Below are 72,089 nucleotides of genomic sequence, written 5' to 3'. Positions count from 1 at the left end.
GCATAACTAAGTATACTGGTCGCAGGTCTTGTCTCACTTTGGTGTCTAGCACTCGCTCGTTATGCACGGCGCCATGTTAGCTCCACTTTCCCTCTCTCATTTCCTTGATGGAATAATGAATGCAAGGAGTGCGCAGAGCCCACGTACCGAGGGCATAGTGTGCACTGCTTCGAAGCGTGGAACGTGAACCGTGTACGCTAGGCAGTGCATCCCCTGATGCGCTGCTGTGCTTCTAGCATGCGCCCGTGCTTTGAGCACAAAGGGTTGTTTTAATGAAGACCTCGGGGCACGTCCGGCGCCGAAGGACGCCCTCGAGAGGAAGCGTTCTCTCTTCCTCTAATTTCGGAGTGTGCTCGCACGGGGCACCAGGTGGCATTATGTCCCGTACCTCTTGAAAGATAGGAAAGAGGCGTCGGTTTTATTCCCGCGCAACGCTGGTCATGCTAAGGAAATGGGGAAAGAAAATAGGTTGCACTCACGCGGAAAACAATAGTGTCTAGATAAAGCTCCGTCCCCTTTGTACGAGCCACGCACACTAGGCTTATTGGCAAGCTCCCATTATTTGAGGGTGCTTTCCAACCCGTATCCGCTGTCGTGCTTGTGGCCGAATAATGAGATCTGATGCTTCCGTCTTGCGTTCGCGGCTATTTATTCGATTGGCTGCCACGGGGAAGCTTGGACACACAGTAGAAAAAATAAAATACGCTTCGCCGTGCATGGCCGAGGGCGACCATAGATGTTCTTTCGGCTAAATGGTGACAATGGTGGAAACAACTACATTGTAGACTCTGTCCCTCACTCAAGTGAAATCGCATTTTGAAAGCTGCAGCAACCCGCCGCGGTGGCTCAGTGGTTAGGGCGCTCGGCTACTGATCCGGAGTTCCCGGGTTCGAACCCGACCGTGGCGGCTGCGTTTTTATGGAGGAAAAACGCTAAGGCGCCCGTGTGCTGTGCGATGTCAGTGCACGTTAAAGAACCCCAGGTGGTCGAAATTATTCCGAAGCTCTCCACTACGGCAGCTCTTTCTTCTTTCACTCCCTTCTTTACCCGTTCCCTTACGGCGTGGTTCAGGTGTCCAACGATATACAAGACAGATAGTGCGCCATTTCATTTCCCCCAAAACCAATTATTATTATTATTATTAAAGCTGCAGCAAGCGTCTTCAAATCCCTAATTTCTCAATTATATCGCACGTACCATGCGCAAGCGAGTACTTACTACTTCGACATTCCTGATAGCCCGTCGTGCAATAGCCAAGCATCTAGAAAATAACAGATTCGAAGGTCATTACTATGGAGCAGATAGGGCTTTTGGAACCTGCCTTCCGACTCCGAAACTGGCAGAGCACGTTATTCACTTATTTCTTCGCGTCTTATTGGCCACTGACATTCCTGCTTGAAACCCGTCGCGCACAACTTACGGCGCATACTAATAACCTGCTCACCTCAGATGAGCTAAGGAGTTCAGATGACAAAGGTTAAAACCCACGCAACCATCCTTAACCTGGATGAGGAGGAGATAGGCGGCCTCCGCTCCAAAGCTGTTAAGAGGCTTAGCATCTTGAAAGGATGAGCCCGGCTCCACTATTACGCACACATACCAGTGGCATGCGGGGCCCTTTCCGATCTCCAGGCGCCCACAACCTGTCGCACGCGCGCGTCACCGCTTTTCCTGTTTGGGGAACGCGAGCGTCACGGTCTACGCCCGGCTGTCAGCAGCTCCGTTGTCGTACCCCTCCTTTGGCCTGAGCTCGCCAGACGCTCCCCACGGCCCTTCTAAAAGGCTTCGGCGCGTTCGACTTCACCCCTCCAGTCCTCAGCAAGACTTTTTAGGTGTAGCGGCTGCTCGCTGCCAGCATGTGCTGTCCATACACTTCACAGACATAAATGACAGTCGCTCGGAAGCCTTGCGTGTTTAGCGCCACAAACAATCAGCTGTGACGAGCGCAGGTTTTTAGTATTCGTTTCAGAAAGCCGTGATACTATAACTGACACCATACACCGCGGCTTTGCGTCCGGTTAGTTCATTCGTCCTTTATCCGTGTTCCCGAAACTTTAACAAATGCATTTCTTTGTCAGAACTGCGGCTGTCATGTGGGCACATTTAGCGCAGTGTTCTGAAGTGAGTGTGTCGTCTTTGCTGGCAAAAACAAAGAAGAAATTGCATCACACTCACAGCAGAAAGCCTACTGTAAAACAAACTTGAAAATACTTAAGCACAGCTGGTGGCTACAAGCGTAGATTTAAAAAAGTTTGGCTTTAGTCATTCACATGTCCATATTAGCAGCAGCATGTCCACTCCACATACCAATTTGTTTTTCACACCCAAGGGCCACGGTTGTCTTATAAAACTTTCAATTTTTTTTACCGCGCTGCTGTAGAGTGCCTATTTCTGGCTTTAGCGTCGTCGCATAGTGGTTCAGCAGATCACGTGACCATGTCGTAGTCGCATGACGTTACTTCACCGTCACATAACCTACGTGTCTGCGGTTACGTGAAATCATGTGGTCATGCCTCGCTGCCGCGTCACATCACGGCCGCGTAACGTCACGTGGCTGCGCGTGATCGGCGCCGATCACCTGACCAAGCCTATGACGTCACCGCACGCATGAAGCCTTCCCACCACGTGCAACTCAGCCTTTCACCACGTAACTACTGGACGCTCCTGAGTGGTTGAGCTACGAGCCCCCCCCCCCCCCCCCCCCCCCACCTCCCCCTATCGAAGTGAGCCATCTTTAGGCCGGTCCCATTCGGGCCATCTCGTGAGAAGATAGAAGAAGATAGAAGAAGAGAAGATTGGGAGGCCCATTCATGGTAGTGAAGGTTGAAGAGGCCGCTGTTAGAACCCCGACTATCCCCGGAAAGATGGAGATGCGGGCACGCTGGGTATACCCTCCCCCAGCGTGCAGGATTTTCAACACAATGAGGAGGAGAGACACGATGAGATGAAGATCGATACACGATCTTAGAGCTACATATACGAGGGCAGAATAAATGATTTTCAGAACCAGAGAGCTTCCTAGGTAAAAGAAAATGAGAGTTCAGGTTCTGGGGAAAAAATGAACCGCACTTCCGCTGCTTATAATTATGCCGCTCCATCTTTGCTGAAAGAAAACATACAGAACTGCCAGATTTCGCGCCTTTTCACGTTTAAGAGGGGGCAAAGAAAGCTCATCTCCGCCACATCAGCGCACGTCCCTTCGTGTGTCTCACGATCGCAGCTACCACATTTTTAAAGCGATTCATCAGCGGCCGAAATATCCCTCATGAAACAGGCCTCTCTTCGCATCACTGATTTTTGTCAGAACATGTACGCGACTGTTTTCATTTACGAGCGTCTACACCGACGCAGTTTGTCATGAAAAATCACCCCTTTCCGCGCCTTTTCTCACCCCCCCCCCTTTTTTTTAATACCTAGCGCTATAAAAAAACAAAGGGTGTATAGGTCATTCCATGCGTTGTTCTGTAAAATGTCTTTAAAGAATACTAAAAATAAGAAATAATAGGTTTCTCTGATAAGGTGTCTGATGCCCTGCTCCAGAATTGCGTTATAAAAAGCGGCATTTAAATTATCGAACTCACAAGTCTTTCTTAAGGTTTACGCCGTTATTGAGGATATAGAGACCCTGTACAAAGAAAATATTTTAATTAAAGTATGGCAGTGCATCCTTGGGGGCCTCTGCAGTGAATATTTCGGCCCTGGTTTAACAGTTAGGCATCTATTGCTACACCTCCTTGTAGCCTCGAAGCAGTTGCAGGCTAATCTACGCAAATTTAATCAAGAATTTGTAGCTGAACTCGGTAAACTTGGGGATGAGAGTAGTTTCCTTTCTTGACGCCTTTACATCCGAGCTAACGAAATACAATATGCCGACTACAGACTTAATCTGAAATAGAATACAGAAACGGAAACATGCCTGACAGCGGCATCCAATTAGTAGCGCCAGAGACTTTGCTGCAGACCAGGGTAATTAGTGTAATGAGAATCCTCTCACCTCTTTCAACTCGAAGGGTATCAACGCTTCAGTCATGCACACAGTTTTCCCAGTGTTGCATGGCGCCCGCTAACGACGCACTTAACCGCTGCACTGAATGCGCAGCTGAGTATTATATATCGTGTGAGAGGCTTCCTGCAGAAACTCTCGCGAAAACGCCTTTATTATTCAACCCGCGAAGGTAAGCATGATTTATGGGCATCGCCGTTCGCTTGATCGTCACGCAGCTCCCCTGGTATGGAGCTTCGACTCTTCCGGTACTAATTTCTAGCTTTTTGGAATTGGTGCCAGGATTCTCGCCTTATTGGTTATGTTGCAATACTTTCACTAATACAGTTGGCGTCGCAGATCTTTCCCTTTATTGTCTGTACTATTCGCAAGGTTTTATTAAAATCTGCGGATCTTCTTCTGGCTTTCTAGAATAATCACAACCCTGCGCAGTCATTTTAATTGGTTTTTTTGGGGGGAAAGGAAATGGCGCAGTATCTGTCTCATATATCGTTGGACACCTAAACCGCGCCGTAAGGGAAGAGATAAAGGAGGGAGTGAAAGAAGAAAGGAAGAAGAGGTGCCGTAGTGGAGGGCTCCGGAATAATTTCGACCACCTGGGGATCTTTAACGTGCACTTACATCGCACAGCACACGGGCGCCTTAGCGTTTTTCCTCCATAAAAACGCAGCCGCCGCGCTCGGGTTCGAACCCGGGAGCTCCGGATCAGTAGTCGAGCGCCCTAACCACTGAGCCACCGCGGCGGGGCCAGTCCTTTTGCTAATTCAAGTATTACCTAGTTACCTAGATTTACCTAGGTGTAGTGTTGTGTCCTATAAAAATGGTCTATAGACAGTCTATGAACTTCTTATAGACTCTATTGCCTTCCAATAGATATTTACTTTTTCTACTTATAGTCTACAGACTGTCTGTAGACAAGTCTACTAAAAGGGTATGACCATAAATCTTATAAATTGTCTACAGAGTGTCTATAATATTTGTAATGCCTATAGACTGCTCTCTGGGTTCATCTATAGAGAGTCTATAGACTTTATAGACAGAAGTCTATGGACAGTCCTGTCTAAAGAAGTTTTTGTAAGGGTAATTAATTGCGTTGCAGGCAATGCGTTGTTGAGTAACCAAAACTAAAGCGCTAACAGCACACCCAGTGGAAACAGTAAGTGCAGTTGATAATACCTTGCAATTACGATTACTGGGCGAGAGTTACAGCAAACGACTAAAAATGTTTTTAAGTCAATCAAGTCGCTCAAGCTACTGACCATGGAAGGACTGAATCAGAGCAGATGCACCGTTCATTCCAATGGCGTAGTAGTGGTGATAAAAAAAAATTCGCGCCCAAAAGTGAAAACAAGGTACCAAAAACATCTGCAGGAATGACGACGAACGGAGCAGCTATTCCCGGGGGAAGCATCGCACAGTGCCGCGTCAGATATATATCATGGCTTCGACGACTTCGCAGGCGACCTCGGTATGCGCGCTGAAAACAAGAGCCAGCTGAAACGAGACCCCGTCACTCGAGAGACTCGCCGAACCCTGAATATACAACAAAAAAACAACGTTGCTTCACCGTCGAAAACTCTTCGTCTCTTCTGAGCCTGGGAGCAGGCGCTGAAAAAGGCGAAATCCTCCTCGACAGGGAGATTTCAACGCTCGACTGTACAAAAGCTCCATTCTCATGACCAATACCTTTCTTTCGCAGGAATTTTTTTTTGTTTGCGCCTTTCATTTCAAGACAACGTTGCCAGGCGAGAATTGGCTTCCTTCGCGGCTATCTTTGGCTTGTTTATGCGTTCTTTTTCGTTGTTGATTCGGCTGGCAGTGTAGCTTTTGCGCCTTCTGCTTTCAATGTCTCTGCTGCCATCCGTCTGTCTCGTCTCGCCTCCGCTCTGCCCATTGTCGTGCCACTCGTGTCACTGCGAATACTCCGTAAATGCAGGCTTAGTTCCCTTTCGTTAGCCAGCCTACGTGACTCGATAGGCAATAATACTTCTTTGCTGCCTTCGTACGTCGCAGTGTTCATTCCATGAATTCTGAGCGGGCTCCGAGGCCTAATTCATCACATAAATAGAAACAACAACATTGTATGTCCGAGCCTAACAACTAATTATTGTAAAATTTATACTTAAAAGGAAGTAATAACTCATTGGCATCCACCATGCCAATGAGTAATTACTTCCTTATTACAAATCTACTCCACCTTGGGGGATTCCCCTAAAACGTTTGACCATAACTATACTTACTTTGGCAGTAGTGAAGTCCGCTCGATTTATGTTTCATTTTGCCTCAGCTTCAAACAGACTGCAATAACGAGTAATAGTCGCTTAACTGTGTTGCGATGACGCATTGTTTCGGTTTAGTATTTTAACAGGGTGCGGTTTGAAAGACAACGAAACTATAATATTGCTGGTCCCTGAAGTACTTACCGTAATTGTAGTGGTATCACAAATAAGGAGAAAAAAAAATTAAGAATTGCATAAAATTTTTAGGGAAAGAAGCATGTGTGAAGATATAATATACAGCAGATTCTTAGAATTTCCGTTACTCTTACTTTCAGGGCTATTATGCGAAGAAAAGGTGTGTTCCTTTCCTTTCTTTCTTTCTTTCTTTCTTTCTTCTTTCTTTCTTTCTTTCTTAATTTCGTTCTTTCTTTCTTTCTTTCTTACCTTCCTTTCTTCTTTCTATTCGTTCTTTCTTTGTCTCTTTCTTTCCTTCCTTCCTTTCTTCTTTCTATTCATTCTTTCTTTCTCTCTCTCTCTCTCTCTTTTTCTCCCACCATCAGTTGCATTCTAATCCTAGAATCAAAAAGAATACGCGATTTCGGCTAAAGGTGAACCGTAACATAAGACAGGAAAACATAACGGAACGCCGCATTCTGCTAGACAGATATCCACTCTATTAAGTGTGCCTGATAAACATACGGTTTTTTCCGCATTCAGTGCATTTAAGGCGATTTATTATTAATATCTATCATTTGTTTTCTTTTTACTATTTCGTTCTTAACTCCAAGGCGTTTCTCTAGTTATTTGTCGTAAATGTACTTGAGGCAAGTGAAAAACTCCAACATTTCTAAGTCACTACTTAATGAGCACGTGAAGTTGAACTTGCAAAATAAACAGAATGGGAGCTCTTAGGGTTCCATCATAAAAAAATAGCCCCAATAATCCAAAATATGTGGACAGAATGCGGAGAATACGAATTACGGATTTGTACATTAATAGCTTAGTTTCAAGTGGTAGTTGCAGAAGCGGGCGGTGTGTTTTTCGATATAAGATAAATATCAAGTCTGTGTTGTGCCAGCAACATCCTTCTCATATGCCTGAAAGCAAAGTTCAATGCCGGCGTGAAACTCTGCGGATAGACGCGAGCACTGCGGATATATCTTGATGCAGGCGGTAGCGGCAGGAGGGAGATTCAAACCGGAAGACGGTAGAATATCGGATAAAATAAAATCACTTGCCCTGTGCTACTCGACCTTAAGTCTGCACTTTCTTTTTCAACGCCTACAGCGCCATTTATACACTGGCCTGCATTCAAAACTCTTAGGGAAATAGCAGATGTGGGTCGAAGTACCTGTCCCATTCTCTACACCTAATCTGGAAAGGAGGCTTCAATGCAGGATCCACCAGACGACTATGGCACGGCTTTATGTGAGTTTCTAGAACACTCTTTATTCCGATTTTTTTTTATGCAGCGTGGGCCTCACCGCTGAGTATGGGACATTTGCCTTGGTGTTGTATGAAAGGCCTCAAAGCTGCCGCAAAATCCTCGGTGTAAGATGCGGAAGTAGTGTGAAACAAACTTCAAAATAAAACCTAGTTAATGCGCACTTGTGAAATTGAAAAGGAAGGAGAAATAACGAGACCCCGGTTTTTCTTATTAAGAGATTTGCGCCCCCAAATGTTTGCCGTTTAAGCATGCTAGGTTATTGTGGGTTTTTTGTAGCAAATATAATTTTCTTTTTACCTAAGCTTGCTTGAATAAAGCGTGACAGCTTGAGCAGTACAAAGAAAACAATAACGAAGAGCAAAGAAAAAATTACAACGTTTTTTTGTTGCTGTTTGAGAAGAAAAATAAAGACGAAAATATTTTTGATAACTTGTCATCCCATTTCAAAAGCAGAAAGTGTGCTCCAACTGTACTAAAATAATCGCCGTCATGCAGCTGTGATGTACGACGTCCCCATGATTTATAATTAATCTGTTTCAACTCGGCGTATCTCACGAGCAGCACATATTTCATGAAGATAGAGCAGACAGCCGATTTTCAGTACTATGCATAAAGTAGCATATAAAGAAAATAACGTTTTGTTCTCCTTGAAGCTTTCATTTACTTGTCACCAATCTGCGGCTGTGGTAAGGCTTCCTATTGTGCTAGTTAACGGGGGCGCGTTGTTGGTACTATCGTCCGCTCTCTATAAAATAAATGCAGGCGCATAAAACCTGATATCGGTGTCGGGAAAAGTAGTTCGCGGCAGCATCGAAAGGCGCTGCAAATCGTGCAATTTTTCATACCCTCCTCGAGGTCCTACGAGTGCTCAGTTCTAATTTATGTCGCCAGCCATCACTACGTCACACGCTTCAGTCTTCCTTTCTTCTGCCACGCCGAGACGCATGCAATGTGGGTGGATTGTTTCGAAAATCCTTTTTTTTTTGTGTTAGACGTGTTGAACGCAAACTTAGTCACTGTCAGGGTGACGCTGATATGACGAGGTGAAGACAGCACAATGAGACATATTCGTAGACTAGCAGCGCAACGGCTCTAGGCCAAACAAGACACACAAAAGAAAGAGCGGAGACAACGAACACAGCGCTGGGCATCTGTGTATCTTCTTTCGCCTAGAGCCATTGTGTTGTTGTCTACGAGTATGTCCCAACTACAGTCGCAACTAGACCAACATTTAACACTCCCACAGCACAAAGAAAACAAAATTTTTACTTAATGCCTGCGTTTTTACTTGCGCTACCAATAAAGCTGTTCCAGATAGCTTTGTGTATTATGTCAAAGCAAAATTATGTTAACCATATTCGTTGTCATTTTGGTACTCGGCTGCGATCACGTCTTGTTCATTTTACACATCGTGAATAGGCTCTACCTCCTATTACATTCTTGTAAGCCGCCGCGGTGTCTCAGTGGTTATGGCGCTCGGCTGCTGACCCGAAAGACGCGGGTTCTATCCCCGCCGCGGCGGTCGAATTTCGATCGAGGCGAAATTCTAGAAACGCAAAGGCGCCCGTGTGCTGTGCGATGTCAGAGCACGTTAAAGATCCCCAGGTGGTCGAAATTATTCCGTAGCTCTCCACTACGGGACCTCTTTCCTCCTTTCTTCTCTTAGTCCCTCCTTTAATTACCTCTTCCCTTGCGGCGCGGTTCAGGTGCCCGGCGACATGTGGGACAGATACTGCGCCATTTCCTTTCCCCAAAAAACAATCTTCAAATTCTGAATTCTAGAGGCCCGTGTACTGTGCGATATTAATGCACGTTAAAGAATCCCAGGTGGTCAAAAGTTCCAGAGCCCTTTACTACAGCGTCCCTCACAGCCTCAGTCGCTTTGGGACGTTAAACCCCTATAAACCCAAACCCAAACATTCTTGTCTTTAAACCCATTATTGAAGTCTTTTCCTCCCTCCCAAGTGCTCGCTGCGGTATTGATCCCGAAATGCTTGAAAAAAAAACTGATGAAATAGGTTTGCCACAGTGATATCATCTGCAAAAAAATACAATGAAAGGCTTTGTTTAGGAGCAGAAACATTGCCCCCTTTAAGACTGTTGATGAGAGACCAAGTTTTCGTAATGTCATGCTGTGCTTCTTGAAATTTTTTTTCTAACATGAATGCGTTTAGCCAGTCTAATCATTGCATTTACCTTGTTTCTAGCGTATTTATATTACAGGCGCAAGTCACTGCTATTTGGCGAGCATTTGGCCTTAGTCCACAGCAAATCTTTTTCCTTTATAGATGCTAAGATTTTGCTGGTCATCCACTTCTGGCTCAGATTACTTTGCCTGATTTTGACAACACGTGTTGCCGCGTACCTAAAAAGCAAGGAGAGCTACGAATTCGAGGTACACATTTTCCGGTGACGCCGTGATTAGACAACTATTCCAATTGGTTTCTTTGACTAGTTTGTCAAAAAGCCTTGGATCAGTTATACTAACTTGTGTAATAGGGTTAAGAGGTTTTGGCAAAAGGACATGCGTAGTCTGTTCCTGTGAACAGCAGACGACGTAATGGTCAGATGCCTTGACCTGTGCAATGGCGGATTTGACTTTCAGGTTATACGCACGAACATTTACATGATCAATGCAGGATGCAACAAGGCGATAAGACAAGAATTCTTCACGAGTTGCCGCATGAATAGTAGTTTCGATTCCTGTTTTGGTAGCGTATCTAGATAATCAGCAACTATTTCTACTGTCGGGCATAGCTTATTTATGTTGACGTCACCTGTGACGCAAACACATTCATCCGTTCCTAGAGATGAGATAACGCAGAGTCGAGCTCGTCCAGAAAAAGACGCCTGTTGCCACTAGGTGGGCGATATGCCGAGAGCACGATAAGCTAAAATTGGGGATTATATAGGCGGAGTGTGATAGTTTCAGCATGGTCGAAAGGTAAAGTTACTTCAAAGACTGACCAAGAGTTTTTTATGAAAGCAGCTACGCCCCCACCTTTGCCGACAGGGCGAAAAAGTGAGAATGCCTGTAAATAGTTTGTACATATTACTTCTCCCCCTATCCTCTCTTCCTGTCCCCTCACCTCTTTCATTTCATTTCTCCATTCTGCCTGCTGTCCTTTATTTCCGCTGCCCCAGCTCAGGTGCTTCAGTATCGATGGCAGATGGCGGGGCTAGCAAAAATCTTTTCCTTCATTTTTATTATTATTTTAATAAAAAACCACTTACTACTACTCTTTTCCTAAGATTAAGTTCTGCAGGTGGATGGCTTATATCGCTCTTATAGTAGCAGCTACGAAATGAAAAGGTGGCCTGCGTATCCTCAACACGTCCTGTTAAACTGCAGCTCGTAGCAAGGAAAGAAATCGTTAAAGTACGAAATGAGTTATAAAGAAAATTTTAGGCCCTCATACAAAACAACGCCAAAAGCTGACAGCGATTTAAGCAAAGAGGTACCCCTTGGCTCTCGTCTTCCTGTGATTTATCACTAAAAGACTGTGTTATTATTTTGCTCATAACTGTGATCGAAGAAGACTAGGTGACACTGATCTAGACATGAAAAAAGATGGAAAAGTTTTATTTTTTTTAGAACAAATTTATGAAATTGACATCTTACTGAAAGAAGCGGCTATTGAACTAAACCTACGGTAGCTGGGTAAAAGGACAGCGAATAAATGCATGTGTTTTAGTGCAGACAAGAACATCTAGCGCCCGTGGAAACAGTATACCTCATAAAGTGAATTGTGGACACAGTGCGCGGAAGCTCAACTGAGCCACTGCTGCCTAACCCACTGCTCAGGATGAATAAATAAAGAAAGGATATCGTTCTTCCTGGCTGCTCGTCTTCGCGCTTCTTGCGTCAGCATCAATCTTGGCAGCCTCGTAACAGAAATAGAGCGTTCTGGACGCTGGTCATCCATCTGGATAAGCGGGAGGCTGAAGCCGTCGAACGCTCAGATTTATGCCACTCTTATCGCTTACAGGAAGCACTGTGAACAGGAAGAGGTGCCTTCGCGCAGGGATTCTGCAGTTCACTGAGGCCCTGGATCTCGTACTCAACGAGTTTTGTACTAGTAGCTAACGAACACCATCGTTCCCGCGTGCGCTCAGTAGGTGATATCGCGGGCTGCCTTATGCGTTAAATATTGTAATAAAAAAAAGCAACGCCTCTTCCTGAAGTATTTAGGAACCTAACTGGAGGGCAAAATTTTTTGCATCAGATAAAGAGCGCACCAATTCCGGTAGAAAGAGAGAAACTTTCTCAATGCTTACTTTAATGCATCTAAATGCAAGCACAGTCGTGCCTCGTTTATATGAAGATCTTGGTTCCCGGACAATACCGTTCATAAAGCAGATAATCTGTAATACCGATTCGTAACAAAAAAAAAATGATTGAGGTCTTCTGTAGAGGGTGGTGTACCTACGGTGACGTGGAAGTTACTAGACCAAATCTGAGGAGCTCGGAATGCATTCTCCTGTTCGCTATTACCCTTACAGTAATGAGGTTGAATTTTAAATGCGTAGTGGTATTTAAATGCCCAGTGGCCTAAGGGAACCTTTCTTGTGCGTCGTGACGACTGTGAAATAAAGAATGAAAAGGCTTGTAATCTCATGCTCGAAGCGCGGAGGATACTAGCAATGCATAGGAGCCAGGATGTAAGGGTAGATAACTGAAGCAGACTTCACAAGAAAAGCGGGGCATCATGAGTCCACGCACCATACATTTCAATGTATTTCTAATAATCATTGTTCCTAAGTCCGGCCACCTGATGTCGGCTCTTCCAGTTGGATGACGTCATGATGAAAGGCGTTTATATAATTTATTTTGTGTCAATAAAAGTTTAGTTCGAAGTGAGCACTTGTGTTGCCCACGTATTCCTCTGTCTTCGTTCGTGTGCGTTAGTACATGGTCTGTAATAATAATAATAATAATAATAATAATAATAATAATAATAATAATAATAATAATAATAATAATAATAATAATAATAATAATAATAATAATAATAATAATAATAATAATAATAATAATAATTTGTTTTGGGGAAAGGAAATGGCGCATATCTGTCTCATATATCGTTGGACACCTGAACTGCGCCGTAAGGGAAGGGATAAAGGAGGGAGTGAAAGAAGAAAGGAATAAAGAGGTGTCGTAGCGGAGGGCTCCGGAATAATTTCAACCACCTGGGGATCTTTAACTTGCGCTGACATCGCACAGCACACGGCGCCTTAGCGTTTTTCCTCCATAAAAACGCAGCCGGCGCGGTCGTGTTCGAACCCGGGAACTCCGGATCAGTAGTCGAGCGCCCTAACCATTGAGCCACAGCGGCGGGTGGTCTGTAATGTTGAATGCTGTTTTCAACGTAGCACCAGCTGTGGAGACAGCTCTGTTCACAACCATTCCTGTAATACGGCAAAAAGTAAAGAGACACGTCAACTGTGCACCTTAGCAATGTAAAGTAGGAAGTCACAAGAAAAAAGGCCGCCACTGAGACATCTTAACTTCCGGGTAGCTACGCAGGATTCCCCTGTTCTGCGCTCACCCGAGTCGTCCGCGAGTTTGCGGGACGGCAGTTAGTTAACAAAGGTAGCGCGAAACGCGTAAACTCAGCAGGCAATCAAATGTCCATGTAAAGCCACTAATGTCAACGCGCGCCGTCTCCACATGTCAAACACACCAGACTGCGCAATGCAAAACGTCAGTGCCGCTTAGTGTTATGAACGAAATAGTGAAAGTCGTTATATTGTGCCTTTCCCGTTTTCTATTTACAAACTCGTCGGAAGCCGTTTTCCACGCCTTTTTCGGGCGCGTCAGAGGCCGTGTCTAGTCTTCCGAGCATTATCTTTCTATTCACAATGTAACGCGAACAGTGTGCACGCGGTGAATTTTGTCGCCAACCCTTCCGCTTCTTTCGATCACAGCAAAGCTATACCAAAAGACAAAGCTCTGTGATACGTTGCTGTTAGTTTCTGTTGCATTTATCTTCGAGGAGTATGTTGCTTTTAGGTAATGGCGCATGCTCCATAACGCCGCTTCGTCATCGGGCTCATCCATCTCTAATACCTTGCAAGCAGCTGCAGCGATGGGCCGACAGTTTTTTTTTTTTTTTGCCCTACGGGGTTTCAATGCAGATTATAGTGTTTTTATGCCATCGCAGTCAGAGATAAGAAACTAAGGACCGTGGACGCGTTGTGTGTTTTCGACACTGATGCCTATATTGATCAAAGACAACGTCCGTTGTATGTACAGGATCGTCCACTCCTAAGTTGAACACGCGAGAGGTGTGGCTGCGCTCTTCGGATGGCCAGTGCATCCGACTTGTCCACAGATCGAAGCTAAGTCCAGCAGGCGTATAGGGACCTAGAACTGATGCTTCTCGTTGCCTGCCACTTGGCTTTGTTGCACATATGAAGCGGAGACACTGGCACGCAGATCAGCGTAGCCCTGCCGCTAGAGTGTTCAAGCTAGACGTGGACGACCCTGAAACTGTTATATTTAGACGGTCAAGATGGTTGGAATTTGTTAGAACGGTTTTGCAGCAGCCGGCATGTACGTTGGGCACGGCCTAATCGTGGCGTGTATGCGCATAAGAATTGCATGCTACCCCTGAGGAGTTCTAATATGCTTTTGATCGACAGGCGAACTCGGGCCAAATTCGTGCACGATGAGAACCCTTCAATTAAGCAAGGAACTGTGATGGCGATGTCAGCATAAGTAGCTTCAGCCGTCGCTTCGAGCGATGCCAAATGACCGACTCGAGCTGTTTTTTGACAATCGGCAAAAGGTTCAGGCGGTATTTTCGCCTTTCGAAAACGTAGGTGCGCTGGTAATGGGACGACGGGAGTCGAAAATGAAATGCTATCTGCCTTCCTAATCTAGAGCACCGAGATTTCGCAGGGAAGTATTGGCTCAGGCAGTCACTTGGACTTCACCTTAACACCGTGAGTCTCTGTGTAATGGACGTCTCCGATGAGCTGTTCAGAAGGATTGGCTCGCTTTTCCTGAGACTGCAGCCGACCTTGTTTATGTTAAGGAACGTTCCCTTCTTCGCGACAGCATCACAGACGTCGTAGGATGCGTCGATGGCACATGCAGAGAAATAATGGCTCCTTTAAAGTCTATTTGCGGATGACTGTTTAATATACTCAATCATATCAAAGCCAGAAGACCAGCTCACATTAAATTTGGCGTTGAACTCCATTAATCAATGGTGCGCAGCTTCTAGAATGAAAATTAATTATACGAAAACATCATATATTACACTGACAAACAAAACCAAAAATATTTTTTCATTTGGTTATGAAATAGATGGGCGGAATATAACATGTGTCAACTCCTTTAAGTATTTAGGTGTCACTATATCATCTAATCTAAGTTGGAATTTACATATTGACAACATATGTTCAAAAGCTGAAACTAAGTTGTGGTACCTTAGAAGAAAACTGAAACTTGCATCCACAAAAGCAAAACTAACTGCCTATCTCGCGCTGGTACGTCCGACACTGGAATATGCAAGCGTCATATGGGATCCGTATCAGTCAAATCAAACGTATAAGATTGAAAAAGTTCAAAGAAGGGCCGCCAGGTTCATTCTGTCAAATTATAGATATACTGATTCCGTGACTGACATGCTGCAAGAATTACAACTTCCTTCACTGTCGAAACGAAGGAAGATCGCCAGGCTAAAATTTCTTTATCTTTTGCGCAATAATCACTTCAACTTAAACACAAGCTGCTATTTGCAACAGCGTTCGTGTCGCCCTGTAAGAAGCTCCCACAGTTACCAGATTACACCCATGATGGCCCGTATTAATTGTTTTAAATACTCCTTTTTCCCCAGAACAATAACAGAGTGGAATTCCCTGCCTCAGACCTTTCTGCAAATAGACAATCTCCCCCAATTTGAAAATTGCTTGTACCGTCACTTACCTGAATAGACATCCTTGTAATTTTGTTTTTCTTTTCATACGTTTTGTTTCCCTACTGCTATTTTATGGTTGTAAGCTAAAATATTTACCCGCTAGCGTTTGTGCTTTAGGTCTGTATCTGCAGTGCAGGACAGCTGTGTTGCGATGACTGTCGTTTTCAATTTGACTATTTTGAATTGTGCACTGTTCATACTTGTGGCTGTGTGACATAACTTACATATGTATCTGTTTTCACCCTGTAACGGCCTACGGCTGACAGTATCAATAAATAAATAAATAAACCAAACGTGACCAACCATTTAACGAAATCATCGTGCGTGAGCAAAGAAAACTAAGACAGGGGAGGAACAACTTACGCTCACTCGCTTAAATGTTTGAGAGAAGCGCAGACACGGAATCAGAACAACACCGTCTATCGAATTGATCAAACATTTCGAAATTGAAAAGCGCGCCATTCATCGCCAGTTAGTGTTTCGTGTAGTTCGTGTTTAACAAGAAAAAAATTAATCTCTAAAGACTTATATAGACATAAATTAAACAACGGTTTGTTTAGGACAGCTGTGCTAGCTTTGCTCTGCAAGTCCTTTATGTCGTAATTAAGGTGTAGCTCAAGCACAGTTCTTTTCTGAAATAAATTTGCGACGCAAGAAAAGGATGCACGAGACTAGGTGTCTGGAAAACAGCTTAGACCTCTCATAGAGATCATTTCAGTTTAGATGAATTGCTAAAATTTCCTGTCATTCCATGTGTCGCTGTTTTGCGTAGTGTTGAAACATATAGGCCAGCGTTACGGCTTAGATGTGCTAAAAATGTTCAGAAGCGAACTAACCCTCAGTCATAACTACGTAGCACGAATACTGCATTAAAAACTGAGTTATATAAAGCTGTAATAAACCTTCAGTAAGCGTATCTGTCATGACATGGTTTAAAAACTATTCAAATACATGAGACCTAAGCTCCCGGACTTGCATAGAAGCGCAAAGAAGCGGCAAAAATATCAAATGGGTTGATCACAGAATGCGTTGCTCACTCTCCGGGCCAGTGGCAAATATAATTTATGCGCTGAAGGAAGGTGTCGGCAGATGCTTAACAAGAAAAAGCGGTATTAAGAACATCAATTCGTCAGGATCGCTGACACTGACATGTCTAATGCATATTACGGAGAAGAACCGTAAAGTGAAGATAATGAGCACAGTTGTACATTTAAAAACACACTGACAGCAGTTACACTGACACCTGAAAGAGGCTAGCTCGTTGTGCACACTGGTAGTCTGCACCTTGCTCATCGCTGGTAGTACGGACATGCCGACAAGCCGGTCGCTGCAGTAGCCTAGCATAAAGAAACATGATGAGAACATAAACATACAACCTCATGCACTACTGGCCACTACCTTAGTGTAAGGCACCGATATGTTTAACAGCTGTCATTCTGCACCTGGGATTGTGTCTGACAAAAAAAAAATTGAAAATGGTGACAGACACCTCGCGGCGATGAACTCCCTACTAACAATTAACCTAAAAAAAACCTTCTTCTGTAGTTTTAAACCCAAGTACGCGTCTCTCCTAGCAACGCTAGGCTTGTCCCAATATCCGTCCAGTGTAATGATCTCAGCATCGAACTGGCAGCAGGTTTTTCCTATGCTTCCATGTACCCAAAATTAATACGGCTAATTCAGCCAAAAAGCAGACAAATATTCCAAGCATAGGCTGTTAGTATACACCAGTACCAGCGGCATTGTGATTTTCTGCAGCGGTTCTGAAAATTTTGATAGGGAAGTCACCAGACCATATGTATGCATCAGGTGAAAGCCTAAAGAAACTCTGCTTTCTCGACTAATCCTCGCATACTTAAAGTCCTCGATTAACGTATTTTTTCGTAAAGTGCGCAGTTGCAAACAATATTTTTAAGATTTCGCATTCGCCACTTCATCGGCCCTCATAGATTAGCTGGCAGTTAGTATGCTTGTCGTATACTTCTTTAGAATTTTCAACGCTAAAATGTGGTTTGCAAGGGGCGTGTTGCGCACGTGTAAAACCTGCCAAATATGAACCAGTAGTTAAACCTAGAGGAACTATCAGAAACAATAAAAAAGAATCTGGAAGTCGAAAAAAATTGTTCCCAGCTCTTATTTCTCTTCGTCACTGTACAGCCTCACCTTTGAGAACAGAGCCGGTCAATAAAATTGTTCAATATTCTTACGTCACAGGTGCAACACCACAATAAACAAGGAACGCAACACAAGAAGGAGTTCTAAAACGAATAATTAGAATCTACGGGCCATACATCTTTGCAATTTTAGGCATTCAAAATGCAGATAAGTGTGATGGTAGACCCTCTAAGCCAAAATATTTCGCAACGAACACCAGTCTCAAAGAATCTGCGTCCTTCTGGGAATAAAAATTTCAGCTGATGGTCAGCGCTCATGGCGTGTATGTCTCTCTGCCTCTTGTCTGTATATTCGCGCTGCATAAACACGAATCAATAGTTTTATTAGGGGCTGTCCTCTCTTCTTCACGTCCATTTTTTCCCGAATTTTCCTGCTTCCTTATTAGACTATCAAGAGACAGCACTAGAGTTGCGATACGTCAGTAGGCCCATATATCCCGCATTTTTTGTTGATATAAGCATGCTCCCTTTCTTTCGGCAGCGACGAGGCGGAAACAAGACTTTCTGACCGGAGCGCCACCTCTGCTGTGTCTGACTATGGGAGGAGAAGAGGATAGAGAGAGAGAGAGAGAGACGAGCGGTCCCTCGTGGCACCGCTCCCGCGGCTGCGGCACCGTCTCGGGCCCTCAGATGCATTTTCGCCTGGAGCCGGAACGGTTGCTGTGTGTCTCGTCGTGGGCCGGCACCTCTCAAACACTGGGTCGGATCGCTTGCAGTGGCCTCGAATAGGATCGGACGAAAGTTAAATCGCTCTCGCTTCCGCATTCTTCGTTTTTCTTTTTGGTTCCTTTTCCTTCTCGCCGGTGGCACTGCTACTGGGTATGACGGCGGGCAATCACACTTGACTTCGTAAAGTAAGTACGGCTCTTTGCGGATAATAACGAACCTTTTACATTTGTTTTCCTTTCTTCTCGCTTGTCAAGTTCGCAATGTGCTCTCATTTTCCGCGCTGCAGTGCTTTAGAGAGTGATTGAATTTTCAGAAGAATTTATTAAGGTTATAAAAGGTTTTTTTATTTTGTGCTTCTACTTTTTTGGGGTTGCTCATGTGTTGTCTTTTGTGGCCTGTTATTTATATGCCTATACATTAGGTACTTAATCTTTTCATCAAAAATTTAAACAATTTTTTTTAGCAGCCGCATGTTCGGACCGTGCAATGTTGTCTGACTTTCACCGTCAATGATTTTACCCTCTCAGGAAATGTTAAAATACTAGGAGAAATTAGCTTTTTTTAAATTTTCTTAGCCTCTTTGATATCATGTATATTGCGAGAAACTGTGGAAAACGACAGGCTTCCAAATGTAAGGGCTGTCAGATTTGAGGCTAGATATATTGCACCCTATAAATATATCGCTGAAGCAGAAAAAGTATCGTTATTTCTTCAGCATAAATGGCAGGTGCGAATATCGTGTGCTCGTCAAGTATTATTTAATATTTAAAATATATTACGCTCAACGGGAAGGGAAGTTCGAAACAAAAGTTGTGAGGTCCCCAAATGAACTACTCCCATTTCTGTTTTTCTCGTCCCAGTCGTCTTCCGAACGAAAGAGTAAGGTTGCAAATTCTCTAGGAGCGGTAGTACTTCAAATCTTTCTTGAGCTCTCCCGAAAAACTCTGTACCGAGCAACGCGCAGTTCATGAAGCGAAAATCAGTGCGTGATGGCATCTGACTTATCATTCCAAAAAGTTATTTTTGCCTTATCGGAATTTGTTTAGGGTTTTCACTGGAAGGTTGAAGAAAGGAGCTCGAACACAACTTTGCCGTACTTCATTGGGCAATCTAAAAATGCAAAAGTACGTTACTTTAATTGCGCCTCCATAATCCTTTATTGTTGAAGTTCATAGCAAGCCACTCGTTGACGCTTCGCCGCAGTGTGGCAATTTGCGCACCGTTGGGCTCCTGTGGGTGCTTTCAGGCACAAAATATTATTGTTCTCAGGCTTCTCTTCATGCGCTTTCTAGACGGAGTTTGGTGAATTCTGCAGTTGATCCTACTCTCATTCCATCACTGTGGCTGCGAGGTTCCGTCTTTCTTTTCAGCTATCTATAACTGCCTCCGTGCAATTCATTATCTAACTAAACAGAATAACAATTTCTGCAATCTAACCACCGCCTGGAAGCTTTGCATTTTTTACGCCGGTAGCTGTCAATGGGACGTGTGGATGTTTCGGGTCGTCCGAAGCCGTGCGTTTCAAAATGTCAGCATCAATCGACGCCTGGCTCTACGTTCGTGACCTCGTCGTCACTCAGTAGCTCGCTTCCGTGGTAATTAGCCGCCGCGAACGCGCGTGCGTAAGTGGACACACACACAAATAGAGAGAACAAATCCAGTCGAAATTATTCCGGAGCCCTCCACTACGGCACCTCTTTCTTCCTTTCTTCTTTCCCTCCCTCCTTTATCCCAGTAAAAGCACCGCCCTTGAGGACCGCTGCGGTGGTTCAGTGGTTAGGACGCTCGTCTACTGATCCGGAGTACCCTGGTTCGAACCCGACCGCAGCGGCCGAGTTTCGATGGAGGCGACACGCGAAAAGGCGCCCATGTGCTGTGCGATTCCTTCCCTTACGGCGCGGTTCGGGTGTCCACTGAAATATGTGAGACAGTTACTGCGTTATTTCCTTTCCTCAAAAATCAATTTTCAATTTCTCTTGAAGCCGAGGCCATCGGACGCTAGACACAGGTTAGCCACGTTGGTGCCACTCGGGAGTTTCATGTTGGTGTAACGAAACCAACTGGTTCGTCTTTGCGCTTTAATTCAGCGACATACTCGCAAAGATTCTGGGAATTTCAGTGATAGCCCCAAACATTGCTAACTTGTGTCATCGACATCATACAGGAGGGGATAAGTACCAGCTGGGCTGGAGTTTTGACGGTCGCTTGAGATTTTTTTGTGCCTTGTTTTCCTGCGTTTTTGTAGAAAGCGAAATAAAATATGGAATATGTTGCATATAAAAACTCGGTTTTAAGGAGGCACTAAATGTTCTACAGTAATTCAGTATCGACAAATCCGGATGTGCAGCATGTTCAAAGATTTTCCTCGCTGTAGCTTCACACAAAATTCGAGAGTAAGGCAGCTTTGAAGCCTCAGTAACAACGCACAATAGAGACCTCTGAGAGGTAACTCACGGATTTATTTATTGCGCTTGATGGTTCAGTGGTTAGGGCGCTCGACTACTGATCCGGAGTTCCCGGGTTCGAACACGACCGCGGCGGCTGCGTTTTTATGGAGGAAAAACGCTAAGGCGCCCGTGTGCTGTGCGATGTCAGTGCACGTTAAAGATCCCCAGGTGGTCGAAACTATTCCGGAGCCCTTCACTACGGCCACCTCTATCTTCTTTCACTACCTCCTTCATCTCTTCCTTACGGCGCGGTTCAGGTGTCCGCAGATATATTAGACAGATAATGCGCCTTTTCTTCCCCAAAAACCAATTATTATTATTATTATTATTATTATTATTATTATTATTATTATTATTATTATTATTATTATTATTATTATTATTATTATTATTATTATTATTGGCTTACGACGTACTTCAGAGCTCTTATTTTCTCTGCGTATAATTATCCCAGCAGGAAGTCGAAATATGGATCTCTCTGTAGCTTGACAGTTTATTCCGACAGCGTACTTCCCACCTACCATATCTGTGTATGATTCCCGCGTAACAGTAATGTTACTTTGATGATATGCAGCCAGTATTTAGTTCTGCATATTGTACCCTTTGCACAAACTTCAGATGATTACCAACCATGATACTGAATGGTTTATGGAGATTTAACGTTCCGAAGCGACTCAGGCTATGACGAGTGCCGTAGTGGAGGGCTCCGGAAATTTCGACCACCTGCGGTTCTTTGACGTGGACTGACATCGCACAGTACACGGGCCTCTAGAATTTCGCCTCCATCGAAATGCTGCCGGGATCGAATCCGCGTCTCTCCCAGGAGTGATACTGAAGACAAGTGCGAATTTTCAATCCGCGCATTTAGCGGCTTGAAGCCAGTTTTAGAAGGGCATGCCGCATTAGAAAATATGGAACTTTAACCTAAAAAAATAGTGCTTAAAGCAGAAATATTCCCCTAGATAACCCTTCGGAGGCTGGCTGACGCTGCTAACCCTTAAAGATGTTCAGCTCGCAATGAAAAACCTAGTCACAGCCGTCTTGAGACAGCGTTATACAACAACGATTACATTACACGAACACGTGGGAGTTTCTATGAAATCTCTTGGCTGTATCGATAATTACGTATTTAATAAAATGCCGATTTTATGTATTTCATTAACGCTGTTTTCACGATGCGTTTCTAACCTGAGAAAACTGTGGTCGATCTCTTTTTGTGTAAATGAAACTTAGGTATTTTGTTTTTTCGTACATGCATGCATTCTATGACATTGAGTTGATCATTTTCTTGCTTCTTCCTAAGTACTGAGCCTCTCCCTTAGATCTTAAATTTCTAGACTGCAATTTTTATCGCCTTGCTTCACGCAACAAATTCTTCGCATACATGCGTAAGGCAAGCTTTGTTATTGAATACGTATCACATGGTAACAACAAAAGAAAATGAATTGGAACTGTTCACAATATCCGTCAAGCAGAAGCGGCGTATGAGATGTCTTTCAGCCCCTACCCCCTCGCGACGCGACCTGTCGTTTTGCCTAGCCTGCGACTACGCGCCGCTGTTGCCGTAAGAGTTTCAGTTATCGAAGCAAAATATTTTATTTGCTCCGGAATAAGTGACAGGGATTGATATTGCTTGTGGATATATATGTCACTTCGGGCCTTTCCTCGCCAGGTGGTGCCGTGGTTTACGTTACGGCTTTAGAGAAACGACGTGGGACTTTAGCTTTTCGAGCTATGATATTTCTTTACGAAGACGGAGGAAGAACTTTACTATCAGTGAAATTGATGAAGGAAACATGATTTTGCCCCAATACTGGTCGGCTTATCCTCAAAGGGCGCTTTCCTCCCGGATCACTGCACCCTTCGGTGCACCCTTCTAGTTTGATGTTTTTTTATAGCACGTGGAATACTGGCTGCACAGAACTGCTCCAGCATGAAGGGCGCTATCTTCTGGCTTGCACATAAGGGGTAGCATATTGTCACGTAGTGGTGACGGCAGTCGAAGCAGCGATGAAGACGGACGAAAGGGTCTTCTAAAAGAACTGTTTATTGGGCTGACTTGCGCCCAAAATGGACTGAATCACTCGGCGGCGGCGAAGCGACAAGCGTGCTCGGCGGTCGTCGAACAGAATGCCCGCCGCTGTCGGCCGTGCTCAATTTAAAGCTGATAGCGAACATTCGAGATAAAGGGCGCAAAGTTACTAGAACATTCCGGAACAACGTAGAATCAGCTTTGCCTGGCTGCGATCAATCGAGATAAATCTAGTCGCGTCTTGCGTCGCAAACAAAGCGATAAGGTGGTGTCGCGGCAGATTTGAAAAACGAACAAACACTGGAAATATTCGCGGCATTACTCCCCTCTCAAAGAAGCATCGACCCGATGCATTAAAACAAATAATGCGACTAGTAAGGGAAAAAAACGCATCTTGCTAAAATAGAGCATGGAAATGCAGCGGCCTTTAGCGCGCATAATACGGCTTCAGACGGACTACATGGACAACTTCTGGTCGTACGCGGCGTCGCTGGGATGCAGTCATTGCGTCAGGGATGACTTCATAATCCAGTTCACAATATTTATTGTGAAAGGCACCTGCAGCTTATCACGGAGATAGAACGAGGCATAGGAAAAAAAATCACACAAAGCTGTGCATCAAGACAAACGCCTATATCCTGCTAGAGAGATGATAGCTGCTTTGCAAAGAGTGCTGCGGCGCAGTTTGGAAAAGACGCCTTCACAGAAGCAAGGAAAGGAATCAGTGGCCACAAGACAAATTCTGAAGGAGATGCTCTGAGCAACATCTGCCGAAGAGGCGTGGAGGAAGGAGAAAGTGATATCCAGACAATACTCGCTGCGGAAACCACGCTCATCGCCGGCTCCAGTATGATGTCTACGTTCTTGTCGTGCCAATCGGGGATGTTCTGGCTCCTCTCAAATTGGATTCCGCTGACGAGGTTGCTTCTTCCATTAGAGCCTCTCTAATGGCTGCTACTGCTCGGCTATCTATATAAATGCTTATATATAATAAAGTATATAAGCGCTCGCACCCTGCAGGAATGATATTTTCTAGCGTTTTCCAATTTGTTCGATTAAGAGGAAATCGTTTGCAACAGGTTTTTCTACTGGCGGCGTTTACTGCATCCTCGGTTTTGTGTCTTTCCGCCTTGCTGTCATGGCTGGATGATCGCGGACGACCAGTGGTCATCTCCTTGCGATATTTCCTGGGGTCGTACTTCGTAAGCGTTCTTCTTTCTCTTCCTTTCTTTTGCCTGCCTACCTTTGGTCAGTCCGGCCTTTGATAACGCAGCCGATGAGCGATAATCCTTGCCTAATAGCAGCCGGACGTCACCGTGGGCTGCAGTCAATGATAAGGGGCGAAATAAAGGATGTTAAAAAGATTGGTAGCAAAATATAGTCCCAGGTCTTCTGTTCAACCTTGCTAATTTTCGGCAGCGGAAATTTACATTCCCTGTTCTATCTGCATTCCTCCGCTTTTCGGAGAACAGCTGATCTAGCTGTCAATAGTAATTATAGGCACTGTGTGTCCTGTTGCCACTTGTATGTGATCGGCCTAAGTTTTGCACCACCTTTCAGACGCCGAATTCACTCTACGCATTCTCTTTGAATATGAGTAACAACAAATAATGAAATAACCGGTTGCTTGAAGAAATATTTTTCTCACCTCTAATTGGTTATAGTTATAAATTTATTTTGATTCAGGACTGAAACTGAAGTAAAAGAATTTTACTGCAGTACAAGAAAGCGCAAAGTGTATTTTATGCATATATATTCGCTGCCCCTCTCGAGTGGATGAAAACGTTGGGGAGAGCAAAGTTAATGTGCATGGTTTTATTTGGCGTTTTGTTGGATGCAATCTCCATTGTTATCAGAGTTACCCAGCCGATTCCTTTTAAGCCATTTCATATGACAACGGAATGATTAAAAAAAGTGCATCTAAATAAATTACTTATCAAACTTGTATTTTAGGCAAGAAAGTGGAGCGCAGCTTCTTATGTTCTTCACGTCAAACTAATTTACATGTGACAAAATGATCCCATAAAAAATGCTGTACCGCAGCATTTTTTTCTTCCTTATTTGATGTTCTGCACACTATTAATTCATTTCCAACATCGCAAAGTTTTCAGTGCCTACCGAGAGAGAGAACATGACAGCGATGCAAGCTCGCAAGTTTCTCATTTATTATTTATTCTATTTTTTATTTAACGGTCATTCTCAATTAATGATAAAATGAAATTTACCCCTCTCGATTCGATACCTAGAAAATATCGGGCCTTATGGGACGTACTTGTTGGTCCTGGTATATTGTGCTCTGTTGACAGTATCGTAAATGATGTGGGGTCACTGTGATGGCTGAAAGCTGCAAAGATAATATATTGTGCGTGTGGCAAGGTCTGCTCCAAGGCTAATGAGTTGCGATTTTCGACACTTTTAAAGTCATACTGTACAATTCCGGACAAAAGCATTTTTTAAGGGAAAAAATTAATGAGCGCAATTTTTTCCTATATTATAAGTTCTCACTAAATCAATCAATCAATTAATCAATCAATCAGTTGACGAAAAAACGTTAATAAAGAAACGTTAATAGAAACAATTGCATTTCTTTCTATTAACATTTTTTTCTATCTTCAAAAGCATTCCTCGTTGGTTTTCTAAGGCAGCCCTTACTGCTCCATACGAGTGCTGGAAACACTATATAAAGAATATTTTGCTACATATCGGAAGAATGAACTATTACCTTCAATGTTTCTATGCCAGTGTCTTACAGTTTTTCAATTTTCAAAATTTTTCTCCACGAATGTAGGACATGAACAAAACAACATAACTGCTGTCACCTTTCCAGCGAGTGTACTTTCCGAAATGTTTCCGAAATGATTCCTCAGAAAATTTTCTTTTCAGAGACAGCCTTGGGCACAGATGAACCGCCAACGATTTCAAATCTATACACAACAGCTGTTTGAAGCACACTATTGGTTTAAACTTATCCTCCGATTCAAGAAGTTTGGAATGCGCAACTGGCTTCCGGCAGGCACCAAGACTTTAGCAAAGGCCCTGCCATAGGGCGACCTGACTTTGGAAAAAAAAACTGTTGTGGATCCTAGCCGCGGCAATGTAACGCTGACGTCTGGCGCTCAAAATCGGTTAGGAAATCAAGCACAGCCCGTTGGGCTGTAACATTGGTATAATGCGACTGTGCTGAAAGATCGCATCCGAGTGAAAGCTTACAATGTCCTCTCCAGGAGTTTCACCTGATCACTTTTCAATACAGTACTATCAAAGACAGAACATTTCGCCATAGGTGCACAAGCTCTTGCTTGCTATTGAAGCGGAATGAAGAAGTGCCTTGGCGGTGCCAAAAGCCAACCGCAGTGGGGACCTATTCGTCCGACGGGAAACAAGTGCCCTGTGATTATTCCTTAATATTCTGAATCTTTTTTGCATCATACCTTGTGGCGACTGGTCCAATGTTTATGAGAATCTCCCAAAGTGGAGTTGATCCATTCGCTCTCGCCCAACCATATGCTAGCCGTCACGGCTGGATGAGTTCGTAAAACGGCTTCCCCTGTGAGGTGATGGTCCCGGATTCGAACCCCGGACCAGGACGAATTTTTATTCAACTACGAAGTTTCTGTGGAGACACTACAGGTTTTTATTGCAGCCGTATGGCTCTGCTTGGGTGGATTTTAATGGAGGTGATTGTGTCAAAAGTGATATGTGCTCCTGTGGAAGAGGTGATTCTATACTTTTTTTAGAATGTTACATGTTTCAGTTTCATCACCTAATGAGAAAATTACAACCAACTTGTGATCACTTATTGAGCCCCCCTTGTATTCATGAGTGTTACCACATGGTTTTGGGAGAAGCGCATAAAGGCGGACTTCAGACATCATCATGGTATTCACGCCGCTCTGAGATTATTCTGGGGTGCTCCTCTGTGCCACCTATTTCCTTGTTTGCCCAGTCAGTCACGAAATGCACACCCCTGATTCCTTCGATAAGAAATTGTACACACCTCTCTTCAAAGCGACCAAAGTTATTTGCAGGCATAGGGACAAAATAACAAAAGAAATATGTGAAGCCTACTACATCCATGTGAATGGTGACAGGTGCATAAGCACAGCTTCAGTGCCCCTTCATGACTGTGAGATTGAATATCTTGATTCTCAAGTGTAGAAGTGTGTAGGGAGGCACATGCATCCTTGCTCCGTTAGAGAGTGTATTAATACCTGCGTTTTTTCAATAAACCTTCAGTTGTTAGTGCTTGTCTTTCTTTTTTCTTATCCGTCGTCGCGGTTCTGTTTTTAGTTCTTCAGAAATTCATATCACATCGCACTGTTTCAGATAAGGCTTGAAGCTTGAATCAACGTGGCCACTCGTATAGTGAAAGGAAAAAAAAATCCCAGACATTTCTTTTCTTCCAACCGGGCTGCTTCGGGAGCTAGTTGTTTAATCATATTGACGAAAACTTTTTAACCACAAAAAAATTCTTTCAATACTTGGTGCGCTAAGCTGCTGAGCAGACGTGCTGTAAACAGCATGTCGGCTCAAGGCTACCACCTTCGTGATATTTCTCTTTTGAAAGGCTTGTAAAGTTTGACCCGCTATTCGTGAAAAATACCTGTTTTGGTTACTACGTAGTACCGCAAACACACCTTCCACGCAGTGACTGACTAACCGACACTTTAATCGTCCAGATAATTTTAGTCGGACAGAGAAACAAGCATTCAAACTAGAAAAAATTGTAAACTACAAAGCAAGGACCATAAACATGGACACTCTCATAACAACTGAACTCTCGAATAATGTTGTGTTCTACCCAATCCGCAGCCAGGAATATATTTGTCCCAGCGTTATACACCTACCACTCGTCAGGTCGCACAATGGTCTTAGGTATGAATGGTATGCTTTCTACAATCGCATCATGGTTTCGGGCCGCATGGGAACCTGCTGGTTAAAAGATGGCAAACTTCGCGCATCAGTAGCGATTCCACGCGTGCCTGAACTTTCGTTAAATTGAGATGAGCACATAATTATTTTTTCTAATGTGTTCTCTCCAATTGACGTAAGCTTTTATCGCTTTGGGTGCTTGGAAATATTCCCTGATGATTGCAGTTTTACTGGTGCTGTGTGACAGTGCACACTATTCTGTTTTGCTGGCCTTCAAACACTACAGTCGCTAGGAAGCTCGGTATAATTTTGGGGATTCACTTGAAAAGAAATAATTTTGACTTTCTGTCTATTTTTTTGTTGCAACAATTGTTTTAGAACCAGCTGACAGGCCCAAGACTAGTCTCATGCCAATTTTTAGTTCAAGCCACTGCATTATGTGCAATATTTTCGTTTCTCAGTTAACACCTTTAAACCCGACAAACAACACTAAATGTCCTGCCAGGATTTGATATTTTTTGCCGGAAGTAAAAGTGATATTGACTTTGTGCCTGAGTAAATTCTTTATGCGTGCGTACGAGCATTAGCGCATCTTTTGCTCCATTTTCTTGGTTGTGTGACAGGTGCAGTTACAGAATGGTGTTCTCTGAAAGTTTCCTTGTGTCAGTAATTCCAGTGCGTTAATGTTTCATGCCATCATAAAAAAACAGTTTTGTCCGCTTTTTAAGTCTGGTTACAGCATCTAATCGGACATTAGGCATCTTGTCTTGATGAGCAGACCCATATTTAGCTTCTTTTTTTTTTTGCGCAGGCGTGCGTCTCAAAGGTTTTTCCTCTCATGCTGAAAGGTGTATTTGACAGTAAGGCTTCGCAGGAAGCCCTGACTATCTGCAAGAATATGAAATTCTTTTTAACTATAAAGAAAGGTAAAAACAACAACAGCGCGGATAGAAGATTACGAAACAGAATGGGCTGAAGGCTTATTCTGAAGACTCGTGAGCTCGTAACAACGCTAACCAGTTTTCTTCGGGCTAGGAAGTTATGGCCCGATTCAATTATGCATGTAATGCAATATACACGCAAAGTCGTTTTTCGGCGCTCACACGATGTGGCGCTGATGTGAGGTCCTGCAGTTCCACTGAGTGCAATACACGTTAATGTAATCGTTTTTTTCTCTGCTTAGCTTTTCTGTCCCCCCTCCTTTTTTTTTCATTGGCGTAATGCTGGACCCGGTCACTCCCAGTGCACATTATTTTTTTTTTTGTGGGCGTAACTTACGTGCACGTCAATCGTAAATTGTGCGCATGAATGAAATCCCGACATAGTGAATAAATTTGTGGGCGCTCTTCCACCATTGTAAGGAACACTTTTGGGAAAGAACAAGGATTGGGCAAGCTAAAAAAACTGGGTGTGGTTGGCAACCAGCGTTAATAAAGAAGGAAACAAATACAAAGGCAAAGCCAGTAGAAACACGAAAAGCTATGCTAGAAAATATCTTCGACAACTGCTCTAGGTGGAATGAGGAAATATAAAACTTAAGGGATCGACAATACCTGCGCCCCTGCTATTCTACGATGATTTAGTTGTGCAATGTAATTCAACGAATCAATATCATCTGTATCGCGTTCTGCGGTCTAAGCAATTAATGTGCCACTAAACGAAAACCAGAAGTAGAAAGTTGTGTTTGCAGTTGACGGCTGATAAATTACACTTAGAAAACGCAACGGGAAACCCAAGAGTAGCCATGAATCCTCGCGTCGCCACTGTGAAAAATGTGCCGCTGTGCAGATGGATTGTGTTGAAAATGAAGCCAGTTGGAACTTCCTTAATTGACAACGTTTCTTTTTTTTAGGAATAAATTGATGATGTTGGAATTTCAACACGCTTGTTAAATTTATGAGAACTGCGTTACGTGCATCAGTCGGGAGAAAAAATGATTTTTTTTTATGAGAGGTAACCAGTTAGTAGAAGATATAAAAACGGCATCTATCTACTTCCAGTGAGTGGGCAGAACTGGATTTTATGACCAAAATGAGCATTAGAATAAGGACGATTTTGCGCGCATTTGGCAAGGACCGCCATATTATGAACAATTTGGCAGTCTCCGTGCCAGAACTATTATATGGCACCAAAGCGTGAAGGCTAACACAACAGCTTAAAATGAAACTAGGGGAGCTCAGCAGCAGTTGTAAATGGCATTTTTCTAACTTTTGGACACCTGAAAAGCAAGCGATTCAAATAAATTCCAATAAATAATAAATGTAATCTTGATCTGTGCGAAATTATCATAACAGACAGTGTCTAAAACCGTAAGAGTGGTCACCATGGAAAACGAAAATAGAGTAATAGGGGGCGCTGGCAAACGTGGAGACATTGAAAACTTGGAAAGCTGGCTGCAGTGGGATAGATAGGGCGCGGCTGTCACAAGAAAGAAATGGCTGTAGACCTAAGAAAATGTACTTTTCGTCAGTGGGCTTCGAAAGGCTTATGCTACACATGATGATACTGAGATAATGCCTAAAAGAAGAAATAAAGACAGTGATGCACGAGACAAAAACAGCGAAGAGCAGCGTCGACTCTCACATCGGTCACACGAAGAAAGAATATACGTAGTTTATGCGACTTCAGCGTCTCGAATTTTTCGTCGCTGTCAGTGTATGAGGAGGTCGCCGCAGTTCGAACTGGCCAAATATTTATTGCCGACTGCACAGCGGAAATGGACAGCAGCATCCAAATATCTGAAGAAAGGGCTCATTTTCGTAAGCATGATGACCATAAACTTCTTGAGCGTGTTTAAAATACGACGGATATCCCCGTCCGTCAGGAAAATTTGCCCCTGCGAGCGTACAACTTTATGAAGCGGCTATTCGGAAACCGACTGGTACCTCGGATAAACTTGACCGTCAATATAAAACGCCATCTTTGAGCGGTGCATCCGCCTCACTTCCGTCACCCGGCCAAATTTTCTGTCCAGAGCCATCCCCTACAAACACTTCTCTCCTCCATCAAACAGAAAGACCAGATCTTTTTTTTTTTTCGTTTTATGCTACCTTGGCCAGCTTTGCTCTGTGATTTTATTGGGCCGCTTCACGCATGAATGGTGTCGCTGAAGAAAAGGCAGGATAATGCTTCCCCTGGTCCCCACTGTACCGGTGCGATCAGTTTTCACGAAACTCTGAGGATAGCGGGAAGGGAGGGGGGGGGGGGGGGGGGGGGGGGGGGATAGCAGGAGTTTATAGCTAGCGTGCGGGTCACGTTGGGCGCTAACGGCTGGTGCTAAATGGAAACCTGCAATTTCGCTGGCGCCATTTCTCTGCTGAAAGCTATCGTATACCGAACTCTCGGTTTGTTGTTTCAGCGCTTTCATTTCTTGCGCTTCTTTGTGCCTCTCCGATTTCCGAAAAGGGCTTCCTGTGTCACCCCTTGCCTGGTGGCGCCTTTTTTGTACTGTTCTTTTCATCTCTAATGTTACTTCGCACCAAATGCATGACGTAGCAAGTCACGTAGCAACTCAAGAATGCTAGCGGGGCAGATTCGTGCGTTTTGTTTACTACCGCAATTTTTGTGCAAGATTTTTGTTGTAAATTCGAGTTTTCTAGAATTTTGCTTTCCCCGTTTATGCAGTGTTTCTGAAGACAAGCTGTTAAAAAAGCACATAGGAAGCACTGATTGTGTCTAATGCAAATTTGAATTCGAATCTGAATTGGTTTTTTTGGCACTGAGATTTTCAGCATTGATGAAAATAAGAAGAAGAAGCGATCGAAAATAAGTCCAGAAATTGAAGGGAGCTTTCATAATTATAGGAAAGCATTGCATAGAAATTATCCAAGCAATAGCAATAACGCTGCCTTCATTGTTACGCTAAGTGCTGCACTTATCTGCATAGTCAGTGCATAGAGCAGAATAGAGGGATAAAATTGCGCTGCATTCTCAGAAATACCTGAAATATACAACTATCAATAGATAAAATGTAAATGGATAAAAGATAAAAAATACAAAGAATACAAGAACACTCTCAGCGCCTGTCCTGTAGCCTACACAGTTCATTTATAGAGAAGTCGGCCACCTTGCCTTTGTCAACATTGTTATGTTGAAAAGCGCACTTGCGGAATTTCGAATATGCCCCGTTGAGGCGCCCCTTCTGGGTCCCTAACATCACCAATAGAGGTCTAGACTTTCGGTGCAAGGCGTGCTTTCGTTTCTTTCTTGACCAGCTATAATGAGCAACAAATACTGCTGGAAGCACTAGATAGTTTGTGGCTGCGCAATCGCGAAGGACAGAAAAATACCGTAAGAGCGAGTGGCTCCAGGATTCTATATGTCTTGTGAGCAATAAGTGTGGTACGCACAATCGAACACAAAAGTTTACGAGAGGGCTTTACTCGTGAACGCAGTTCCTGGTGTACTGCCTGGGGGCTTCAAGCCCCTGTGAAGAAATTTTGCTCTAAAGGTTGCACTGTCGTGTAATTCTCAACGTCTCATTCTCATGGCTCAACTAGATAGGCGCTCTGGTGGCGCGCCAATTTGTTGCGAGGGGCAAGATACCCTTATGTCTCTGTTTTGTTTTTGTTTCTGCCGCCTTGAATAATTCCCTGGTCGCGGAAAGACTTTTTCAGTCCCAGGGGTCACTAGTAACTCACAAGGGTAGAAACTTGGGCGAGTCGGTAACGGTGATCCATGGAAAGTGAGAGTAGCGCAAAACGGGACAAAGGGACAGAGAAAGACAGACACAACACAGGCGCTAACTTCCGACTGAAAGAAACCAGGGCGGCCAAGACGAACGTAATCCGTGAGGGGAAACAGGCGCATGCGCCCAGAAAGATAATGAAAAACAGGTGAATGAGGATCTACGGATGTGCACAATTCAGCGTTTCTTTAAGAAGGCCAGCTCTCTTTTGGACAGGGAGATAGACGGCTTGCTTACACATTTATCGTCCAAGGCAGCGATACGAGCTGCTTCAATAATCTCTCGCGTTAACTGATCCCGGTGTCTGGCAACGATCGAGCACTTGTCCAGAAATGGCACACAACCACACTCCTTGCAGTGTAAAGCCAGATTACTGCCAGTAAAAGTTCTCAAGTTATTTTTGTGTTCGCGAAGTCTCTCATTCAAGCACCGACCTGACTGACCAACATACCGCTTACCGCAAGAGAGAGGGATGTCATAAACAATGCCTTCAGTACATTTCACGAATTTCTTTCTGTGGTTGATGGTGCACTGCAGCTTTTGGGGACGTTTATCAGCGGGCAAAGTTTTTTTGGAAAGCGCACTTAGTTTTTCAGGGGCAGAAAAAACGACACGAACATTAGCTTTTGTCCCAATTTTCTTGAGATTGTGGGACAGGCAATGAATGTAAGGAATAACGGCAATTTTGTCTTTTTTTCTTTCTGAAGGCACGGACGGCAGTTGACCTTCCTGGCGCTTCTTCTTTAGTATGCCTTCGGCGACAGAAACACAAATATCAGCTGGGTAGCCTGCTTGATGGAACCTTGCGAGTTGAGCGTGAAAGCTCTCGCTGATGAGGTGGGGGCATGACTTTTCCAGAGCATTCTTCAAGCATAAATTAATAATGCCCCTTTTAACGAGTTTAGAATGGGCAGATATATAGGGGAGTAGAGGTTTGTTTGCCCGAGGTGCATAGCTCCAACACAGGTGGTTGTCCAGGAATTTAAACCGGATATCAAGAAAGCGAATCTCGTTGTCGGTTGGCATTTCGTTAGTCAATAGCAGCGGTGAAAAACACTCTTGTACCTTAGCTAAAATACCGGATGCAACTTGCTCTAAGCACGATGGCGTACACTCAACAAGGAAAAAGAAATCGTCAACAAAACGAAAGATCTTGACGACATGAGGGCTGGTAAGCCTCTCTTGGAGGCTCCTGTCAAGATGTGCCAGATACAGGTCACTAAGTACAGGGGCTAGACAAGACCCAATGCATATTCCCTGTTTCTGAATGTGAGCAGCGCCTTGCCAGTTTATGAAAGTGGAGCGGAGATAAAAGTGTAGCAATTCTAAAAAACCACTGACGGATAAACCGGATTCATTCTGAAATGACACAGCGCCGAAATGATGGATCGAATCTTCGACAATTGTAAGCAGGTTATGATGGGGCAAGGAGTAATAAAGATCTTTCACATCAATTGAGAAACCAAGAAGGCTCTTGTCAGAAAGCGATTTCACAGCACTTAACACTTCCTCTGAACTACGTACTAGAAATGGGTCATCTATCGTCAACATGTTTAGTTTTTCTTTTAGAAACACAGCGATTGACTTTTGCCAAGTGTCCTGTTCGGAAACGATTACCCTTAAGGGAACGCCAGCCTTATGCGTTTTTGCGCTGAAAAACACTTCTAGGAAGAGGCGTTTACTACTTTCAATGCTGCTGGCTAGTCTTTCGAGATTAAGCTTGAGACAAAGTTTTTTTGCTTGAACCTTAAGTTTGGGAAGTGAAACACTTCTTCCACATTTAAACACTTCTGTTATGGCATGATTGGCTTTTTCATTGAATACACCGTGGGGAAAGACAGCAAACCCGCCCTCTTTGTCAGAGGGGATGACGCAAAGCGACTGTTCGGCTAGGTAGGACACGACACGATCCACACGAACTTTTGAAGGACGAGGCTTACAGTACTGTAGGACGTCTACGCCATCGGAGGTGCACCGGCCAGAGTCCTCTTTGTCGGCTAGGCGAGACACACGTCGCACCATGGAAAGTAGCTCATGCGGAGTCTTCGAAGTCTCCCTTGCAAACTTGGGTCCCAGGGACAACAACCGGTTGACGTCCTCAGGAAGGGTGACTCCTTCGGAGACGTATACGCTGTTGCATTTTCTCGACCCCTTAGGTGGGCAGAGGGATCGAAGGGATCGGAGTTGAAGTTGCCACAGGGCTTCAGTTGTTTGGTCCGCTAGAAGCAGATACGCTCGCAGCTGACGTTTAGCGGCGTTAGGTTCCAGTGCCTGTTGGAGTTGCACGGCTAAGTGCTCCCTCAGAAGACGTACATAACGATGACATTCAGATTTTACAATCTTGCATATTCTGCGGGAGTGCCCAGTGGAGGGGTTGAGACCATTGAAGAGAAGTCTGACGTCGTCGGGTAGAATCCCGGAGCGGAGGCAAAAAGCTGCAGCACGTGCTTTGCACACCGTGGCAGCAATAACGGACACGGTCACACATGGGCCTTGGGAAACACGTAGAAAGACGCCCGAAGAACTAGAAACGTAATTCACAAGGGTAGAAACTTGGGCGAGTCGGTAACGGTGATCCATGGAAAGTGAGAGTAGCGCAAAACGGGACAAAGGGACAGAGAAAGACAGACACAACACAGGCGCTAACTTCCGACTGAAAGAAACCAGGGCGGCCAAGACGAACGTAATCCGTGAGGGGAAACAGGCGCATGCGCCCAGAAAGATAATGAAAAACAGGTGAATGAGGATCTACGGATGTGCACGATTCAGCGTTTCTTTAAGAAGGCCAGCTCTCTTTTGGACAGGGAGATAGACGGCTTGCTTACACATTTATTGTCCAAGGCAGCGATACGAGCTGCTTCAATAATCTCTCGCGTTAACTGATCCCGGTGTCTGGCAACGATCGAGCACTTGTCCAGAAATGGCACACAACCACACTCCTTGCAGTGTAAAGCCAGATTACTGCCAGTAAAAGTTCTCAAGTTATTTTTGTGTTCGCGAAGTCTCTCATTCAAGCACCGACCTGACTGACCAACATATCGCTTACCGCAAGAGAGAGGGATGTCATAAACAATGCCTTCAGTACATTTCACGAATTTCTTTCTGTGGTTGATGGTGCACTGCAGCTTTTGGGGACGTTTATCAGCGGGCAAAGTTTTTTTGGAAAGCGCACTTAGTTTTTCAGGGGCAGAAAAAACGACACGAACATTAGCTTTTGTCCCAATTTTCTTGAGATTGTGGGACAGGCAATGAATGTAAGGAATAACGGCAATTTTGTCTTTTTTTCTTTCTGAAGGCACGGACGGCAGTTGACCTTCCTGGCGCTTCTTCTTTAGTATGCCTTCGGCGACAGAAACACAAATATCAGCTGGGTAGCCTGCTTGATGGAACCTTGCGAGTTGAGCGTGAAAGCTCTCGCTGATGAGGTGGGGGCATGACTTTTCCAGAGCATTCTTCAAGCATAAATTAATAATGCCCCTTTTAACGAGTTTAGAATGGGCAGATATATAGGGGAGTAGAGGTTTGTTTGCCCGAGGTGCATAGCTCCAACACAGGTGGTTGTCCAGGAATAGAGCAAGTTGCATCCGGTATTTTAGCTAAGGTACAAGAGTGTTTTTCACCGCTGCTATTGACTAACGAAATGCCAACCGACAACGAGATTCGCTTTCTTGATATCCGGTTTAAATTCCTGGACAACCACCTGTGTTGGAGCTATGCACCTCGGGCAAACAAACCTCTACTCCCCTATATATCTGCCCATTCTAAACTCGTTAAAAGGGGCATTATTAATTTATGCTTGAAGAATGCTCTGGAAAAGTCATGCCCCCACCTCATCAGCGAGAGCTTTCACGCTCAACTCGCAAGGTTCCATCAAGCAGGCTACCCAGCTGATATTTGTGTTTCTGTCGCCGAAGGCATACTAAAGAAGAAGCGCCAGGAAGGTCAACTGCCGTCCGTGCCTTCAGAAAGAAAAAAAGACAAAATTGCCGTTATTCCTTACATTCATTGCCTGTCCCACAATCTCAAGAAAATTGGGACAAAAGCTAATGTTCGTGTCGTTTTTTCTGCCCCTGAAAAACTAAGTGCGCTTTCCAAAAAAACTTTGCCCGCTGATAAACGTCCCCAAAAGCTGCAGTGCACCATCAACCACAGAAAGAAATTCGTGAAATGTACTGAAGGCATTGTTTATGACATCCCTCTCTCTTGCGGTAAGCGGTATGTTGGTCAGTCAGGTCGGTGCTTGAATGAGAGACTTCGCGAACACAAAAATAACTTGAGAACTTTTACTGGCAGTAATCTGGCTTTACACTGCAAGGAGTGTGGTTGTGTGCCATTTCTGGACAAGTGCTCGATCGTTGCCAGACACCGGGATCAGTTAACGCGAGAGATTATTGAAGCAGCTCGTATCGCTGCCTTGGACGATAAATGTGTAAGCAAGCCGTCTATCTCCCTGTCCAAAAGAGAGCTGGCCTTCTTAAAGAAACGCTGAATCGTGCACATCCGTAGATCCTCATTCACCTGTTTTTCATTATCTTTCTGGGCGCATGCGCCTGTTTCCCCTCACGGATTACGTTCGTCTTGGCCGCCCTGGTTTCTTTCAGTCGGAAGTTAGCGCCTGTGTTGTGTCTGTCTTTCTCTGTCCCTTTGTCCCGTTTTGCGCTACTCTCACTTTCCATGGATCACTAGTAACCCTTTGCACATAACAAAGCCTATTTTGTATAATAAGCCTCAATTGAAGTCTGGCGTTTGTTGTGTCTACTCTCCTTGTCCGCGTGTTTCTGTACGCTGGACTGATGTCTAATAGTTGTACCCAGAACCAACTAGCCCAGCTCTCTACGCTTAGCCAGGAATTGAAACCAGTTGACAACGTCTAGAGCGGAGGTTATCTTGAAGGAAAGGTCGATGTATATAAATGAAGCGGACAGTTCTGTGTATCGAAAAATATGGATGTTTTTCTGTCTTGAATTCAGCAGTACACTTACTTACCAATAAAATTATGGGGCCGCTTAAGTCACCTTAAGAATGCGATGCGATAGCGATGTACTTTGGACTCAGTGGGCACGGGTGGAACTTGATGAAGACGGTGTCATCGGAAGTAAATATAAATAAATAAATAAATAAATAAATAAATAAATAAATAAGTAAATAAATAAATAAATAAATAAATAAATGGCTTTTGGGGAACGGGAATGGCGCAGTATCTGTCTCACATCTCGGCGAACACCCGGACCGCACTGTAAAAGAAGGGATCACTGTATTCGGTATTGTGATTTCTAGTATCGAAAGCTGATACTACTCCTAAAGGTCAGACTACTCTTTCGTAAGCGCAACGTGACGCGGGCACAGAGTGTTTCACACAAAACACAAGTTACTATAGCTGCCATGCTGCAGTATTGTCTAGAGGTTGTACGGAGAAATCAAAACAATCATAAAAATTATTTTGCTCATCGTGACGCAGGTGGCCTACCAGTCGTGTCTGTGCTATCCCAAGGTTCAAGGAGTAAAAAGCCGCACGCCGTACAAGTTACGTCGCCGAAAGGCTGATTGGCAAATAGAAACCTTTAGCTCTTTCTTAGCCGACCGTTTCACTCTTGAAAGCATCGTGCTTTCAACTTACTCTTTCTGGCACCTTTTTCTTTAACTTTGTTTATGCTCAAAAATTTTCAAGAAGATATGTTTAGTACTGCTTGTTATCGCATTTTCCGGCCTTTTCCTTGTTCCTTTAATGTGAGAGCCGCCGCGGTGGCTGAGTGGTTATGGCGCTCGGCTGCTGGCACGAAAGACGCGGGTTCGATCCCGGCCGCGGTGGTCGAATTCCGATGGAGGCTAAATTCCAGAGGCCCGTGTACTGTGCGATGTCAGTGCACGTTTAAGAACCCCCGGTGGTCGAAATTTCCGGAGCCCTTCACTACGGCGTCCCTCATAGTCTGAGTCGCTTTGGGACGTTAAAACCTGATAATCCAAACCAAACCTTCAATGTGAGCTTTAGTCATTTTGAGCATGATTCTATTCAAGCTGCTGGGCTAAGCCAGTAATGAAGTCAGGCATGAAGTGCCAGCAGCATCGTTGGCAAAAAAAACGTCCTAACAGTTGAAACTCTCTCAACTGATATGTCTGAATTTTTTGGGAGTTGCTTTATGAAATTTCCAAAAACATTGTTGGGCGTAATCTTTCAGAGGAGTTCTCCGAAATATCCCTCACACACGCAAACCTGCTCTAATTCAACTGGCGGCCTATATGTTCTGGTTTTAACAAGCGGCAGGTTAATCCTGCTCTGCTTCTTCCAGTCTCCTTTTCTACATTACTGGTTACTGATACTGTGCTGATAATGCCTCATGGTCTTCTATTCCTACGCTTTATAGAAATACCGCTCCCTACTGGTGAATGGCATCTGGTACATTTTTTTTACTTTTTCAGCGCGTCGAGACGCTTTTGGCTGCGAGCATCACTGCGATCTTGAGGAAGTTGCCTCCAGCTGTTGGAGCGTTCGACCTTAAAGCCTCCAGCCCTGCTCCCCTTAATACGCTCTCTATGCACATTTGCTAGTAAATATTTTTACCAGCCACAGGCTCGGCACATTCTGAGATCTATTTCTAAACACATAAAAAGTCAGACATATCGCAGTTTACTGACAAGTGTCACAATAAACCAACAAATATCGCAATTACGTAGTTAAGCGCATATTACGAGGGTTATAGTTTGTATCTAGGCTCAAGACTCAACACTCAAGGTGGTGTCGCACTGTAATCATTAATAAGCATTTATTTTCTGAAAATGAGCCTTCTTTCCGTTATATAATTATTTTGCTCTTGTAAAAGTCTCGGTTGACACCACTAAAGAAAAATTTCGCGTTCTATTGAGGAGACTTCAAGCAAGGAAGATAGGAAAAATCATAAGTGGCTCGATGTAAAATAAAGCTAATTGTTTTAACTGCTTCGGCTTATCATCCTCCGATAGCATTTCTGTTTCTGCATCCCCGCGTTGTCAATGTTAAGAATACTTTTAATGAACCACGGGGCAACAGTGTTTTGTGCAAAAAAAGGTAATAAATTTCTCGTAAATGTTATAGAGTTGTTACTAAAAAGCCTGACCAATGTATTAAGCGGCATCTTATGCACTACATTCTCATATCTATGCGCCCAATTAGGCATAAAAGTTTTTCCACTATCAGGCATGTGCTCTTTGAGAAGTTGTCGGAATATCGTCTTTCAAACGCGTTCGTTTGTGGCACACTTTTCTCGCTGCTGTTTAAAAAAAAAAAAAGGCGACTCTTGGACATTAATTTTTTGTTACCGTGTATAAACAAAATGAAAAAATAGTTATAAATCGGGCTGAATTTTATACACAAAGGTGGCCACCTACGCACCCCCCCCCCCCCTTCTGCATCAATCCGACAGTGCGTCACGTACAACACTCAGGGGAATCGGCTTCGTTATCTAACTGTTATTGGTGAAATTTGCTGAGTCAATTTTTTTTTCATTTACAGTCTTCTGCCCTTCGTCCTGCCGATGTTGCTTGATCTGGCTTTATACTTCGCTGCTGTAAGCCTTGAAAGGGGACAGAAACCTTATTTGTTTTCACACCTTCCTGCCTTACCTCCATCGTCGTGTTGCAACGACCAATAAAAGACAAAAAGTATTTTCGGGATTGCGCTAGTCGTTAGCTGTCTCTATTCATTATTCATGACGTCTCGTCCATTACCAGGAAGATAAAGCATGTGCCCAACATTACCTCCAAGCGCTTAATGACATGCGTGAAAAGAAAAAGGTCAGAAGGTCACAGAGAGTCTGCCCTCTGTTCTTCTGTGCGGCAAAGACATGACCGCGATCGTCACGCCCCCCCCCCCCCCTTTTTTCCTCCATTTTTGCTGTGAAGTCCGCCCACTCGTCTTGGCCAGACGAGCCCGAATGAGACAATCTCAGTGGCCGTCCAGTGAAAAATACTCCATGCTCTATGCTCATTCGTCACATGATGATCTGTATCGTGATACCACAGTAGCTTCATTTATAAATTTACTTCATTACCCATAACACCACGTCTACCATGTCAAGGGGAAAGGTAGGGTTCCAAAAAAGGCAAAAAATAAGAAATCCATTAATACTGATGCGAACGCCTCGTTCTCAACAGTTCTGTAATATAAATGACTCGCAGCATGCCATTCTAGGACAGTCATTCGTGATAAATTTGTCTGGCACGTCATTAAGAACTGATGTGGGCATGAAATGAATTGCAGGAAAAGGTTGAATACATTCTAGGACGGCTAAAAAATAAAATAGCAGTCGCGGCAAGGTATTGCTCTACTTCTTTCGATGCTAGACGTGCCACCGCCTTCATCCGCTTCTGTTCTTCGACACGAGAAGGATGCATTTTTTCTCCGCTGCGTTCGCTACTTGAGGAGCCGCCGCCAACTGCTGCTACTCTTCTAGCTAGACAGCGTGCTTTCCTTCCTTTGCCGCCTTTTGTTTTTCACGTGCAACTGCATTCAGCTGCTTCTGGTTTATGTGGTGGGCAATGCGGTCAGTGTTCTTGCTGCGTTCACTGCTCGGCGTGCCATGGCTCTCGCAGGCTCTTCTCACCATCTAGGCCGCCATTTATCCTTCGTGTGCGACTACATAAAACCGTCCCTGCCGACACAGTCTAGCCTATTTCTTGACGCACAACGAATATATAAAGATTGATATGCGATGAGAGAAGGAAACATGAGAGAGCACGCGGCGATCAAAAGCATCAGTAAACGGAGTAGCTTTGTTGCTGCCGACACTAGTTCGAATCCCGCTCGAGACTGTCGAAGCTTTTTTCTGCTAGCCGTTATTCTGACGAAAAAGCGAGAACTTTCAGTTCAGCTTCATGTTTACCGTGTTTCCCCCGAAAAAATTCTAGCTTGAATTCATAGAAAACGGGGCCTGAAAGCTCTCCGTGAATAGATGATGATGATTTTAATAACCGTGTTCTGGTTTCTAATTGGGGTAATTTATATGGTGAAGATAAGCGTGCTTGAAACTCTTGTGTACAAGAAAAACATACCTTTATTTTTGAATACCAACTCTGTTGACTGCATTAAATAGGAAATAAGTTATGCCTTAACTTCTTCAATTCAACACGCTCCCGTCCCAAATTGTTTACGCTCGATACATTTATTACTTCACTTTAATTCCCAGAGACCTATCGATTAGCCCAGTTCTTTCCTCATTAATTTACTTTTATTGACGCTTGTCCGAGGGTCCCACACAGTAAAAGCCTTTTCTGACGCAGACACAGTATCAGTTTTCTATCATGGATAATGACGTGAGTGCGACCTTGCACTCGCTCATTCAAGTGGTGTATTCCACAAAATTAGGCTATTTTACGTCATTCTCTGTTCAAATTAGCGCCTGCTCGTGAAATTAAAATTTGATGAGTGCAGCTTCAGGCGTTGCAGATCAAATATCAGCGTCCGGGATAGTTCAAATGCACGAAACCTGAAAATACTTGCGACACGCCGGTTGTGAGGCGTCTTCGCTTCATTTCAGCATTCAACTCGAAGCCATTTGGCATGCACGATTACATAACTTAACAACCCTTGACGGTCAGCAGGATTGATCCTGTACTAATTAGCACATGGGCACGCAATTCAGCCCTCGTAGTTGATGAAGCCAACTCCATCTGTTGAGGCAAGCCTGAATGGCGGCAGCCATATAAGGGCGGGTTCTGCAGGACGCCGCAGCACAAAGAGGTCATTCAATTAACGACCATAAATGCCACAGGCTTCACTCAGGATGTGGACGGCTAACGAGATGGAGTAAAAAAATTACCTACTGGCATTCATTAGTGGTCCTCGCTGCACAGCTGGAGGCGCACTGAAGGCTTCGGTCTTCAATGCGGCGAACGTTTCTTGGAAAAATGTAGGAGGACTACGACCGACATTTGGACCCTGCTATGTGCAAGGCTAATCTGGGCGATGGCGGACAATCCTTTCACATAGAATGCCTGAACTGTAGAGCACATCTAGTGAGTTTTTATATAAGTGGTCCTACCCGCACGTGCATTCTACTGAATTCCACGTATCGGCCTACAATAAGCTTGCGTATAGCAACCGTTTCAAATGTGAATTTGATGCAATCTGGCGTTTTGTTTCGCAATCAGAATTTTGGCAGTGGAGAGGGATCAATCGATTAGCTGGGCGTATTTGAGGGGCTGAACGTCGCAATTGAAATTATCTTTAAGCAACTTTTAAGAATGAAGGTCCAGATAGAAATCTAAAATATGTTTCTTAACATCAAAAACATTGAACAAACGCATTGCTTGCTGCGTCAAATGTGCAGAGTGCTGAGCTCTCGAGTCTCTCATTTGTTAGAATTGCATTGTAAAACCATGCAACAACAACAAAATATTTCTTTTTTCTGATTTTTGCTTGAATGATCTTAACACTTAGCAATTCTTGCTTTCTCGCAAATGCGAAATACCAAGGACACTGTCATAGCCAAACTTGTGCCGCATTCCAAAGATGGCGCAAGAGAGGGACAAACAGGGCTCACAAAAATGACTGGAATGCCGTCCGTCGCCTCGCCTGTAGTGCCTTGATATTTTATCGGAAGGAACATTTCATGTGCCTTCGTGTGCATGTTCATGTGGAAGCTCGTCTGGGTTTTCTTTTAACGGAACAGCATTAAGGAGCTCGTGTCTCAGAAGATCCGGATTCGGCGTCATCGGTGTCGCTGACCGTGAGAAAAAACTCTACGAAAAATCCCAAGAGAAGCGACATAAGAGGCAGATGGGCCACCTTGGTCACGTGACATTGCGGCGTCATCATAACCTACGCACTGGATTGTGAGCAAACTACCCATTGTGACAAGTGGCCGTTAAATGAATGATTGGCCGCTCAGCAAGAACAACCTGGGTCAAACAAGGCCCACCGGTGGAAGGACCTGCCATCGCAGGACAGTGCCGCATTTGCTTAGCCGCTACAGCACTGCGCCAGGAGTGATATGAAGATTTCCAGGGCTCTACCAATGTAAAGCAGAGCATGACCAATTCAGTATATATGGGCACAAACCCATCAAGCTATCGCGACATAACCTTAAGTTGGAGCTTAAGTCTCCCCTCCAATTTTGTCACTGTTTTCAGAATCCAGCGCAGTTGTGAACCAAACAGCCGGTACCAACTTATTACTTAAAAATTATACTTCCATCCCTAATGCACTTGAAAACTAAAGAACGCGAACTAATGGGCAAATCGCTCTGACATGATGATAGAGCTGTGTTACGTCATTTATATTCTATGTCCTTGTGCCTTGTGCTGTTTCGGTTGGCAGCGGCATACGCCGGTCACCAAGGGTCATGCTCTCCAAAAAATTAAAAACTGGAAAGGTTACAACTGCGCGTACGTGACTAATTTTACTCGAAAAAGAAGGCATCCCACCTACGCAGCCATACAGTTGCGCTTGTGAAGGAGTAGTTGCTAAGGAGAAGTAGCGCTTGCCAACGAGTAGCTGTAACAGTAGGCGGTCCTGGAGTCTTAAGCGCAACAGGAATCGATTTCTTCGGGCTCGCTTCCCATTTCGTTAGCGCAAGGTGACGCGGCAAGGCGCCGCATTGGGGAAACGACCGAAGACGTAGTCACTGACGCAAGCTAACGTAATCCTGTGGTTTTTAGGGCAGAAGAAAAGATCGACGAAAGCAGTCGGGCTGTCGAAGAAAGAGCTGACTGCAGCGACCCGAAGCGGACTTAACAGCACCAAGGGATCTAGAAGAGCGGGGAACTAGCGTGACTCTAACCGTGTAGCTGCGTTTTCTTTGATCCAGCTTTTCGTGGATGAATGAGTCGATTCCCTGCACGTGACGGATGTGTGGGCTGGTGGAATACGGAAAGCACAACACGGCGCCAGGCGTGTGCTCGCTGAGCAGCAGGCCTGGTTGTTTTAGTCGCGTGCTGCCGATTATTCGTTTTGTTCAACTTTGCTAGTTTCTCTTCAGCGTTGTATTCATTCTCCCGACCTTTTCTAACGAGCACACAAAACTGTCTTGATTCTGCAGTTTATTTGGTGCGGTTCTGTCGGGGTCTTACTGATGAGGCTTAGGTAACTGACATTTTCCCTTCGACAAAATTATTTTCTTTTATTTGGCACCGTAGCGGCAAAGTAAAATACGCTTTATTTCTTTTCTTCCGATTGACCTTTGTTAACAATGGTCTTCCAGCCCTGCTGCAGCGAAGTCTATAGCCATATCGCATGCAGCGATCAATGTTTCATTGATATCAGGTCGCTCAGTTTCTATGCTGTCGTCTTGGCGGGCTTGACTGTGCTTCTGTTTCGGCCAAATTGTCCCCATGATTAGCCCACTTTTTATCCTCGCTTGAGAAGGACATTTGCCTACATTTTTTTACTGTTGGTTCAAGATTATCACACCCACAGACACAATATGACAGATAAACTTGTGATTCGACTACAGTTATTCTGCAGAATTTTCAAAGAACGCATGTTAGCCGTCTGTTTCTGAAACACAATACACGATGAAAGCTCTTGATATTAATGTTAGCAGAGTTGAAACATGTTCCAAGTATTCAGGGGTTGTTTCTGTTTAAGTAATTGCGGCATGCATTTGCATGGACTTGAAAGCGTTTTTTTTTTCATTGTTGTGATATTCACGCCGTCATAGCATTCTAACGATTTGCATACAATTATAATACGAACTGAATGTTTTCAGGCGGCAATTGTATCCTCCAAACATGAGCCAAAGAATAAACACGTCATCCCACTAGGTACCTCTGGGGGAGATTTGCAAAACGATGCTCGCACAAATCTTGGCGTGCACTTTATGTGACAACTTTTTGTTTGATACGGCGGATTTTCAGTTTAACAATAGTTCAGAGAAGACGCTCTTTCTAAATGCCGACTGATGTTTCCCCTACCGCATCTGCTCGGGATGCATCTCCTGCAGTGAGGTTTCCCGGATAATTTGCATTTGCATCTACTTTTTAATATCCATGGCCGAGAGTCCATACTGAGTCAATGTCTTATTGCTCTCCAGCGACAGACGAGAGAAGCAAGATAGCAACATTTTCAGCGGAACCAGCGTCAATTAACACAGTCCGTCTCTTCCGGCCGCAGTAATCCACAAGACTGACCCATCTGGGAAATTCTTTGAAGCGGGCCAGTTCGGAACCTGGCTTATTAAGATGCTTCAGGCGGAATCTAGAACCTCTAGTCTTTCCTATACGCAGTGTGACATCTGAAGCTCGGAAGAATCCGTTTCTCGAAATGGATCCTCATGTGTCTTTTGTTGTGACTCAGTGGACAATCACAGAAGACGTGTCGAGACTTGGACAACGACCCGAGTCTTGGGGTAAGAATTTTCGCGTTTGTGCTGTTGTTGTCCCGTAGTTCTTCGTTTCGCTTAATAATGCGTCACTAGAATAGAAGCTGTCTACACGGTTTCGCTTGGTAGTGTTGGAGCAGTTTACTTCAAGGCGTCGAGGTTAAAATGACATATACAAAACTGACGTGCAAGGAACCTTGACAAGTTCAAGTCTTGACGCGAGTCTCAAAGCTTGGGATTTTTTTTCATTTGCCTTCTGCAGAGCCTGTCACAGCAACACGATTACATGCCCCGATAATTGAATCTCATGCACAGAGGTGTATCAGCATACTTTTATTGTTGGTCGGTAAGAAAATTTATTATTTATTAAGACAGTTCTAGTATCACCAATTCCGCGTGGTTCGCAATGGCACTGCATTTCTTTCCCGCTTTGTCTTTTCAGTACCTACATTTTTCTAGTTTTATCTTTTATTGACCGTCTCACATGGTATTACGAATGATGTTCGCAATAAGCCGTGAGTTGGTAGTCAGCGCATTTTATGTCTGAGTCCTTCTTTTGTAGATTTGTGCAAACACGCTGCCCGCCTTGAACTTGTGAAATTCGTCAAATTAGCAGCCCCCTAAACTTGAGAAAATAATGATCTCACCCTCGGGCGAAAGGCCACAACATATTCTTCTGTAGCTTACTCCGATACGTGAAGTCGTAATCTAAAATTATCATATTAAGCCTCCGCAGGTTAAGCAATGACTTCCAGTCACAAGTATTTTACAGGTATTTCTGGTTCTGTGAAACATACCAGTGATATGATATGAGTGGCATCGACGACAGAATATGCAGCTACGGTTAACATAATAAATTTAACACTTGAGGATTATGTCTGCCCTCTGGAAAAGACGATTTTTTTTTCATTTAGGACGACTAAATTGAGAATGCTCGCGTAAACGCGTTCGCGCAACGGGCGGAGTCCTCTTCATTACAGCACAGTCATTTAGAGACAAAAAGAAACGGACAAAGCATGGCTTTATGATGGAGAAAGCGCTTATCGGGCTTTGAATTTACTAGTGGTTAATTATTATTAGAACACGTTTTGAAATCTTCTTAGTGAAGGTCATTCTCTAACGCAGAGCTCATCAGCAATATCACACCGATCTCATCACCGGCTTCCCTTTAAGGTCTGGAACGCGTCTCATCGTGGCGCTTATTGCATAACTGCTGTCGGCATCGCAGTTTAGCCATCCCGCCAGCCAGGCACGGACAGCTTGATCCGTAATGAATGATCTGTAAAAAATGATATCGTAATGGGCGGTGTCATTAGCAGCCGCCGGAAATTCCTAACGAAGGTAGCTGGCATTCAAACAGCGTCAAGCAAAAAAATAACGGAGCACATACAATTCAAACCGACCTTAAGATTTCACCACTCGCCTTATAACATAAGGAACTGCTTGCTACTCTTAGACAGAATACTACTTACGCTCACGCTCCATGCAGCAGGTTTTCGAAGCTACTGTTAGTATAATCACATGCTCAAACTTCCGAAAGCTGTGTTATAACCAGAGATTTTAGTTTTTGGGCATTTTTTAAATCAACTTTCTAACCAATTATATTTAACCTATAAAATACACTATTTCGCACTAACCGCCATCAAAAATTATCAAGAAAAAGAAAAAGAAACATTTCTCCATGCTCCATGCTTTCAGTGGCTGTTGGATCCTTCCTATTCAAAGCGACTGCTGATGGCTTGTCCCCTTCATTAATAGAAGCCTCCCTTCGAAGAAAATAAGGATAGAAAATTAAGGATTCGGAATAAGAACTTTATGTTATTTCGCTTAGCCTACAGAAAAAATAGGAACGAGTGTTCTGGAAACAAATTGTTAAGAATGGCTGGGTCGTGACTGGGGGGGCACAGCATATGAAAAATAGTGGTAAGAGGGCGCAGGAAGGGAAGGTTGGATCGCCGTTAATCGATTATTCTGGAGCAAATGCGGATAAAATTCACAAATCAGCCGGAGTGCGAAGCTTGCTGCGTCATTCGCTGCACCTTGCATCATCATTTGCTGATGCATCATTTGCTGCATCATTCGCTGCACCTTCTTTTTTTTAGCACAGAAGCTTCTCCTCCAAAAAGTTCTGCCACGTTTTCGGTTACTTTGTTAAGCCCATTTGATGAATCTAATGTATTTAAGCGCAAATATTACCTTGGGATATTTCAGGTTAAAATTACATATTCTTTTCACAACCGAATATAAACTAAAAATTAATTTCCTCTTTCTTAGGCACCTCCTGTTCAGAACATGTGAGCAGCTGGTCGTGAACATTTTAGGATTAAGCTCTTTCAGGTGTCGAGAAAACCATTACGAAGAAATGACCAATTAGCCAATACTTTCAATTTTTCCAGAGATGCTATTACCCCAAGAACTTAAGATATTGTACTAATCTGTTCAAGCTCCTCCCCACCGCTGTCCTCAAAGATTTTCGATTAAGCCTTACACTTCCTTAAGCTTAACTCAACTATTGTCACTAAGCCTCACCAGAATAGTTATGTTTTACCTTTTTTCTGTCCAGTATGCGATTATAGTGGAAGTTATTGCACGACTCTTCTTGTAATCATAACTGGAAGTTGCAGCTTTTTTTTTCTTGCACCTTAATGGGTTTGCTCTAACGCTCCGCGATTACGCTTGCCATATCCTTATCTCTTTCTTCAGGCTCTGAAAAGCCCTCCTCCTATTTACGGTGGGCTGAAAGTGGCATAGTTCACACAGTGTCCACACTGATTTGAAGCTTAGATAAAAGGAACCTCCAGTCTGGCTTGGACGTCACACATGTAAGCCTTCGTAGAAGGATTAGTTTTGCCTTATGGGGAAGGGAACAAAAAATGTGATATTTGTTTGAACTATTCAGTGGGCATCGTACATGTAAGTCAAGAAGAACAGGGCAAGCAGACCCGCCGAAAATTTACATAAGCTTGACGTGGTAACAAGGGCGATCAATCAGGGAGCATGCACTGCCACACATACAGCTGCTGCAGTTTGAGAAGATTGTCGATAAGCCTGTCGCAAGTTAAAACAAAAGACAGACGTAGTCAAAACTATATGATATATGCAGAAAAAAGCACTTAAAATCAAATATGCTATTTATGACATATGTTCCTCGCGATTCCGTTAACATAAAACTGCAGAGCGTCCAGTATTCTACGGTTTTAAAACGTCCGAACATGTCGAACTTGGAGATAAATAATGCGAAGTATTATGAGCTATAATTAGAAATGGTGACGTAATCGGCAATTCTAAAGCGCATTGGGGGCTCATCTTCCCAGTAGAGAATGCTTATGAACCATCAAAAAGTGCGTTATAAAAATTCACTAAAAACATTGCTTCCATAGCTTAATAGTACAGGTAATAATGCGCTCGGTGGAAAACTAAACGAATGAAAGGAGGCCTCGACAGTGTGATCACGCGAGTCGTATATTGTCGACCGCCCGCCAAGCACATGAGGCGACGTCCAAGTGGTGATAAACTTAGTGTGACTCTAGATAACTCAATGAAACCAGAGGCGCGCCGAGAGACGAATTTTACGCCTTGGTTCCATCAGTTCATTTATATGAGGGCGTTACCAGAGCTCTGGTAGAGTCCGAGTATCGCCAACTCTGGGCAACTTGCACATCGCCCCTATTGATAGATTATCTCGAGATACTCATTAAAAGAACACTGAGGAAAACTTGAACTTTAGTTTGCTGTAAAAATTAGTAATTTTTATTAAGATGCCGATGTTTTTGCGACACGAAGAATATGGCTTATGGGGGTTTAACGTCCCAAAGCGACTCAGGCTATGAGGGACGCCGTAGTGAGAGGCTCCGGCAATTTCTACCCCTTGGGGTTCCTTAACTTGCACTGACATGGCACAGTACACGGGCCTCTAGAATTGCGCGTCCGTCGAAATTCGACCTCCACGACCGAGATCGAACCTGCGTCTTTCAAGTCAGCAGCCGAGCGCCATAATCGTTGAGCCACCACGGCGGATGACACGAAGAATGTTAATTGGGTTTGAGTGAAGAAAAAACGTTACTCTCAGTTTCAGTGGGCCCATAAACCGCGCCAAGAGGGGAGGGATCAAGGGAGGAGTAAAAGAATAACGATAGGAAATATACGTCGTAGTGCAGAACTCAGGATTAATTTTGACCACTTGCAATTTTTTACAGTGACAGTGAGCTTAAAAAGAACTTTGCCTCTATTAAGAGTGTAACGCGTTCTAATCATAAGGAGTCCACTCTCATAGAAAATGGAGCTTCTCTAAACTAGAAAGGAAAACAAAATTAAATACGTACATCACCTTCACCGGCCGATTCCGCAGGTAAAACACCTGCGTCGCTACTGACTTTTGGGTGCGGATGCCAGTGACAACACGACATCTTCGTTCACCTCAAAATGGTGGTAACCCGTCCTTTTCGGTATGAGCATCCCGAGTTTGAGTCGACTGGCGGGATGAGTATTAAATCAAAGATTCGTGCTGACAAATAGATTTTTTTTATGCCGACAAATGCCAACATAGCCAGAAAGAGGCAGAGATTAAATTTTCACTGCAAACAATAATTGGATGCAGTAGATTTCAGTGACCCTCAACGTGCCCTCAGCACACAAGTGCCTTTTTGCAAAAGATGGATCTATTGGAGAAAACTTGATTTGAAGATTTTCCCGCCGCTCGTTTCAAACTCTTGGTGCTCAACACACAAAAGCCTCCGTGATTGCCGTAGGAATATGTATGAATATGTGCAGTGGTGTAACCGAGCCTCGAACATCCGCGCGTTAAAAAAAAAATTGCTCTTAGCGCACCGCCGTTCGGATGCGAAATCGAATAATGTCGGCGACACCTGTATTTATTTTTTGACCTATTCTAGCTTATAAATGTCCTGTTTTCGTCGAAAGGGCGTCTTTGTCATCAGAACGCGGTAATTTATTGACACAGGCCAAATTCGGTTGTCCTCAGTGTCTTAATTAGCCATTAAGAGTGACTTATACATTAAGCTAAAAACAAGTTTATAAAGTTTATAAAAGGGTCTTTCTGTCATTCTTCTTTTACTCTGTCCCTGAAGCGGACATTCACCGCTTACTGTGGGACTGTCCAGCTCTCAAGCCTACAAGGATCCGGCACCAGCTTCATATATTGCCTGGACGCAGGGACCATACCATCGCTCTCTACTGGACTTTATAAAATCAGCTGAACTTTTTTCCATTAAATTCATCATTACTACATGTGTCACCACACCTTCGCCCATCATTGATGCCCTGGGGCAATAAATCTCGCTTTAAAAAAAAAAAGCACCCGCTTTTTCTGCTATTGCGCAAGCAAAAGATAGGCCAGGGTTTCCATGTGCGCGGTATGATAACATGCATCGCACATCGCATGGCTTATTAGATATTTCTTGTCTCATGTAATCGTGTCACGCCGATTACTATTAAATGTAATTAGACCACTAAAGTTCCTCAGATTCGTCGCTTATGAGAGCTTAGTGCGCAACGATTATTTCGAGTGTAAAGAAAGGCTAGCAGAGTGACTGAATGCTCTTTCGCATTCTACAGTCATTTCCACTAAGACGGTTAAGGACGCCTAACTTTTCTCCTGAGATAAAATTGCCGGCACTGCAACGTTCCATTATCACATCTCGGTTTACCCTAATGAGTGCAACCTCGTAAAAAATATTTTTGGGATCTCAAAGATCAAAGTGCAGCTTGCTGCACTGATTTTAGTGTCTGGTCAGTGGAGGCCAGCTTAACGCCGAGGCGGCGCGTAGGGACATACCCAGTTCCCTTTCTAAAGAAGCCCACAGTAAACAGCCTATAGCAACGAACAGTTCCTACTCCACGCTAGCCTTCGTGAGCTACGAGAACGCGTTCCACATTGCGAAGACCTCTGTAATGGCTTCCGTCACCCAAGAAACCATTTCCGTAATTGACTCATTACAATCTTAGGTCAGCAGCGCCTCCACCCAAGCTCGCTCGCTCCTGCGAAGACGTCGTAAAGTTGACGACTACAGCTGCACAGCTGCCGTTGCCCCAGAAGAAATACTGCACTGGATTCGCTGGCACCGACCGATATTACACACCATAAACTGCTGCGGCAAGCCGTGACACCCGCCTCAGGAAATCTCGACGCGCGAAGCTTTCAAGGCAAGGGGACTTCAGAGATAGTGAGGGCACAAAATGTTTTAGCATCATTTGTGTCTTCGGGTAGTATTGGGGCGATTTTCGCGCACTATATAAAATCCATTCGTCACAGGAGAAAAAGTCAATTGCTGTAATCGCGTTCAACACGGCGCCAATTGTCCGTGGTCTGGTAAACTTTGGAACATGCTGGAGTGATGCTGGCTCTCCTCAGTTCTTAGCTAACCCGCACAATCGCAAGGAGCATTCAGGAAGCAAACAATCTCTTCCAGAAGAACATACCTTAAAACCATCATAGCACGCTCCAGCTCAAGGCTGAGCTAAGGAATCCGCATCTGCATGGCGCATGGTAGGGGGGACTGTGGACGGGGTTTTCTCCACTGTTTTGTACGTTCGGAGGCTGAATCATGACCACTCTTTTCCGGTAACTTTTGCTCAGATATGAGCTTTTGCCAATAGCAGCTTCATTCGAGGGCTTGATTTACAAACGCAATACATCATGCGTTGCCCTTTTAAGGAGTGTTTTACAACGCACTTTTGCTGTTGCTTTGTTTTTACGTGCTTCTTAACTCGTTCTGCATAAATGTTCGCGCGTGAGAAAATGCTGACGCAACCATCCGGCACCCGCTCTTGATCATCTTTGACAAACCATGCTCCAAAACAAATTTTGATACGTCTATTTGCATTCAATGTCCTTTAAGAGGTAATCATCACCCATTACCCTCAGGCACCGTCTTTCACATCAAATAACTCGATGTTCCAGCAAATCCCATTCAGCAACGACAAGCACGTCCGTGAACATATAACACGCTGCGTAGAGTGGGCTGTTTTTTCAGCTCTCTCCATGTCAGTTGGAAAAATTCGACAGTGTCAGAGCACCGAATAGCCTCCTTTGTATGGTTTGTTATTTTGCTCTTTCCTGCCTCGCCTACTCCTTTCCTCTATAGATGCTTGGGTAAACGAACGGATGTGCCCTTCAGAAGCAGCCATTCGGATATGCATTGTCTCCTTACTTAATTGAGAAATGCTCAGGACACGGCACATACCAACGTTACACGACTTTATTCACCCGTTATTCGTGGCGAAATCGATACACTTTTTCTATGCGACGCACTTCACAAAAAAAAAAAACCTGAATCGCCTCTGTAAAAAACGCGACTGTGCTAAGATCAGCCTGCTCGTTTTTGAAACCACACATGCACAAAAAGAACAATTCGCATTGTCCCTGCTCGTACCCTCGTCACGAGGAACAGCCAAGTCTTGACTATAACGAGTCAGTGCATCTGCAAAAACCAAATTTTTTTTCTTTTCCTCCGCGAAAGGCATGAATGGAAGTTGAAAAAGACATTGCGCCTTTTTGGCGCATTGCGGTTGGAAGCGGAGGGAAGTTAAGACGACGACATCCAAAGCGCATCGAAAAAAACTGACAGTTAAGCACGCCAGACGGTAGGCTACTGTGATGGCGCAGTGATAACAGCTACTGCGCCTCAGCCGCAGCCTACTTTTTTCTATGATATTTTCCAACGGACAGTGGAAAACCACTTTACAAGAAGTGCCTATGGAATAAAGTTTCTGCAAATTCTGATGAATACCACTAAATATGCGAATGCCGCTGAGACCTCACAGGATTTGGCGATCTAGAATGGTAGCTAGACATGGTGATGAGCAGGATGTTAAGTGCTTAAAGCCGTATTTTGAAAAATCCATCGGCAACGTCATCGATGTGGTGACGACACAGCTACCCCGAGAAGACTTGCTTTCAAGAATGGAAACCTTATGAGTCAATAGCCAAATGTTAATATTTTTGCCAAGGTTGTGTAACGCTTTGTGTTTAAGTGTGTCTTCTGTAAGTCGTTATTTCTTCGTTCGTGAATCAGTAATATAAAAAAGTGGTGATGCCGTAGTGGTCTAGTGTGTCGGCCAGCAAAGCTGATCTGTTTGCGCCGCCGCAGGTTCTAATCACCCTCGCGGCCAATTTTTTTTTTATTTGACACCCCGACAAGGTGTGACATAGACACTGAAAGCCGGGTTGTTCCTCCAGCGACACTTCTATGCTATCACAAAACCTAAATCGATTTTCGGCAACGCACTATACCGAAGTTTGTGAAACGACATACCACATCCTCATTCAACTCAACACGTAAGAATAGTGCTTAATTACCAGAGGCAGGATTGCCTAGCTATGAGCATTGGTATGGGACCGTATCAGCAACAAATGAAACGCGAACAGAGTTTATATGCCAACACAAAAACACAAATATATTCGCTCCTGGAGAAGAAATACAAACGAGGTTGATTAACACTTCTGATCGATAGCCTTAGCTGCCTGAATGATGAGCGTCCCCCGGCTAACATCTTCTCATTTTGCCATTTTGCTAGTCGTGTTTCATTTGTCTTGTTCAGGTTTGATTTGTTGCTGACAGAACAAGTTCCAAAGCCCTATAGCAAATAGCAACGAAGTGGTCAAGCTGTCGGCGCATTTTTTTCGAGGTTCTTTCTTTCACCCTCTCCTTCTTCGCAAACCGTTTTATCCCCTCTGCCTCCTCGACACAAATTGCATTTTTCACGCTACACAAAGGTAGCAGCGCACAACCGCACAAAGAAAACAGCCCTGTTAAAATGACAGCGACGATAAGTAACGGCCAAGCACAGTACCCACGGACCCAGACGCTCTTGCCGAGGCTCCCCAGACCTTTGCCGAAATTACCAACCTCTACAGAGAGATGAGACGCCAGTTCCCGCCTCCACACCCCGACTTGAACCGAGCGCAAGCCACCTTGCTCCGCAGGTTGCAGACACACTCTATCCTTAGCCATTCTAGACTTTCACTCATCACAGACGGGGAATACGACCCCGTCTGCCAAAATTGTTACCAGGGAGAAATCGCCACCCAGGCTCACATCCTCTGGGGTTGCGCGGGAAATCCGCCCCCTCGAACCTTACTGCCAGCTCCCTCCGAAGATGGATGGAACGAACTCCTCAAAAGGCCAGACAAGAGCATCCAACTGGCACTCATTTCGTGGGCCCAGGAAGTCGCCCCCACCTGGGGGCCACACCAAGCCCACCTGCCCTAAATCCCGCCAATCTATGGCAATAAAGTTGTTTCTCTCTCTCTCACAGTACCTAATCAAACTCAGTATCCTGAAGCAAGCTATAATTGGCAGTGAGCATGTGTCTTGTTCCAGGTAGCTGCTGATGCTGCAGCGCGGTCGCTGGATATTCTTTGCGGAAGGCTTGAAAATCAAAAAAAAAGAAAAGGGCCGGTGCGTAGAAAAAAAGAAGAAAGCAAACAAACTCTCTCGCTCTCCATCGATGCAAAGTGACAGTGACAGTTTTACCACTGCCATTTTCCATGCAGGCGCAAAATTAGGAAGCGTACATCGTCGACGCAAAAATGTAACCCATCACCACACAGCGCCGTTACTGAGAGTTTTCTGTTGTTGACGCGGATAACATTTTGGGCGTAAAGAGTAGATGACAACTTACAACACTGCGCAGCCCGAAGTTCATATATACAGGGTGTCCCAGCTAAATTTAACCAGTGATTAAAAACATGCCGAGGCAGTCTAAGATGACACGATTAAGTGGTTTGGTTTAATATGGTTTGTGGGGTTTAACCTCCCAAAGCAACTCAGCCTACGAGGGATGCCGTAGTGGAGGGCTTCGGAAAATTTTGACCACCTGGGGTTCTTTAACTTGCACTGACTTCACACCGTACACGGGCCTCTAGCATATCGCCTCCATCGAAATGCGACCGCCGCGGCCGGGATCGAACCCGCGTCTTTTGGGTCAGTAGAAGGGCACCGTAACCACTGAAACACAGCAGCGGCTACGCGATCAAATGCACGTGGCAGACTATTGTGCGAAGCAACTCACACTATTTGTGTTCTGAATAACTACATAATTTGTAGAGGTTAATTAGCCAACTTCGTAAGCGACAAAGTTGGGCAAAAAATTCGAACTGGAAAGTTGCAGGATGGTCCGCAAAGCGTCTGGCTTAACAGTTTCTGGCTTTCGATCCATTACATATAAGATTTTCGGCTTACTGCAGATGCCTGTTAAATACAAAAAATACATAAAATGCACGCTTGCGTAGCCGCGATTACAATGCTCCCACACGTTCCGCATAGAAACGAACAAAGCGTTTAGTCGAGTGTGCTGCCCCTTAAACCAAAACAGGGCGATTTACGCCAGTGATATATATGCTTCAATGGCAGCGTTTCATGATAGCGATAAGCAGGCGCAGAGCTTATCGCGTGCGCTGGTATAAATCGCTCAACGAGTGCCTTCGTTGCTTCTCTCTGACCTTTTAAGCGCAATTTCTAACAGCGCCGCAATCGCAGCATGCAAGCTGGCATGTCAAGTGGTATTTTTTTTTGTATTTCGCAGCCACAAGAAGTAAGGGAAAAACTGTTGCGTAATAGATGGAAAGTTAGAAACTGCTAGGTCGCTCGTTTTGCGGACCGTTCTATAACTTTCTAATATAAATTTTTGTCAAAGTTTTTTGCTTGCGAAGTTGGTTAGTTAATATCAACTAATTATGTAGTTAAGAAGAATTCCAAAAATAGTGCCGCTTGCTCCAGACGACAGCCAGAAACATGCATTTGGTCGCGTTGTCTTAAAGTGCCTCGACATATGTTTAAACGTTTGCTAATGTTACAGGGGACGCCCTGTATATACAAAAGCACTAGAGAACTGAACGCTGTTATGATTTTCATTTCTCAGTCAATTATCGTAATATATATACATGACGGAAGCGATAAGTTGCCGGAACCAAGGAGCATAGGGGATTTTTTTGTTTTTCAGTTTTTGGTGTTCATCAATGGAAGATTTTTGGGTAAATATTTTAAAGCTAATCGATTATAAAGGAAAATAAAAAGCAACCACATGCCTCCGGCGGGATATGAGGGCGCAACCTCTGAATTCCGCGTCCGGTTCTCTACCAACTGAGCTACGGCGACCGCTGTCAAATCTGCTTACGGGGGTATTTATGTGCAGTGTGAACCCACCTTGAGGGTGCTCACAAGCGCCACCCTCGTCCATAGCGGCGGACGTAGTACGTCCTGTATTACCGCGAGTGACAAGTAGGAACGTGATCGAACGGTGAGGGCAAAAGCTATATATATGCACTGCTATATACTTACCACTAAATGCTCAAGCGCTCAATCAAGGAGGGAAGCTGAAATGTTTGTACACGCAAAATAAAAATTTTCAATCATGCACCTGGGGCTGCATGTCGGAGTAGCGACGGGCGCTGTAGCTGATGCCACCAGAAAGATTGACACCACCAATGATGGCTGAACCGTTTCCAAAGTTTAAGCCCATGGAGGTTTTTCACCGCCTGTTCCGACTATGTGGCTACGGCAGGCGGCTGCACTGCCCTAGGTTGAGGGCTCGATCCCGGTAGCACTGCGGCCGCATTCCGATCAAGGACAGACGCATAAACACCCGCATCGTGCGAATTTGGTGCAAGTTAAAGATCGGCATGCAGTCGAACCACCCCGGCGCTGTCTTTTATTTTATAGGACGTACCTCATATCCAGTTGCGCAGATCAAAGGCACTCAAAAATCTAATCACTATCATTATAAGGAAGGTTAGGTCCAATATAGGGCAAAAGCATTTCCTATCGATTTCTAATTAGCTCTGCCCTAATGTGTGCCCAGCTGTCCTAATTCCCGGCGCTCTAATTAGCAAAAAATTATCAACTAAAATCATCCGTTGCTGCAGTTTCCCCGACCCGAAGTGCGGCCGGCTCGACCTATAGGTCGGGGCCGTAATTTTGTACTCCTGATCAGAATGCTTCCGAGCCGCTTGTACAAACGGCCAAGAGCACGTAACACCCCCACCCCTCAAAAAAAAGATAGTGGGCCGGCCAGCGGTGCCAGGGTAGATAAACGAGGCCCAGTGGAGCCACAGGCTCTTACATCCGGCCAGAATGAGAAGAGCTGGGAAGCCCGAGCCCCAGACGGGCAAGGCACTGCCAACCTTGCAGTGTGCCCAAGTTTTGTCGGTGAAAGCTGGGCGAAGCTTCCCCAAGGAGAAATAAATCCTCTAGAAAGAAGATGGACGCAACATTCCAGGAGACGAATACAAAGGAGCGAAGAAAGGTGTTACGGCTGAGTCGACTTCGCAGTAATTTATTTTTTTTCTGCCACGCGTTACTCGGGGGTTAGACAAGCCGGGTCCTTTGTTTCCGAAAGTTTGGAAACTCGGAAGCCTGCAAGCTTGAGATACGATAGAAGGGTATTGTTTTTATCGGGACTATTGAGTATTGGTTACGTTTGCTTGTTTGTGATATAACCTCTACAAAGCTTCTTTGAAGTGACATTCACAACTCTTACCGTACCTGAGCCTCCAATTCTAATCAACATAAGCACGCATGGCAATAGTAGCCTATGATGAACAGAAGACACGACAGCTAAGACTTCTACGTTACGAAGAAAGAATTAAGAACGGTAACATTAAAAAATTCGTAGCTATTCACTGTTAAGGAGTGGTCATCTTCGCGACTTTTAACTAGTGATATGAATCTCAGTATACAATTTAATCTCACATTTCAATGGCCAAGACAAGCACGGGCAGCCAAGAACTGATTTCAACAACAAAATGATTCTACGCCCCTCTCTGGCTGTTAGCATGTGAGAAGATGCACTATTATTTAACACATAGTTTTGTAACACAAAAAACAATAATATGGGAAGATCCATTTGTCAAGGCTAGAATTTTCATGTTTCTCCAACAAAAGACGAAAAAACCACAACTGCCGAATTTGCATCTCTTGTGTTGCAGTAGTTTGCGCTCTCTATTCTTGGAGACGGCAAAAAAAGAACGGCTGTCCTTCCAGTGGATTTTATTTTTTCCCGCTTTTACCCTAACGCGTACGACCGCTATCAATTCTGTCAATCCTTTCACAACCTCTATGGGCAAGGCATGGAATGCCGAGTGCACAAAAGGGCATCATCATAAGTCTGCAAAACTTTTGAGCAAGCTATGAGAAGAAGGTGACAGCATGCAGTCGTTGAATTTGAGTGCATCAGGCTATTTTTCACAGGCCGTATTGTTGAGCTCTTCACACTGCTTGAAAAGACGCCTTGACTTGCACCATTTGGCACTGAAGGCCATGCTTCGCATTCCTAAAGGTCGCCTTTCGTACGGTATAGCAATTTTGGAATTGGCTGCGATGCCAAAAAACTTCTCCTTGGTTCTTTTCTTCCGTCCGTGTATAGGCTTTGCAGCCAACAACTAACTTGGGCATTCTGTTGTCTATTCTATATCCTTTCAACGGGCTCTAGCGTTTTGTGTGATAGTCACTGTGAATATAAAGTTATGGAAAGTGCTTCAACTGTGCACCGTAATCGTCAACGGCGGCACATAAAACCTAACACCTTTTTTTTTTCATACAACCGTCTATAAACCAACGCATGGTATTGCTGAAATACGATGAACAGATAATTCACTTTAAGAAATAGGAACTACCGCTTCCTAGCTCTAACGGCCGCGAAGGGATGTAGTACTGAGAACGCTTTATTAGCGCAAGAACATGCAGAGAGAGTGAACTGGAGCGGACACTTAACCTCCGTCTTAAACGTATGGCGTGATAGCGTTAATGGGTTAATGCCCATATATGCGGACTTAGTCATTACGTATGTAATCGCGTAGGTTGCTTTACTCTTAGCGATCTAAACTTTCTGGATCCTAGCTGTTCAGGCTTAAATAATTCTTGTCTTATCTATAAAGACTGCTCTCATTCCGCACTTTATTAGCTTTTTTACCTAAATGACCAACCAGCCCGCTCATATCTTTGACCCTTTTAGTATTTCAACATCCGCTTACAAGAATGTTACGATCACACACACTGATGGCTTTATAGCTAAGTTGCGTGTATAATGCTGCAGCTCGTAGAGCCTCAGATTTACATCACAACATATCCAATAGTCGGATAAAACCAAGAACGATGCGGCAAATGCCCCTCAAGAAAGGCCACGGAGCAAGACTATACAGGAGGTGAAACTCCCGTCTGCGCGAGCGAGCGCAGGCGACCAGATAAGGTCACAATTATTGTATGCGCCGACGGAGGCGCATGCAGTGGCGGCGCCTTGCGGGGCCTCGTGGAAGCAGCAGGGGAAAAAAATGCAGCGCTCGGGCAGGCGGCGCGCGCTCAAAGCAGACGACAAGCAGACGAAACGGGTGTTTGCTTCAGCGGGCACGCCGTGACGTTGTATTTCAGTAGTTTCTTTCCAGGCCACCAGGCGCCGCCAGCAGGATAGTGACACCGCGGGCTTGTGACCTTTTCTGGTCGCCGCAGACGGCGGAGTTTCCACTCCTTATAGTCTTCCTCCGTGAGAAAGGCCTCCGCCGATGACGTCGACCGATGGTCATGACGTTGTGGTTCATCCCCTTTAAGTTGCTAGCGTGGCATCGCAGGGGTCAGGCAGGTGCAGGGGAATTAACCACTGACTAACCGGAATTATCGCTACGTCATGAGAATCGGCCGACGCCACTTGGAGGAGGTCTACTCTGAGGGGCATTTACCGGTTCGTTCTTGATTTGTGTCCGTCTACACAAGCACATTTTACTGCAGGAAAGCACATATTCGTATGTCACACTTCCGAACTTATAAAATATTACGGCTTTACTTACTCCTACATTATTTAAATGATTCAAAACTGCAGTGCTCTCGAAACAAACTACGAATGAAAAATGTCCACGCAATGATCATTAGTGCGTTGCTCGGCTCGCACCATTGTCTTTACGGTCGCAGAGGAGCAGCATAAAGTGTCATTCGGTTTCGAACTAAACCAGTTCGGGTTTAAATTGAGGATCTGAGGCATAGGCCATGTATAATGCACAAATTTAAGACTGAAGTCTTTACGCAGTGTCATGACAGGTGTTGGAACGCGCAATAAAATTAATCAATACTTGAAAATCTTAGTTACAGTGTTACCTACAGTTTTGCTTCCCTGTTTCGCGTCGACGCTTGCTTCGATCTTATGCCGTGTAGATGCGGGGCGCACTCTCACCCGCGGTCACTTTACAACACCTGCGCACGCAGGCCATGTCTCACGTCCTGTACAGCCTTCACGGTCTTATTTTGGTAAATTTGGGGCCCAACATTTTTATTTTTCATAATGAACTCAGTAACAACACACGAAGTCCCTTTCCCTGCCTCATATATGACTATTGCGTGTTTTTCCTTTCAGACACGCATTGCGTCATGGCGGAGAGGGCCCGCAGTGACGTGAGGGGGCTGTAGCCTAACTCTCTGCACTCACCACTGAAGGTCAGCATGAGCGGCGGCAGAAGCTGCAGCGAGCGTGGCCTCGGCGGCGTGCCTCTGCCAGGAACGGTGGCGAGCTGGACGAACGGCTCCGCCGCGGTGGTCTTCCCGGACGCCGTGGTGTGGGACGCCCCTCAGGTACAACGTGTCACCGCCCTCTCGATTATCATGCTCTTCACGCTGGTGGGCAACGCGTCCATCGTAGCGGTGCTGGCCCGACCCCGGGCTGCCAAACGTGCGTCGCGAGTCAACCTCTTCATTCTGCACCTGGCCATCGGAGACCTGGCGGTGGGCCTTTTTACCCAGTCGTCGGAGATGCTGTTCGAGGTGAGCGCCCTGCGACTGAATGAGTTCAAAGTAGGGTCAAGGCAGTTCCGGGGTAAGGCCGCTGGTACAGGACCGAGAAGAGGAACAGCGCCATGGCCCAGAATCCTCTGCCGTGGCAAGGGAGGCATCAGGCCAGCATCCCTCACTCTCTTTGTTGTTCCTTGACACTTCCTTCTGGGCAAGTAGCTTTTTATTTTTATTTGTTGCATCTTCGAACAGGCAGTGATGGTATGCTTTACCAGATCTTTCCTATCAATTTTGTTATCCTCCGCGAAGATAAGAGGTAACCAAGTCCACACTAGATCGCAAAGAATGGAATGCTTAGAATAAACAGAAAGGGTGGTGATTTCATTGTGGAGGTGATGGCTGTACCATGGAACAGCGAGCGCGAATTGGTTTTTTGGTTTTTTGTGTGTGGAAAGAAAATGGCGCAGTATCTGTCTCATATATCGTTGGACACCTGAACCGCGCCGTAAGGGAAGGGATAACGGAGGGAGTGAAAGAAGAAAGGAAGAATGAGGTGCCGTAGTGGAGGGCTCAGGAATAATTTCTACCACCTGGGGATCTTTAACGTGCACTGACATCGCACAGCACACGGGCGCCTTACCGCATTTCGAGCGAGAAAGGGCAGAATGAGAAATCCCGATTTTCGTTGTTCCAAAACCGGCCGCTAGGCTCCTGGAACGCTGAGCCGGTCGACGCTCGCGCGATAACCTTCACATCGCGCTAGACTGTACATCAAGGTAGCGAACGAGGCCCGTGGTTGCAACGTAACTGGTGACTGCAGCGTAATACGACACGAGGGACGCAGAAACGATTCGAATACGGGCGCTGAAGTTACAGCTGATCGTTACTGCGAGTTGTTCGCAAACAGTTTCCGAGGCACGCGGCTGTCAACGGCGCATGCCAAGAACGCCACGCTCTTTTTTCCGATAGCACATTCGGCGTATACAAACGCAATCAGGCCCGAATTTTGAGATTCATTTTGGTTCTATGTTCTCTCGCTATAGGTTGTCGTACGTTTTTCAGACGATGAAAGCACTAAGAAATGTCACACTGCAGCCACAGGCAAGACAGTGCATGGTGACTGAGCCGGTCCTTCAAGTGCGTCTTTAACATTGTTTACATGCTCCCATTGCATGTGTTAACATATTGTTAAAAGAAGATGCAAACAGTGCCAAAAGCGCTCCTGAATGAAAACCAGAGCTAGGTTTTGATGCTTTGCATTGGTTAACATTTAAGTTCATGGTTTATGGGGTTTTAACGTCCAAAAGCGACTCAGACTATGAGAGACGCCGTAGTGAAGGGCTCCGGAAATTTTGACCACCTAGGGTTCTTTAGCGTGCACTGACATCGCACAGTACATGGGCCTCTAGAATTTCGCCTCCATCGAATTTCGACCGCCGCGGCCGGGATCGAACCCGCGTCTTTTAGGCCAGCAACCGAGCGCCGTAACCACTCAGCCAACGCGGCGGCTTGGTTAACATTAAGGACAAAGGCAGATCTTATACAGCCCTGTCATCGCTAAAAAAAAAAGTCGCAATGTCGCCGTTGAGACGTTATAGAATTAAAAGGAGTGGGTGGATTCGGGTGCGCTTCAGTCATTCTGGCGTCGTCTATTGATTTATTGGAAAAAGGGGTAGGGAGTTCTTGCACACGTGTGTAGTACATGTGGACCTCGGATAGCCTACAAATGTTTTTAAATCATTCGCAATAAGAATGTGATGGAAATTTAGCGCCCGTGTTAATTTATTTCCTGTGTGTGCCTCGTCTTGCTTTGTTCTGCCTTAACGAGCCACTTCTGACGTCAATGACTGTGACTGGTGCTTTTGATTTTAAAGCATTACTGCCAAGAAACAGCTTTATTGTAATGCACAATGGTCCCCGTTGTAGGCGTCCAGCTTATGTAACATAAAGAAACAATAAGAGAAAAGGCCGACTGGAACCTAATTCGGAAACTTTGTGCATACACTTGTAACTTAGAATACAGCTTATTTGAAGCTCACTGAAACCATGCCTGAATTAAAGGGACACTGAGGAGAACCCTATCAAAAATTTTTCGTTAGCAATATCTGATAGTTCGGCATTTCATGGCTTTGTTGACGCTTGTCCGGGAGCGAAAGATGCATTTATTTCAAAGAAATTTGGATTCGAAGTTGAAAAATTTTTTCCCGCCGCTCTGATTCAAACTCGAGAACTCTTATGACGACACGGAGAACTGTTATGACGACACAGAACGGAGTGATGTGAAACGTGACGTAAACGGAGACTCCGTGATTTCTGACGGGTAGCGGTGCGGTGCGCTACCTTTCTTTGCAAGCCTCAGAGATTCGTGACATCCATGAAGTAAGGAAAATTCCTCCATGGTGGCGCCTCTTGTCCTAGGAAGTCATCACGCTTGTACTTGCGAGATTGGCCTGTGGCGGTGGTACCTGTATTTTGGTTCTTGCTATTTTCTACATTACAAGAGCTTTGTTTTCAAGAAGAGTGGCGTTTTTGTGATCAGGAGCTGGTATTCTATGGATACAAGCCAACTTCAATTTCTCCTCAGTGTTCCTTTAAGCTAATAAAACGTTTGGCATCTACAGGCTATGTGGTTTCCAGTAAGTTCACAGATTTACTCTAATTCGGCTACAAAACTGTACGCCTTCTGCAAAATATTTACGCTCGCTCTGCGTGGTGCACATGTTTGTCTTCCAATCTTGCTCTCCACCATGTTGTCTCTTATCTTAGCGAGGATGCTTCGCTGGGCGCTGAAATCACTTATTGTTTTCTTTATAAATTCCGTAAATTCAAAAGTGTTCTAAACTTTTTGTTTGCATAGTTCTTCAAGCAAGCTAAAGTCAATAAAGACGAGGCCCATCGACAGCGTTTACTTAGGGGACAATGGCGTCCTGCCGCGTTCTCGAAAACCACGCGTATATTTTCCTCAATTCCCCTCCGGTGTTTACAAAGCATGCGAGAACACGCAAAGCTTTTCTCTCCAGAGTGCCGCTGCTGACTCCACTGTGTCTCTGGGAAGTGGAACAGAAATGCAACATAAATGTGCCGTTTCCTTCACATCGAGTACAATACTATGTCTCAAAACAAGCAGCCTTTCGGGGAAACTGAGGCGGCAAGAAAGGACAAAGAAGCTGGGAACACGGGCGTCAGTGCTGCCTTCGACAACCGCCTCGTATGAGATTTCAAAAGCAATCTCATACGCCATGCGCTCTGTCGCAGTGTTTGTTCTAAAGCATTCCTTCGGTACAGCGGTCTTTGAGCAAACAGAGTTCAGCAAAGTTTTAGTTTTCGGTTGCAGTTGCAGTTCAGAAAAGAGCCAAGAATAAAGAGAATGATATGACAGCTTTGCTTTGTGGACCTTAGTTGTTCGTTTCCTATCGACTTGAGAGTCAATATCTTTACCAAGAAATGAAGTATTATTCCATATTGACTTCCTCGTGACAATCTGTTGAATACAGCTGGCATCATTACGATGATAAAGGACCATTACTTAATAAATGGTGCTATTTTAGTTCCTATTTTGCTCCATAACACGCTAATACTGCTGATGTTACATATTAGTATTTATTTTCTGGAAAAAATCTTGTAACCTATTTCTTCATACCTAAGAGGTCACCTTTTTTGAATAGGCGGCGCATTGCATCCGCAAGTAACAACGCGGCCAATTGGGGCGCGGTACCGTTCTTCTAAACGATGAAAAAAAGATGAGCTCAAGTGGAAAGATGGGTGAGCGCTCAACAAACGTAAGAACTACATTAGTGTTATAACTCGCACATTCTCTCAGCATTCCTTCGACACTCAGGGAAGGCCCCGATAACAGTAATTGCCGACAAAATAACTGCATGCTTTACCCTTTTAAAAAGGTCATTCACAAGAGCCGACAAGGGGTATTCTCACTGCACGTGTTGAGTATATGTCTTGTATACGCCCCTCATGAAAGAATAACAGACATATAATTTTATTCATTCTATTCTATTCATATTATATTCATTCTAATGTGCTTTCCATTCCTGTTACTATCCACCTGTGAAGATCTCACATTATAGTGGCATTATGTTGTGGATGCTCAAACGAATGCAGATGCCATGTGAAGGATTCTTAAACTGCGAAGTCTTCAAGCAAGTTTTGCCTGCCGAAGCACCGAGCACAAAAAGCGCATGAAGTGCGACATGAAGGGAGCCAATTTATACCCGCATTTATGTCGACAAGCGGCGGTGTCATTGTTTTAGTGTTAGTGTGATTTATTCGTTTCCTTCGTTCAGAAAGGAAACGGACAGGTCGGGGCGGAGGGGTAGGTTGGGGTCATTATTGTTTGAGGGTCCACTTGGCGCCATATAGCGTCGGGTTCGCACATGAGGCTTGGAGATGGCTCAGTACTACAGTCGGATACAACTCAAGAGCTCAGCGGCTTTTCCCCATCAAAGGTCCCACTTCCAGCCAGTCGCATCTGCCGATTGTCAGTACTCTTCTGGCGTGAAAATGCAGGAAAGGGCGCGGAAATGCAGGGGGGGGGGGGGGGCACTATTCCAGACCATGGAGGGAGGAACTGTCCCCTTTTATCTGCCACTCCCTGTATTGTCACGCTAGCAGGTTAATGAGAATCGGCCGATGCCATTGGCCGCAAGGGCGTCCTTTGAAGGGGAAGAGCCGCTGGGTTCTTGAGATGTGTCCGACTGTAGTGCGTTTTCGAGCTCTAAGAGAATATATCAAAACACAGCTGAAAAACACTTTAAAAAGCCCACGTGTTTACCGTTCTGGGTAACCAATGCTAAGGCACCAGTTGCTTCGTGTGTTGCGCTCGCGGCGAGTATTATTTCACTTCTACATGTTTCCGGCTCTCTCCCCTATGGCTGTCATAGGGCATTCCCGTCAGGCATCCTGCGTATTGACTACGTGAACACTTCTGCGCTTCGCAGGTCTCCGGTGGCTGGGTTCTCGGAGGCGCAGCTTGCAAGGCTGTCGTGTATGTACAGATGGTGACGCTCGCCTCCACCACGTTCATTCTGGCTTCGATGAGCTACGACCGGTACGCTGCCATCTGTCGCCCGCTTGAGTCGCGCTCAGGCCTACGCCGTGCTAGGGCGATGGTGGCCGCTTCCTGGGCCCTGGCCTTCTTCCTTGCCGTGCCGCAGCTATTCATCTTTGTGCAGGTACGCTCGCTTCGACTGCAGTGAGCTTCGGAACGACGTCAGAACCAAATGCTGGCTACTTAACGGTCCGTTTAGGCTAAATTAGCCAAAGTTAAACGAGTATTCCTGAAAAATTTTTGCTTGACTTTTCAGCTTACGTGAGGACGCACGAAATTGCAACAGTAGAGAGTAACAGCATAGCGCGATCCGCTACCGTGATCCGCTTCCGCGAGGCAACACTGCGCGTGCGCAGAACACCATGTTGCCGATGGCGCCACGGCGCCACGTTCCCGTCACCTGCGTGCGCGCCTGCCGCGCCTCGACCAATCACCGCGTACGAAGTAGTGCCCCGCAGAAGCGGATCGCGCATCACGCTATGCTCTCCAGTGTCAAGGCTGTAGAGCGGGCGTGTCTCAAAGAGTGTTTTTTTTTTACTTCTTCTTGCACTAAACCCTGCGCAGGTCCAAACTGGCGTGACTGCGACCGGTCGTCCGCACTTTGAGTGTCTAAGTGTGGGGTATACTCGGCACTGGCAAAGGCAGCTGTACTTTTCGTGGCTCACACTGTACATTCTGGTATTACCGGGCTTGCTCATTTCGGCCTGCTACGTGCGCCTTCTCCGCGCCGTCTGGGAAGCTTCTGGGTCGGACGTCGCTGGCTGCCTGGTCACCACCAGCACGTCTTCCCAAACCAGCCACGCCAACGGCAAGTCCAACGGCAAAGCGTCACCGCCGACACTCCGTCGCTGCGCCCAGGGGCACCCGCTGCTGCCTAGGGCCCGAGCGAAGACACTCAAGCTCACTGTAAGCCTCGGTCAAGCGTCGCGCCTCATCTGTGCCTTTGTTGGCATGGCGACACTAGAAGGCTAGAGTCAGACTATAGGCGGGACCGCTCAGCACCGAAATGAAATATCGCTTTAGTGGGAAGCCTTACAAGTTAGCGCAAGGCTTCGACTACGAAATGGCTTCAATGATGCAGCTACTTCAAATCAAATGTAATCATTTTATACTCATAGATCATATCTTTTAGATGACGCAGCTCGAGGTTCAGGGTCATACGTATACAACTCGGTCCACAAATTATTATTGTATGGCTGGTTGGAAATGCATGTAAAATCTAGACAGCATCGCGACGTTTTTGTTCCAACTGAAGAAGAAATAATAAGACTTTAGCTGACATTTTTTTCTTACATCGCTAAAGTGACCTTTTTACTTGTTCTTTTATCTATGTGCTCGTGTAGCAATGCAACTGTAGCAACAATTTGGTTAAGCCGTATAGCTCCCAGTTCTATTGATATTACTTGATTGATCATATTTCTCTAGCTCACCTCGGGCAAAGGCCCATAAAGCCATAACGGCCATTTCATCTCATAAAGTGTCGGTCATAAATTTTGCCAGACACAGACAAATCTGGATTGCATAGCTACATAAGAAACGAACTTGAGCGTGCATGTCTCTAAATTACCCTCTCCGTTCCTCTCACTCTTTTATTCGCAGATATGCATCATAGCCAGCTTCATGCTCTGCTGGATCCCGTACTTCACGGTACACAACGTGCGCATCCACAGCCACTACTGCATCAAGGTCCCGCGCGCCGCCATCGTATTCGCCGAGACAATGGCGCTGCTCAACAGCGCGGTGAACCCCGTCTTCTACGGGCTCTTCAACGTTCAGATACGCCGCGGAATCTGCGACATCCTCCTGTGCGCACGCCACCGCCGTAGGCGTCGCTGCAGCAGCCGCGACTCGACCGTGCGCCACCGTGCGGGCCTCGCCGGAGGCCTCACCACCACATCGTACGCGCCGGATTCGGGATCGCTGGCCAGTCCCGCGCTGAGGAAGGGACGCTTGCCGCGCCAGCCGAGCCTTCAGCGCGGTGACGTCACAGCGCTGCCTATGGTCACCATCAACGGCAACGCTGTGGAGGCCTCAGAAGTGTGACGCACTTGGATGCCGACACGTGATGCGCTACTGACTGAGTACACGAGTCAAGATATTATTTAGAGAAGGAACTACTGCACCGGCTGAGCCTTGTTCAAGGTTGAAATGCAGCTAAAGAGCCCGCTACTTAACTGCAAGCCGTGAAAGAGAACATTACAGCAGCGTGCAGAGTTCGACAACTCTTCCAGTCTTCTTTCATGCACACGTGTGGTGCTGGTGCCTGATTATACTATTAACAGATTGCTCAAGAAAGAGCTTCAGAACTGCGCACGCAGTGACTTCCCGGAGGTGGTGTCAGTGCTTTGATGGCAACCAATTTCAGCGCCGGGACAGCATCTTAACTGAGATTAGTGTGCCAGTGAACATTTCCGGAGCTTGTGGTTTCTACTGAGTCGTTAGAGGCGCTGTGCTTGACTATATGTGCCAAAAAAGCATTTAGGAGGTGTGCTCAGCGCGCGCGGACTTCACCTCAAATGAACGGGTAATGCGCCGGGTAATGCTCGTATGTTTTAAGTTTGTTGTTTTTAGTTCCTCGTTCATTGAGGGCCGTGCGCGTTTTGCCTACGATAACATTATGTCGAAGGAGCACCTGCTCAAGCCTCCAAGCTGAAATGCTTTTAGATTGCGAACCAAACCATTTCTGCTCTCGAATTCATGCAATTCTTGCTGCCTGTGCGGCAGCAATTGTCCATACCACTGAGACGATTCATGAGGTGGCGCAATGGAGGAATGAAAGATGTGCGACCAGATATAACTTTTTTTGCTATTAGAAACGCGAAATTATGAGGGCAAGAATAGAGTTTAAAATGTGTAATATTAAAGATCTGTGTCCAATCACGGTATTTCCTTTATAGGAAGACCTCAGAGCGCCTGATTCACGCGTCAGAAGGAAGTGAACTGTTTTGCCAAGAATCCTGCCTAACGTACATAATTAGAATTCGAGAAGCATAAAAAATTACACGTAAAAATTATTCACGCTGTAAAAAAAGGGTATTAGACCAAAGCCGTCCTTGCTTTAATATGCAGCCCTGTGACCAGTCTGTTACCAATTAATACTGCATGGGTGTTTATGCCTTGTCTATTACTTGACATCGTTATTCTGCATGTAGTTAAGCAGAGTTAAGTAGCTTGATCATCTGTTCTGCGCGTTTGACTGCTTGGGTGCTCGTCGAGCCGCAGGAATAGGAAGCAGTCGCTCCTAGAGCAGGTTCCTCCCACTGACACCATGTCAGGCTGTTGACGGCTACCTGAACTCTTCCGTAGGTAAGAGAAAAGTGAAAATGCTGGAGTGAAGAAGAGCATCCAAGAAAGGAAATAGAGAGAAAAGAAACGTCCTTAGGCGCACCTAGTTAGAGTCGTGCAATTTACGTCTAGGTGGGGAAGTGATGCTCACCCATTATTTGGCTGACATGGGCCACCTAGCAATCTTATAGCGCTAAACACAGTCCAGCAAGCGGTGCGGCCCCATTCTCCCAATGACAGCGGACGTGTTGCGGGAGAATTTGGCTGTGGAAGTGCTTTGGAGACTAGGATGCGCGTGGGGACGACCAAGATATATGCCTACTGTCACGCGTAGAGGCCACATACCTGACAACAGGGGTAGCCTGGACATTTGGGCGTGTGATGGTTGTAGAGGTCGGAGGGCAGGGAATTAACTTGCGCTTGTCTGATGTAAGTTGATTTACTGCGGGTAAGTGGGAAGAAGGGGATAACGGCAGCGACGCAATTTTCTTTGTTTAGCCTTCCTCCGTGCTTGTGGACCTTGGCTTGCTTGTCCTGAGTGTTGTAAATCAACGGCCACGGCAGAGGGCTGCTCGGTGACGGGTGTCGCCTAAGAGGACGTTTGGCTGTTTGTTTTGCTGCAACTTCTGAAAAAACTGGAGGTGGGAGGAATGTCCGGCCGCTTTTGGAAAGTTCTCTTGTTCGGCGCCCATAAATCAGTGGGCGTGGAGCTGCCCACTTGTACTAGGCTGGTCCTATGAAGACTGTGGCCACAAGAATTAATTTTCGGACGGAAGAATCAAGAACACCTGGGAATAGGAATCACTTCACATTTTTAGGCACTGACGCTTTTCTGTATCAAGTCTCTTTTTTTTTTAATAAAGCTTCGCTTTCTGTCCCTCCTTTCTCTTGTCCTCGACTTTTTGCTCTAGAAAAACAAGCTGATGGGGAGCGTCTACTGCTACATTAACTCGAACGTAACCGTGCGCAGAACGTGGATGTCGCAAGTGTTTCGAGAACAGGAGCTTACTTTTTAATATGAATACCTGTATTTAATTTGAAACGTTGGGTTGGTTAAAGCCGAGACCACCGTCTGCTATCGTTGCCTGCACTAGCTTGCTGCAAGTGCCGGAATTTTCGAGCGATGGCCGGGAAGAGGCATGGAGGCGGCTCGAACTCCGCACGCAAAAGCCCCCTTTTCCCGCCGTCCTTATGCTTATTTGGCAAAGTAGAAATTTTAGTAGCAGTGTTCTAAACTGAAAAAGATGAGGCCAAATCAGTATAGAGCCAAATGTGTTGTCTTAACTTTTGTCAGCGCATGGTACAAAGTGCCTGCAAGAATATGTCGCCAAATATTGGCCCTTCTAAACCAGTGAATTTTTATTGGAATGCATAGTTGCTGCCTCCCTTGATTTGTGGAAGCACACGTGCGGGGCTTTTGTAAACAATAAGCTTATTTGACACTATGGGACCATACACGTAGGATCCGCGAGGGGATTCGCGGGATTTGTTGTCTAAAATGGCGGCTAAACGCAGAAGGAAATCTTTCCGAGTTTTCAATGCATATTACGAATTAGCAGGAAAGAGAAATTGTTTGGGCGAAAATATTATAAGCCACAGAAGAGCATCGTACCCAGGCAAAGCTCTAACTCGGTTGCAAACGCAGAACATATAGGGATGGAAAGGTGCAATCTATGCCAGTGCGGACAGTCTTTCCAAGCAGTTCTCGGAATGCTACAATTGCCGACACCGCTACCGAGCAAAGGTTTCACTCATCACATATTTTCAAGACAACCGCGAAAAACATGCGGAGGTTAGGACGGCACGGCTGTCAACACCGATACCCACATGCCATCGCCTCGGCGATATCGCTATCGCTGGTCCATTGTTCGACAATATACTGCCTTTATTCTATTACATCAGTGACGCTGCGGACGGTTAGCCTATCTACCAAGCATTAATAGAACGGAAAAAAGGCGCATCAAGCTTTTTGTTGAAATAGCTACTCAATTCGAAAGAAGTTCTTGAAGCCTTGCTATATCCGCATCCATTTTTTCAGTCTTGTTGGTTTCTCAGAGAAGGAGTGGGTGCTTAGGTGGAAGAATTTCTTTTGGACTCATGGGTAGAACTTTAGTTCTATTCCAACTGCCGTTCTTTCCGCATTTATTTAGTATTGCACTCAGAAACTCCAAAAGGAATAGTAACGCTTTTTGAGAAGCGTCTTATACATCATATTGCGCGTGATTCACATAAGAAGCCACAGCC

At 45.0% G+C, this 72,089-nt stretch overlaps 1 protein-coding gene across 1 annotated transcript; it reads left to right on the top strand.

The window, feature by feature from the left end:
- The first annotated feature begins 18,399 nt into the window (after window positions 1-18,399).
- On the top strand, window positions 18,400-70,728 carry LOC144127531 (gonadotropin-releasing hormone II receptor-like). The gene is made up of 5 exons (XM_077660523.1): window positions 18,400-18,625; window positions 61,128-61,531; window positions 66,451-66,684; window positions 67,125-67,466; window positions 68,160-70,728. Exons 2-5 carry the CDS (start codon window positions 61,214-61,216, stop codon window positions 68,601-68,603), a joined length of 1,338 nt encoding a protein of 445 aa, XP_077516649.1. The 5' UTR covers window positions 18,400-18,625; window positions 61,128-61,213; the 3' UTR covers window positions 68,604-70,728.
- Window positions 70,729-72,089: the final 1,361 nt, after the last annotated feature.

This window comes from Amblyomma americanum, chromosome 4 (assembly GCF_052857255.1).
Source record: "Amblyomma americanum isolate KBUSLIRL-KWMA chromosome 4, ASM5285725v1, whole genome shotgun sequence".
NCBI classification, from domain to species: Eukaryota; Metazoa; Arthropoda; class Arachnida; order Ixodida; family Ixodidae; genus Amblyomma; species Amblyomma americanum.
The sequence above is the reverse complement of the archived record's forward strand: the minus strand, read 5'-3'. Positions and strand labels throughout refer to the sequence as shown.

What these genes read in the sequence shown, in the direction of transcription:
- LOC144127531 (XM_077660523.1), top strand. Translation starts at nt 61,214, where the DNA reads ATGAGCGGCGGCAGAAGCTGCAGCGAGCGTGGCCTCGGCGGCGTGCCT. An exon ending in CGTCGGAGATGCTGTTCGAG is followed by an intron (nt 61,532 to 66,450) that starts GTGAGCGCCCTG and finishes TGCGCTTCGCAG; the next exon opens with GTCTCCGGTGGCTGGGTTCT. An exon ending in AGCTATTCATCTTTGTGCAG is followed by an intron (nt 66,685 to 67,124) that starts GTACGCTCGCTT and finishes AACCCTGCGCAG; the next exon opens with GTCCAAACTGGCGTGACTGC.